Source organism: Phaeoacremonium minimum, assembly GCF_000392275.1.
Source record: "Phaeoacremonium minimum UCRPA7 unplaced genomic scaffold PA7_03_scaffold_566, whole genome shotgun sequence".
NCBI lineage: Eukaryota > Fungi > Ascomycota > Sordariomycetes > Togniniales > Togniniaceae > Phaeoacremonium > Phaeoacremonium minimum.
The window spans coordinates 4,731-74,912 of NW_006921468.1; the positions used below are offsets into that span (position 1 = coordinate 4,731).

The following is a 70,182-nucleotide window of genomic DNA, read 5'->3' on the forward strand; positions in this document are numbered from 1 at the left end:
CCGTGCACCAAGCTCTTTCACAGCTCGTCTACATATATCCGGTCGCGTGTATAAGCCTGCAATACCAAGAACCTTGCCTTGTCTCTGAGCAGCATTGGCAACGGCTCGTAACGCATCCTGAAATATCGGGCTATCCCATTCGCCCAGAATACCCAGGTTCAATGTTAGATCATTGGCCCCTAGAAGTAAAACATCGACACCTTCGATAGCGGCAATGGCATCGATATTTGTGAGACATTCCTTCGTCTCTACCTGAATAAACACTGTAGAGCCAGTAGTGTCGAGCTGCTGCATCAGTTCCTTTGCGTCTGTTCTTTGAAAAGAAAATTGCGGGAGAGCAGCTGTTAGAGATCGGTTGCCCCTGGGAGGGTATTTTGTACAAGCGACTGCTTCTCTTGCTTCATCTACATGGGCGATTAGGCTATATTGACTCTGTATTGAGGGTTTATGTTTCCGTGAGTGGATTACCTACCTACAGAGCGAATGTGTGGAAATACAATGCCCATCGCGCCACTATCAAGAATCCTCTGGATATGCCCAGGGCCGCATCTGTACGGCACGCGAACAAACGGCGTTATCCCAGCCAGGAGCGATGCAGAACACAACCGACCAATATCTTCGACCGAGAAGACCGAGTGTTCCTGATCGATAAAGACCGAGTCATACTCAGCAGCCTTAGCAAGTAGGATGACTTCATTGCTTGTCACGACTTTGACGCCAAATGCCTACTTGCACTCATCAGATGGGTTCGGCGGTTCTAGCAGTAATGGATTGGCAAACCGTGCATATACGATCCTGGCCTACGTTCCGGATGAGGTTATTCTGCGGCATTTTTGGTGCGCGCATGCACGCGTTCGGTGTAATAGGGAGCCCTTGCCACTTGGCAGCTATCAGGTTCGCGCCGAATGTTTGTTTGGCGTCACATTCCAGCAGCCCAAGCTCATGGCATAATAGCACGGTACTCCTTGGCAGTAGAGCCACGGTAAGCGGTTCCGAAAGAAACCCCACACTCGCAAGAAACCCCCACAAGCAAAGACGGCTGGACTACCCGGACGCCTGCTTCTGTTCCAAGCTTCGGACACAAAGACCTTGCATGCTATATTCCTGACCAAGTCCGTGCCTGATCTGTAGGCGTCTATGCGGCACCATAAGAGTTGCACGTCATTCGTGGATCTATAGATCCAACGGAAGAGGTCGCTACGTAATTCTGTTTTGGTCTTAGGTCATCACGCAAGGCATCGAACGTGTGCTGTGCTGTGAGAGATCTCAATCTTGAATGCTCTGGCTACTGCAGATAGACAGACACAGCGCCCATTCAAAGTTGGTGATTTTGTTTCTCATAGAGGAAGATGACGGCCATTATTAGGAATTATCTCTTGAGCCTTCTATCCTAATTTGTAGGCACAAAATACTAGATTCGAGGTGCGGATGTGCTCCATAATAGATGGCGCACAGGCAAAATGGATGGTGGCCTGCCGTTTCGCCATGAGCCAGAACACCGACCGATGCAACGATGCATTCTCATTCTTCCCTAGTGGACTATACGCTTCTCAATTAGCTCTATGAGGACTATGAGAAAGGCTCATGTTGATTATCTGTCAGATTTATTGGTGATTATCAGCTATGCAGGTGTCACTGCACCATGTTCGTGGGCAGAACCCCGCGCCGCCAGCGAGAAGTCCGATCCCCTGAAGATCTTCGAAAAGCCATAAGACACAGCGATATGTAAAAGGGATACGAGTTTCGGGAACAAGAGAGCAGTCTGAAGTATGTCAAGGACACAACATTACCAGCTATGATGTGCTCATTAAGCCGTCGCGCACCAATTGAGTCCTCTTGAGATGATGCGGACAGACTGTCGCAGCGTGGTTTGGGCTTCGGCAAAGTTCGGAGGTGGCTAACCGAGCGGGTGGCCTTTCCGCGGATCGGACGGCGTCAACTACGTTTCTCTGTCGCCCGGTGCCGGTGCTGCTCCTCAATGAAGGCAGCTTCGGTGTACGCAGCCAATACCACGAAGGTTACACGATCCTCCATCTACATCGCGGGCATAACCCTACCCTTCCTCATCTAAATCCAATCTTGCGAGAACAATGGCAGTCTACCATATGGGTCAGTCAGTATCTTGCCAGCCCACTCAGCAATGCCCACCCTCCCGGGAGGCTTAGGTAGTTCGCATGAGTACTGACACGCACATCTCATCAACAGTACTCTTTGAGTTGAAGCCTGGAGTCACTTCGGAGGTCCTTTCTGAGTGGAAGAAGCTCGCGCAGTCGATGGTTGGCCAAATTCCCGGCTTGATAAGGGTTGACCTGAACCCGCCGCATGCCAGCACCGCACACCGATCTCTGGGCTATGATATGGGTCTAGTTGCCATCTTAGACAAGCCCGAAACCCTCAAGGTCTATGCTGAACATCCAGCTCACCTAGCGTGAGTCTTCCCTTCCGCCCAGAGTGTCAATTAAAGACTCGGACAATGCCGGTCGCGAATTGATATTAACTGACGAGGTCTCAGGGTACACAAGATCAGAGAGGAGATTTGCGCCAGGACCATGGTTTATGATCTCGAATATGATCCGTAGTTCGGAAATATGCTGTAGCTGAATCACTACGCCACTCTATCTCTAGGGGGCTCTCCGTCCAGCATTTCCTTCATGTGATCCACCATGCTTATACATGTAGCTGTCTGTACCTCCGCAGGCGATCCGCCAATATGAGGAATCATTATTAGGTTTTCCAGGTCAAAGACGTCCCCGTAGACGTCCCTTGTAGGTGGCTCGCTGACCCACGCATCAACCCCTGCAGATGCAATGATGCCCTCCCTCAGAGCCTGCCAAAGATCCTCTTCGTTGACAACCCCGCCCCGAGCAACATTGATGAGTGTTGCGGTCGGCTTCATTGTCTTTAGTAGTGGTAGTGTGATCAAGTTCTTTGTCGTAGGAAGTAGGGGGACGTGGAGTGACAAGACATCAACCATAGGTAGCATCTCCTCTAATGAGCTCACCCGAACATGAGGTATCTTGCCCCAAGGACTCGTGCCGTCTGCTGGTATGTAAGGATCAAACCTATGACTGTGAGTTCAATAGACCATGTGGTGTTAAAGTCATGATGCACGAACATGAGGATCTTTCCATCAAAGGCACCAAGACTTTTCGAGTCGTCAACAAACCTATATCACTCAAAGAGCTAATGAAGAGTCGCTTACAACTTCTGAGCCGTGAGCTGGCCTATCCTACCTCCGCCAACGATGCCGAAAGTCTTGCCCGTGAGCAATGATGCAGAATATAAGCTTTTCCACTTCTTGTTCAATTTCTCGCCTGCCCTTAGCTGCCGTGAGACTTCGACGAGATTCTTGGCGCAGGCGCCTACGAGTGCAAGTGTTACTTCTGCAACATTCATCGCCTAAATCCTATTAGTCTTTTTGATGTTGCGATTACACAAGGCGGGCTGACACTGATTCCTGGAAGGTTGCATAATATGATCCCATTCTTCTGGCAAGCGTCTGCATCGATGTTATCATACCCTGCCCCATGTCTGACAATAAACTTGAGCTTCTTTGCGCGACCTAACATGTCGGCCGTGACTCGGCTCTTTGCAACAAAGAGGCCGACTGCATGGTCAGGCCACGTCTCGTGAAGAGGATGACCTTGCTCAATGATATCTGGGAATATCTCGCGCATGTATTTGGTGCCTTCTGGGTCGAAAGTGTCAAGGGCCACTAATCCCGACATATTGAGTACAGCGACGGCTTTGCCTTGACCTAGGGGTTTGAAAAAGATAGATGAGTTTGTGCCATGCGTATTGGGTTGGTGATGCCATTGGTATGATATGCGACCTGTTCGGGATACCTTCCCGCGGATGCTGTTCCCGAACCACAACCAACCTGGTGTGGCCATCTGCACTCGCCATATAGATCGAACCGAAGGCTTCACGCTTTTCGTGCCAGATTCAAGACGTTGAAGCCGTTAATTAGTCCAAGTACTCACATATATAGAGAACATCGTGAGTTGCTATCTGTCGACCCATTCCTCCCAACGATACTCCTCATCTCTAGGCTTCCCTGCCTTCACGTAGTTGTGCCACGCCTGATTTTTCCTCCTGGTAATGTTATAATACTCCTGACAAGTTGCTTTTGGATCAACAACGATTCCATTTCCCATTCTTCCATTCGCGCGGTGTCTCTCGATCCTGTCAAGAATCTCTTCACAGTCCTTCCAGATCCTGGCTCTGTTCCTGAGGCCTTTGAGGTCCTTCCACTGGGTCGCAATATCCTCAGCTAATTGCCGCCAATTGGTCGGAGACTTTGGCAGAAATGGTGTGTCGATACTCCGACGGGACTTCTGCATCTCGAGTTTGCGAGCTTCTATCTTCGCTCTGACTGCTTGCAGAGCAGCCTCATTTCCACCCTCGTTTACAAGGATGTGTATGATGATATCGAATTCGTCCTTCTCTTCCTGCCACGCATTGTCCTCTTGTCGAAGGTTCCAAGCGGAAGTAGTTGCCCAGAAGGAGTAAGGTAGATGAGACCATGCTTCCCACAGCCACGGCATGTGCTGGAGGAGGAGCCGATGGAAGAACGACTGGGGCAGCTGTCGAAAGGCTCGTGAGACAAGACGTAGATTCCCGATGTCCTTTGGGCCGAGGTATGATAGCAATTGGTATCGGAGCTCCGGTGGTAGACATGCGAACGAGTCGCTTGGATTGAGCCGTAGGGCACTATCCAGGTCTTGCAGGTCGAACGCAGCCCGATGATAATCCAAGTCTACCGACTTGGAAGCGGTGACGGATTCTAGTATAGGTCCCAATTTTGGCAGAAAGCACGGATTCGCAGCAAGAAACTCATCACCGGGGTTGTGCCTCCACATCTGCTCCATTCCGCGTTTAGCTGCTATGTCTCTGGGAAAGGCGTCAAATTGAAGGAAATCCGCCTCAAGACGGTACCAGTCCATCAAGTCTTGCATTTTGACCTCGCCAGTCCTCCAGACCGAGGCACGCTTGTACACTTCAAGACAAGTAGGGTGAAATGGCATCGCCACTTCATGAGCGATGTTCTCGTCAAAGAAGTTGTTATCCGTCCTTGGCAAATTGCAACCGTGCCGTACGGGGATGACTGTTGGGTCACTATAGTCTCGGCTCGGCATCAAGTCCGTCAAGCCGCTGAGGAAGAAGTCTGCCGTGGCTTCGAAATCCTCGTCATCAGGCTCAGGATGCCACCAACTTGGCTTGGGCACTAGGCACTGAGCCGTGTAGCAGCCGCGCATCTCTTCGGCGGTGATATTGTGTCCGTTGTATCCCGCAGTTTGCTGACAGTCGGGACCGGCTATGTGCTCGAGAAGATCTCCAGAAACGTTTTGGAACGGGCGCTCGTTGGCCTCGTTGACTTGAGGGAGCATTTCCTCTCGCGGCGTCGGAGACGAAGCACGATTCCCCGACAGCGAGCGAACGAAGTCTTGATATATGGCATCAGGTGAGGCTTCCTCGTTTTCTGAATCTGCAGCATCACCTTCCATGTCCATGTCTGTGTCGATGTCCATCTCGTCGGCTATACTTTCCGGTGGAGTGTCAAATTCATAAGGCTCAGTCTCATCCATCTCCTCGTCGACGTATTCAAAGCCCGAGTCCTCGCCGTCGAGCTCGCTGATACCATCCCCTCGCTCCTCCAATGGTTTCTCGGGCCGTCTATTGGCTATCATACAACCCGAGTCTTTACATTGTCGAGATCTCCAGTCATCATCTTCGATGTAAGTGTCCCCTGGAAGGCCGCCCTGGCCGGTCCACGCTGCGGTTCTCGGCTCGTCTGGGCGGCGGATGCGGCCGACATTGAAGCTGATGCCGCAGATGTGACAGTACACTTCTGAATAACCCATCCTCAAACTTCCCTCGAGGAAAAGATGAGAATGACAAAACGAAGTATCGCCTTCCTTCGAGGAGCTCCAGCGATGAGGGATAGGTGCAAAGAAGCATATTTAAATGCTTAGTTTTCAGGGGTTACCGCTGCACAGGCATTATGAGCCAGGGGTTGCTGTGCCTCGCAGCCTGGAATTAGACCCCCGCCAAAACTCCCTGGTACTAGGCATCTCCAGGCTTCAATGGCTCGTGCACGTTGGTACAGTACCCTTTGGAGGAGGGCCTTCTTCACATTTGAGACAAATGGCACTTCAGGCTCTGAAGACCTACGTGTGAGTGCTGTGTATGATGATGAGCTACCAGGGTACACTACTATACTGGAGTTGGCATGGGAAATGAGTCACATGTTTGCACAATGAACTTGGAGGGACAAGTCAACGACCGTTCGAGGGTACTACAGCCATTCATCTCTAGCAAAACTACGCACGAGTTCGGTGAGTTCAGTGGCTGCTCTGATCACCATTCGTCCATGTGTAGTCGGATGAGTGATAGCTTGAAATAGTGGAAATTCAACCAGTCGACCCTATTAAGCCAGCTTTACGACTACAGACAATGGCGTGGCCGTGCTAGTGACGCAGGAGCGCTGGAGAGACGAGTGCTCTACCTTACGCGGAACCTTAGATGGCCATTTGTCTCCTCGGTCTTCCCAATATCATAGATTTGCCAGTGGCTAGGCGACGGCGAAGCAGTGACTTGGAGTGGGCGTGTCCTCTACGATTAAAGGTTGCCTATGCGCCCGGGTCCCTACCTCGAATGTAACGCGGTGCGATCGTGACGGTAGATGTCGCGGGCTGTTCTGGCAATTCCTACCTCAAAGGCGGGTGCCGCCGGGCAAACGAGAAGGACCGCCGGACCGGACACGGGGGGTGAGGATGATAAAAGTCCGCGGTGTTCGGCGGCGTTGACTCGCAATGGTCGATGCATCGCCTATCAAGCCGTTCGGAGGGATATCTTGACCCGCGCCGGAATCTGGTCGATGAGAAAATGGCATGCCAGGTCTGTCGGTCTCGCTCCCGCCAGTATTCCATCCCATCTGCGCCTCTGTTATACAGTGTATTCCATCATGATCCTCCTCTTACGCGTCTGCCCCTCAAGGACGGTGCTTGGCGATTCCGAGAGGGCGTGACGAGCCTCTTTTGAGAAGCGAGTGCGACAAGATTTGACATGTACGCTCGCTGTCCTAATCTGTTTTGGGCATGGTGGGCGAAAGTTTAGATCGTGGCAGTGTCCGTTCGTGTCGGAATCCCAGCTTCCTAACACAGAAGATGATTAATAGACTTTGCTGACGCGACATGGGCGGGCGGCTCGGTGGTTTGGGGTCATTCCGACCTCCCGCCGAATCAGCACCGACAACACAGATGCTCAACGTCTCGTGTCTCAGGTGTGGTAAATCCCAGACGAGCTCAGCGTGAACGCATTGAAGTAGTGGCAGACGTATTAACCCAAGACAATCTGAGCTTCTCGAGATCTGCTCTCTTGAGTAGACTGCCCAAGTGTAGACTAATCAAAGCAGCGGTGGCCAGCAGCTGTTGGCAGGTGAGCAGGTCCCACGCGACGGGCCGGCAGCAGCGTTATCAGCATTGAACGTTGAAGGCTACCGTTGACGTTAACGCTAACGTTATCGGTGGATGCTGCCCGAGCCCCCGCCGGCACAATGAAGATCCGACTTTTTTCCCCACCTTGGCTCTGGACGCTGACATCATTGGCTCGCCATCTCTTGGTCACTGCCCAGGTGGAAACGGGACTGAATCCCGGCCATTCGAGAAACGGGGAACGGGCCACCCACCTCATCGGGTGATGCAACAGAAAAGGCCCGCCATTCACGAATCTTGCCAAGGAGCAGATCCAATCGCCCTCACTGGCGTATCACTGGCATATCGTGACGTACTCGCACCAGGGGGCGCAGCAGGGTCCAGTCCGGGCACCGTCCATTCACGACAGGCCATCTCGAGTGCAGTGTGAGGTGATTCGGTCGATTGAATCCAAATGGTTACATCTGCTGCCGCATCTGCATCTGCATTTGCTGCATTCATTCTGGAACGATCTTGGCTTCCACTCGATTTCCTCATCGATGTCACAGCCTTAATTACCAAACCCTCGCATTCGTTTCTTCTTATCCCTTCTTCTCTTTCCTTTGTCTCTTTTGCCTCAAAAAGAGAGTGATGGAAGACCGCAGTAAGTAATCACCACAACCGGCCCACCACGCAACTGCATTTCGACTGCTTTTTTGTATACAACACCCTCGCGCGCTTTCTCTTGGCTATTGTCCCTCGATCGATAACAATGTCCAACCTTGAGCCCTACATCCAAGAGGCGGCCGCTCTCGCCCCCTCCCTATCCTCCACACTCGAGAAGCAGCTCGACCCGACCGGCGAGGACTACGCAAACCCCCTCGAGGAGAGCTCCCGATGGGTTCTCTCCGCCCGCGCATACGGCATCCGCTCTGCCGCCTCTCTCGCCTTCAGCATAGCCAATAGGCAAACCCCCGTCGCCCCCTCGCCCACCAAGATCATATGGCTCGACTCCACGCTATCACCCGAGTGGAAGGGCAAGCAGAAGCTGAGAGTGGAGGTCTGGATACCTAGGAAGAAGATCGGGCTGAAGAGGACGGCCATCATCAATTTCCACGGCGGGGGCTTCGTCCTGGGCAACGGCACGGACGATGCGAGGTGGGCAGACTCGGCGATGAAGGACCTCGACGCTGTCGTCTTCTCCGTCAACTACCGCCTAGCACCCAGCTACCCCTTCCCAACGCCTGTCGAGGATTGTGCCGACGCCATTCTACAAATCTCCAAGCGGGCAGACGAGTTCGGCATCGACAGGGATCGAATCATCCTCACCGGCTTCTCAGCAGGCGGCTCGCTGGCCCCGGCCAGCTGGGCTCTACTACAAGATCCCAAGAGGTGGAACTACAAGCTGTCGTCACCCGTTCCAAACATCGCCGGCATGGCCCTCTTCTACCCGCTTCTCGACTGGTCCATCAGCCGGCCCAAGAAGCGCCAGTGCAGCGTCAAGCCCGAGCTCACGCTCCCCAAGAACCTGACCGACCTCTTCGACGCCTCCTACGTGTACCCGCCGATCCCGCGCGAGAAGCGAGACGATCCCCGCCTGTCGCCCGGCCTCATGCCCGATGAGATGCTGGAGCGCTTCCCGCCGCTGCATCTGTGCCTCTGCGAGCACGACATGCTGCTAGCAGAGGGCCACACGTTTGCCGAGCGCCTAAGGGGCAAGGACAAGCCGGTTGAGGTCCGGGTCGTGAAGGAGGCCAAGCATGCCTTCGACAAGCCTTTGCCCATGGCACCGATCAAGGAGGTGCAAATCGAATACGACTCTGCCGTCCAGTCCATCAAAGGATGGCTTCGGAAGTAATACAAACATAGACACACAAAAGCAAAGGCATAGAGGCCGAACTTAAAGGAGTCCTGGTAGAGTGTATTTTAGGTGTGCGATTACGATTGTATGACTACCTTCTAGGTATTAATGAGCAACAAAAACAACAAGCAATTTATACAGTCCCGTTCCCAACAGCAAAGCAGTGATAATCAATGACGACGCCATAAAGCCTTCGCAGCACGAACTTTTCGGGGTTTTGCCAACCACCTCATTGCCATAATCAGCCATTGCACCCATGAATTTGTCATTCTGAATAAGTTTTCGCATCCAGCCCTACCATTGTCCGCCAAAGGCATTACAACTCATGAACATCTGTGGGATGACATTTACCATTTCTTCTCTGATTTCGTACGCTTTTGCGGCATTAGGCCGAAGGGATCAGACCGGGACAGCTGGTGCCGTAGCGGGTGCCACAGCCGGTGCGGTCACTGGCGGAACGGCTCCTGCAGTTCCTGGCAAGCGCTTGTCCACGAGAGGCGCGCCCACCGGGGGCAAAGCGTCGGGAATGTTGGGAACAAGATGCCACCCATAGATGAGTATATCGAGGAGGACGTTGCTCAAGGCGAAGACGCTGACACGAGAGTTAACACCAGACTGGCTGGCCCGCGTTGCAATGCAAGGAAAACATACAATGCAAGCCAACTGAACGCCTCCGCCACGCGGATTCTCTGACACCAATCGGGTGTGAAGCTGCAGATGGATTTTCTACGCGTGTCCGCGGTGACAGCGGCGGCCAGCCAGATGTAGGAGAGCATCACGCTAAATGGAAGCATTCGCCCGCGGTAGGTGGCGCGGGTGCTCAGCAAGAGGCCGACCACAGCAGCCAGGATGGTTCCTCCGGCCTAATGGGCAGTCAGCGGTAGATCTTGAACGCGTTGCATCGGCATCAGGTGCAGGAGTCTGGATGCTCACAATGATGATGCCGATGATAGTGCCTGCAGAGGGCCCTCCGCCATTGCGAACAGATGATTCGAAGTTCTGGACGAAATGAGCGAGGATGAAGAGAACAACGGCAGCCGAGCACCAGAGGAGAACATTGCTGAGGGTGAGGAGTGGGCGCAAGAGACTTGGGCGTGGCCAGAACATCGTCTTGAGATCAACACCAAGGCGAGGGCGAGATGTATCTATTTGCCGTCGCAAGCTCCGATGCTCGGTGTTGTCGTGGCTCGTATATTGACCTCTATTTGTTTTGTCGAATAAACAAACTGAGCAACAAGCGCAATAGAGCCAAGCAGAACTAGAAAGCTGCTCGATAAAATGTAGCTTGTGTTTGCTAGTGGATGATGATGTGGCACCCTGGAGGAGAAGCAATGGATTGGAGGAGAGGAGAAACAACACGTGTGGGCAATAGGAGTAGAAGCTCCGAGGTCAAGACTTGGCCGTTAGATATTGAATCATCGTGGGGAGGTGCAAGCCCAGGTACTTTCCATCTATCGTCATGTATCAAGCAGAAGGTGCGACTGCCACTTGTGTCAATTTCTTGTGATGATAGAAGTGCAAATTGGGAAGTAACTCCCACGTAACTTCCTCTCAACTTAAAATGTTCTCAATAAAGTAGTCAAGTTTTCTCGACTCCTGGTGTAGTGAAGCATCAACACATAAGTGAAGAGTCAGGACTTAATCCAGCGCCTTCCGTCGCCAATTGGTGCGCGATTGCACCATTGCCTGACACACCATCGTCCTGCTTAGATCTTTGAGTTGCTTTACTTACAATATTCGCTCGACTTCTGTTGATGATAGTCCTGGAGGCTTCCAAAGGTTGATATAAGCACCTGGTGAGTCCTGAGACAGCTTTATGCCAGCCGAAAGAATAGTCTTATCGTTGAGCAGGTCGAGGCTATTCTCTGTTTAAATGCGCCATATGAGATATAGCATGTCAATCCTTTGCAATCATTAAATTCTATAGACTTGAACCAGCATCTCGAGATGGACTGTTTCCCAATGAACACAACACCAACTTCAACAGTAATGTCTTCACTTCAGCTGTTTAGACTGCAAAGACGTCGTTTCCTCGGTACAGGGGCGCAACATCTTGGTCAGCATCCGATATTCAGGAACGAGGACCAAATATTCCACGTTGTTAGCCGAGACCAGTGGCCCATACCAACACAGTCTGGGCTGCACGAGGCATCGGGCTCCTCACTAACCGTGACTCAACACGAGCAGCTTCTCATGATTTGCTTGCCATGGTGATTAAGTTCTGACTACTCAACACCGAAAGCGAAGCTAACCAGGGTCATGTCTCAAGGATGACAGCTCGGGTCTCCCATCTAGGAAAGCCGGACCAGGCACCACACGTGCCAAGCACAGGCACCCGGCCGAGGACCGTCGTACTGTGCCGTTCGCTTGCGGGAAAGTCTTTCGTTGCTCGGTAGGGCATCGTTTGCAGAGATCACATCTAAGTCTTGTTGTTTGGATCAGCCACGAGTTAAGGTCGGGCCACAATATCATCTTCGTTCAACTGCCAATGCATCGTTCCTGCGTCTCTGGACAAGCCGAGACGGTCTGATCTCCGGTTCAGTGCTTCCGATAGCGTTGCAAAGTTGGGGGAACATTTTTGATGTGATTGTGCTAGTGCTCTTGGCTCTTATTCCCGCCACCCAAATCTTGCCCCAATTCGGGGTTATCTCCAGCGACACCGCTGCTGTGGATCTTCCCAGGCGAGTGCCATCCACTGATGACGCAGAGGCTGGCAAGGAATGCGGGGAGCAAACAGAGATACGGCACAGTACTGGTCTCGGACTCACATCTCTGTGGGGGACAGGTGGATCGGTGGGGAAGATATCGCCAACTCTCCAGGTTAGTCTTGGTGGTCTGCTGACAATTTCAATGTCCTTACTTGCCTTAGTAGTGCGCCTTCGGGGTTTGACCCCCGAGTACTCGAGATGATCATTCAAATTGTGCCATGAGTCCCCCTTCGCGTGTGTGGTCCTTCCGCTTCTTTTCAGACCCTTATAGAAACATCTGTCAAGGAGGGATAGAAGGAGTTTTTCTACTCTACTGAGTTTGAATCTTACACAAGGGGTTCCTTCTATATCTCTCTTGCAGATCACCATGGCGGGCTCAGGTGCCTATACTTTCGGCATTGCGCTATTCGCCGCAATCGGCACGTTTCTCTTTGTAAGCCTCCAAGCGATCGGTTTTGCATATGCGCATCTGTTAACACTATGCAGGGCTTTGACACGGGCATTGCTACCACAAGTAAGTTATACGAGTTCTCAAAGACAAGATATCTTGAACTAATGAACATCTTAGCCATCGCGCATCAAAGCTGGATTGATTACATGGGAAACCCTTCCAAAGGCCTCACTGGAGCCGTAAGATTGAAACTCGCCCCTTGCTATCACCGGTGCCATTCTGAATGTGCTTTAGGTTGTTGCTGTTTATATTGCCGGTGAAGCTGTTGGTGCTTTGATGCAGACAGCCATCGGTGATACCCTTGGTCGTATTCGATTCAGTGAGTAACATTTCACTCATAGACACAGAGCTTGATTCACCATTTCTTTGCCCTGGGAGGTTCATCACTAATTTATACATTGCAGTGCAATTAATGTGTATAATTGTCACTATCGGAACGGTCATCCAGACTGCATCGCAAAACATTGGCATGTTCCTGGCAGGTCGTGTTCTGGCAGGTATCGCTGTTGGGTAAGGCTACTAATTGATTATACTACGATAGCCGTCAGACTAATCACCTCCTCATGTCATAGTGGAATGGTATCGACAGTCCCTATCTACCTTAGCGAGATCTCCTCGCCGAAGCACCGTGGCCTGATCGGTGGAATATCTGGATGCGGTATCTCCTTTGGAACGATGATGAGTAACTGGGTGGGATTCTCCTGCTCTTACGCACCGTACGGACCAACCCAATGGCGCCTACCCTTGGGTATACAGGTGCCGTGGGGTGTGGTCATGTTCATTGGTCTTGCGACTTTTATGCCCAATTCCCCGCGGCAGCTTATTCGAGCTGGGAAATTTGAGCAGGCTCGTACCGAATTCATCAAAATCCGACGTGATCTTCAATCTCATGAGGTCCACGAAGAGTTCGCCCTCATGAGAGCTCAGATAGAGTTCGAGATGGAACGTGAGATCAAGTCATACAAGGAGATATTCAGGCTGTTCCGACACCGAGCTCTTGTCTCTATTGCTGTACAGACTATGACAAGTTTGACAGGAGTCAACGTCATCCAGGTAAGACACGCTAATAATATCAAGTCATAGGGCACACACTAACATCTACTTCTTGTAGTATTATCAAAGTACACCTCGCTATCTGATTGTTCCTGTATCGCTATACTAATTAATTTTCATATAGCTATCTTATACAAGTCGTTGGGGATCGAGTCCAAGACGATTCTTGCCTTGGCAGGTGTGTACGGTACCATGGCTTTCCTGTCCAATGCCTTAACAACCAAATTCCTCACTGATCAATGGGGTCGGCGAAAGTCAGTCAAACAGTATCGAGCAATCTGTGAATGGCACTGACGCTTGGATAGGATGATTCTGACTGGCCTTGGCGGAATTATTCTTATCGAGATCTACGCTGCAGTGATGCAACGTGAGTTTCAAAACACCGAGAACAGAGTTGGAAAGGGCTTTGCTGTGCTCGGCATCTATCTCTTCGTTGTCAACTACTGTATGCAAGCCCCTGACTTTCTCTCACTTTCCCACAAGCGTGTTTTCCATAAGCTAACATTGTGCAGATGGTATGCTTAATAGCACAACTTGGCTATACGGCGCCGAAGTTCTACCAATGGCTCTACGAAGCAAGATCATGGGCATCGCTTCTGCGTCTCATTTTATTGTCAATGTTGCGAGTACGTTCCCTCTCTTGTTCGTCCCAGTATGAACCGCCCTGTTCTAACCGATTATAGTCACTGAAGCTGGCCCCAGCGCGTTTGCGAACATTCACGAGAATTACTACTACGTGTTTGTTGTGTGTACGGCTTTCTTCCTCGTGGTTGCATACTTCTATTTCCCGTGAGTTTCCTCTTTTGTATTCGAACTAGTGTAGCGCTAAGACGGTGACAACAGCGAGACAAAACAGAAGACTCTGGAAGAGATCGCAGCAGCATTTGGCGACAAAGTTGTCCTGCTGACGGACTTGGATGTTCAGGCAGCGGGTGTAGTAGATGCCGACAAGGCCAACATGGAGCTTGTGGAGACTGCATCACAGCATAGCCACCGGGAGACTGCTTGAGACAAGATTGAATTTGAAGGCGCTGCCAGTTAGTCGTGGGCAGACATCAATAGATCATTGTAAATAGCGGTGCTCTCCAAGGACAACCAGCTTTAAGACTATCAACGAAACTTGCTCATCTACATCCTTCGGGTATTCAACAGGATGTGGCTATCTCGCGATCCATAAGTTTAGAACAAGGGAAGCACAATCCCAAAGATATCATCAAGACTAAGATCTCATCTCTCAGATGAGACTTCTATCCCTGCCCGTATATATTCAAAATGTTATTTGCGGCATGTTCTCCGCTCAAATAAGCCCCTGCAACAGTGCCACACTCCTCGAACGGAGCGGCATGCTCGCCACAGAACCATAAGCGCCGCTCACTGCACCCTTGCCTGAAGGCAAGGACATCTTGATCTGCAGCTTCCGTGCCTACTGGGAAATTGCAGTAACTTGCACCGCCGGCAAGCTCGTCTTTTAACCATTCAGTTGCCAGGATAGCCTTGGGTGTGCAGGACTCATTGTCAGCCGAGTAACATGGAAGTCTGGAGTAGTACGGGTGGAAAAATTCATCGAGAAGACGAAATTTCTCTGCCGGAGACTTGCCATGAATCATATTGACAATGTATCGAGAGCAATCACCGTAAAGGTAGAATAGAATGGTAGGATGATTATGCGGTGATCTAAAAGTAGAGAGATCCCAGATCTCTTGGGGCCAAGCTTCCGGATTGCTGTCTCCGGCGTAACTTGGTGTGAGCCAGTTGACATAGCATGGGAAGGTGTCGGCGGCTGGATCAGAATTCCAGAATACCGACGGGAAGGTGATGAACACTTTCTCCAGCTGTGACAACCCTAAGTTACCAACAGCCGATGAGAGTCGTTTGGGGAGAGGTGGCGAGAATACGTCAAGGTTGTGTTTTAGCCAGCCAAGAGGTGCCGTCATGACGACTTCGTCGAAGGAGAATGTCTCCGCTCCATTGGATTGGACAATAACTTTGTTTCCCGACGATCGACTTTCAGGGCTTGTAATTGAAGTGACGCGCTTTCCGAGCAAGATTTGAGCCCCCTTTAGGGCAGGGCTGGCAATGTATCTGAGTATGGCGGCGTAGTTTGATTCAACAAACATTTCATCTTGGATATCAGTGTCAACAATGTATTAAGACTTGCGAACTCCGCGACTTACCGCCACCACAGCATTCCTCCATCCAAGCAAACCTCAGACTCTGCCTCCACACTGGTTCGCCCACATACGCCCCAAACATCTCGCTCATCTGAATGAGAAGTGAACGTTCTCGTTCATCAGACACAAGGTCCTTCGCCTTGCTACTGATGAAGTCATACAGGGACTGTTCAGCAGGGATCCTAACAGCCTCTTCGCTGCTATCATCGTGCGCTTTTTGGCTGAAGTTAAATGCTTCCTCTATGATTTCCCACAGCAGCGACGATAAGCGATCCGTTACTTCGTCTGGAAGAGGTTCACCGGCAGAGTCATAGATCAGCTGCTTGTTATTCCAGTGATGCAGCGGCGTGCTGGTCGCTGTGGCCGCATGGTAAATCGGATGTGGAACTTCCGAGTCTGTCCACGCGTGTATCCAATTAGGGCCACTAAGTCTTTGTGTCAGATATGGCAGGGATAACAAAAGCCAATTCTACTGACATATCTACTATATATCCCAATCCTTCAGACTGGCATATCTGCCGAACAGTTAGATTGAGTGCGTGAGCGGCAATGGGGAATACGGCTACTGTACCCGTCCTCCAATTCTGTCTCTAGCTTCAATAATGGTGACTTCAAAGCCCTGAGACAGCAGCTTGTCGGCACAGCGGAGGCCTGAGATCCCCGCGCCCACGATGCCAACATGCCGGGGCTTGCTAGGGCTACTTTCGAACGACTTTCCCATAGTGCCTTGCGTGAGGTCATCAAAAGGGGGAGCACGACAACTTTGGTCTCACAATGACGCTGCGAGACTCTTCACTTTAAATGACACTCGTCCATATCGGGTGCGCAGCTCTTCAGCTTCCTACTTAGTTCCAGATGTGTGGTTTTGATCGCAATTCTTCAGCGGCCGCCGGCACTGTGGGCAATTCGGTAGGCAGATTGGTCCAGAGGCCCAAATCGACCCAACGCCTGGTGCACTAACGTTAGTGAGAGGCAACCGGCTGATAATGCTGATACTTGGACTGCCGCTAGTTAGGTGCTTCGCCCCAATGTCTTGCTTAGCCTCTCGTGCCGTCCCGGTGGTGACAGCAAGGACCGTGCCAGTCAAGCTGGCCCATGCTTTTGATATCATTGCCTTAGTTGCTCTCATCTTTCTGCATGAATCTCTCACCCAGGAACTGATGCCTTCTAAAGTGAGCTTCAATCACTTTCGGCTTTCAGGATTCAGAGCGTCTTCCGCCGTAACCGGATACTCGTACGCAGCTAAGCGCTTGTGGCGTTCCAACTTGCGCACTAAATGTCGCGGCATTACGGCTAGACAGAAGAATCCAAGCAGAAATCATTCATGAGTTTCCTAAGAGACAAGCGAGACCGCCGATCACCCTCTCCAGTGCTTCTCCGCTAACCATTGCCGTCGTAGTCGTCTTCTTTGCCGCATGGGCGTACTGTTGTATCTTGGCTTGGAAGATGCTGTGCCACCACCAATTCACGAAGGGCCTAGGGAACCCCTCGATGTTCTATCGAGTCCGTCACTCTAGCGAATGATCCCCCTTTGTGCTAAGACCATCCGGTCAACGCGTTCAAGGATAGGAAAGCAAGGGGCCGTTCCCGAAAGAAGCATCGTGCCTCCGGAATATTGACCCTGAACCACATCCATTGGCCAAGAGTTGAAGAGTCCCCCCTCCTCATAACGGTGCGGCTGAGGCAGTGCCCCGCACGCTTTCCGAAACAGCCAGTGGAAGACTCAGTGATCATTCCTGGGGGGAGAGACACAAGCCAGCCAGAAGGCAGATTTCCCGCTCCGATTCCGTCCCTATTTGCAGGAAGAGAGGTCTGGCCCAGATCTCCGTACTTGTGGCTGGCATAACTACTTACATGAACCCCTCGCGCCTCGCAGCTTCAACGGCCGCCACAGCACAAGCCATCTCCTGCACCATTCAACGCACAAACACACTCGAGAAACCCCCACTTGGCATTCGAATCACGGACCAAAGAATCATCAAACGCCAAGCATGAGTCTTGGTTTCGGTGTTGGCGACCTGGTGATGGTGACGAGTTTGGCGTGGAAATTATACAAGGCATGCAAAGATTCTGGTGATGACTTCCGGAACCTGTCCCATGAGCTTATGTCGCTGGACGCTGTTCTGCGCGAGACTTCCGACTATCTGACAGAACACACGGGCCTAGAGGTGTCGCGCCGGAATCGTTTGAACATCATCTGCTCAGGGTGTCTCCAGACATTGCGCGATCTGGAAGAACTGGTGAATAAATATCAAAGCTTAGGTACTCAGGCACAGCGCGCATGGGATCGTGTGCGCTTCGGACTCCGCGACATATCAGACCTGCGTCAAAGGGTTGTGTCTTCCGTCACGCTTCTCAACGCCTTCAACACAACATTGCTCAAGTAAGCTTGATGTCCTTTTTCGCTTTCTTTTTAAACGAAAGAACGGCGCTCGCTCGAGATCATCGCCGTGCTAGGAATGAATCAATCACTCATCGTCAAGTACTAACCTCACGGTTTAGTTCATCGCATGTACGCATGGAGAAGAAACTTAACAAGCTGGTGGATGAGGTTCAGGCCGGTCTCCGCGAGGGCTCCGTTATAAGTACCAAGGATGTTGTGGAGACCATCGACTCTCCTGATGTCTGGGCGGAGCTACGACGAGAGTTGGAGGATATCGGGATAAGTAACGTCGTAGTGGAGGAGAACCGCGATTTCATCCGCGACTGGATGAAGACTGCCTTGTCAGAAGGATCCATGGAGGAACGATCACCACCCCCAAACACAGATCAGGGTCGCTCCCTCTCATGTCCGAATGTGTTGCTCGAGCAATGGCCATCTCGATCTTCGCTTGTTCCGCCCAGTGACTCCGGCTATGGCAGTGGAGAGTCTATTCGAAGGTCGAGTGTCCTATCCCTCAACACCGCAAACGCAGATTTTGAGAAAGAGCTACAGCAGCAGCGGACAAATCGATCTGTGGGAGACATTTTGGACTATATGTCTGTGGAGCCGTTAGTGACACCAAAGGTCAAGAAGAAGAAGGACCCGGGTGCGCTTCTACAGAAATTGTTCAAGAAAGACACTGCTATTGTCCAGGCGGCTAGCGACGGAGATATCGAGAAAGTCGCAAGGCTTATCAGTGTCGGTAAAGACGTCAACGCCCGCGATACATGGGGTTGGTCAGCTCTCAGCATGTGCGGTTACGGCGGACACAAAGCCATTGCGAGACTTCTTCTCGACCACGGCGCAGATCTTGACAATATCGACGTGGACGGCGATACGCCATGGAGTCTTGCCACTCAACGGGGACACGCAGAACTGGTTGTTATGTTTGATGAGGAAAGAGCAGCCCGGGACCTAAAGTTGAGAGAGATGGACACTGAGGTTCCCCGACCGTAAGTTGTGCTTCCCTTTCTCACTGACAACTGTTACGATAGGCCCTTTGTCAGCTAACTCAACAAATTGCCTGATAGTGTCAATATGTGATTTAAATTTGAAGCTTGAATTCCTAAGTACATATTTGGGTTGGCAGCGAGGAGTTCAGGTGCTTCAACGCTGGCCGATGGCAGCTCTTCGGTATTATATCCCGAATTCGCGTTGATTTGAATATACCATAGTGGCGTGGCTTCTGAGATATTCTCCAAAAATACGGCAATTTATTGATACCATGTTAGACAAGATTCATCAAAACGTCCCTTGACAATATTGCAATACCAAATCTCTGTGCCATACTTGGAAAGGACGTTTTAGGATTAGGTCGAACCGAAGCTGTTTTGAATAGGGCCAGATATTTCATCTAGAGTTCATCCTTGATCCTTTCAGATCTCTCATCCATCTGCAATTGTTTTCTTGCCTCTTCCCTCTCTTTCCTCTTTTGTCTTCTCTCATGTCTCCGGATTGACAAATGGGCCTTCTCCCAAAACAGCCTATGCGCTCTTCCTTCTGGAGTCTCTAGCACATGGTAAGCTTTGATTTTGAACGTGATCTCCGTCTTTCCGTGTTTTGGATCTGGCCATTCGTGGTCTATTGGCCAAGCAATTACCCCGTCATCGGTGGCCTGAGGGCCGTACTTCGACAAATCTAACAGCTCAGCTTCAAAGATCGAGTCAGTATATGCAATGTATGCAATGTTCTCTGCAGCAGGAGGAATGCATACCTTCACAGTTGCTTCCCTTAGCTACCCACAGGGGAAGTATCTCATAGATTGCACCGGCAGGGAAAACTAGCACCTTGTCTTCGTCGCGTGCATCTCCTCCCTTGGCTGGAGCCCACTTGGGCTCGCCGCCCCTTGGACCATCGTCCTTGTCAGGCTTCGGCTTCTCGTACACACTAAATAGCCATGGTTTGCCGTTCTCCGCATCATGCTGCTGCGCGTCTATCCAATCCAGTACCGGCGCCGGAACATCCTTGTACTCCATCACGATGATTTCTCGTTTATCGTGCTTATGGTCGACGCCGTCCCAGCTTCCTGCATACATGTGCCCATTTATCATCGACTCTACAACCCCAGCCCACGGCGACTCGGCATTCTTGAGATCGGAGAGCTTGTGCTGGTGTGCCTTAAACGTGCCTATCGCTTGGCAGGGCACATTGAACCCCCCTGGCGGCAGCCCATCATCGGGAAATGGCCGCACCCATTTAAAGTCCTTCACTATCGGGTGACTAAGAATATCCCAATTGAAAGCGACCACTGCCGCGGTATGGATGAGGTATGAGACAATCCCGCCGTTGATTTTCATGGTTGCAAGCGATAGAAGGCCGGCAGTTTCAAAGGATAATAGACCATCCGCAGCCAAGAGGGTTTCTTGAAGTTGAAAAGAGATTGGAATGACATCGCTTTTCAGTCAAGGATAGCAGGCACCGTCAAGCTGTCCTTTTAGTATCTTCTTTCTTATTGGGCCCAGAGATCTTCCTCCTTCCGCGGGTTGATGCGGTAGTTGGTATAGGCTAATTGGACGTTGCATATGTCACCTATCATAACACGAATTGGCAATCTGTAAATTAAGACACGCTTCTAGGTTTTTCCATTGCATCGGCAATAGGATTCGATTGGTGCAACCAGACATCATATCTCAGTCATGTTTCAAGAGAGAAAAACAAGCCTCTTGGATTGACTGCTTATTCACACGTCTTCATGTCCCTGAAGCCTCCGCCAAGACACTTGAATCAATAAGCCCAGCCAAGTCACTCCTCGATATTGCGCTTCGCCTATCTGCTTTGGCAACCCACTGGTCTTCCTCGGCAAGGACGTCAAGTAGATCGGGTGCTATAGAGCCTTTGAACTTATGAATAGACCATATAGACTGAAGCAAGGTCGTGTTCATGCCAAGAGCGGAGGCAACACGAGGTTGAATAGTACTTGGCTCTGTATCAAACACTTTCTCTGACTGATTCAATGCTCGAATGAAGTCCACGATGTTCTTCCTCATCGCTGGGTCTTTGAGCTTCTCGGCGGTAGTGTGGAGATTGAATATTTCTCTGTAGGCTGTTTGATTTCCAAACATGATTGAATTAGAGCCCAGCGCCTGAGCTGCCAACTCGACGGTTGGCTCCCACATTCCAACTGCGTCAACCGTGCCGTGAGCAAGCATGTATGGAAATGTACCCGAGCCACAGGGGGCAGCCATGCACACGTTGCCGGAGACGACAGTGTAGTCCGACTCCTTCAGACCGACTGTTGCAAGATATTTCTGCACAAAGTAGGTAGCGGACGTGCCAGGGATGGATCCAATCTTCTTTCCCTTCAGATCCTTGAGCGAGCTTATGCCCGACTTTGAGTTGGCGACTATACGATAGTAGACCTCGGCGACGGTGTAAATGATGCGAAGGTTCTTGTGCGATGCGTAGTTTCGTAGTGCTTGGGTCTCGGCATTTCCGGCGAGGTCGACACTGGAGTCGCTGAAGAGGTTTGGAACGCCACCGTTGACGATTTGCGCGGTGCCTTTGAAGTAGTCCTGAATAGCGACTAGCTCCGGGGTATACTCGATAGTGCTCAGTGAGCTAGCAATCTTCAGAGTCGAGCCCAAAGATATAAAGATCGCGAGAAAAGCCAGAAAGCAAGTCATGATAAACTACAGCGTCTCCAAAAGCGTCTCATACCCGGTGCCGAGTACATGACACGCATTCATCCTCCAGTACAGCAGCGCTGGAGCCCTGTTGGCTCTTATAAGTGCGTACACACAAAAACTTTAACAAAGTAACCGAGAGACCTCGCCGTCGATGCAAGCTTCGGTGTAGACGTTCATTTGTCTTGGCTTTTGCCGGGCAGACCCGGTAAAGTACATGACGTTAAGTGAGGAGGTAATTGTCAATGGTATTGGAAATGACACTCATGCTATATAGCTCTTGAATAGGTCTCGTCTCGGCAATTGCACTGCAAAGGGCACCATTAGTCCAGAGAAGAGGTAGTTACAACCCCATTGGTTGTCCTAAACGCATCCCCTCGATGGAAAATCTGGGGTAACTATCATCCCTTTGTATGAAAATAGATTGATATTACAGATGCAACTTTCGACCACTCAGCTGTCCAGATGTTCTCTTGGTGTGTGCACCTTTCCGAGGAGCAGTCGAAACAAGCTCGGCCGGCATTCGTGAATTGCCACACATCCTCTTGGCCAATGAGATGGCCATGTGATGGTGAAGGTTGACAAGGAAAATGCCTGCACTTGAAACCGCACACTTCACAGGCTGAATCAGAAATCTTACAGTATCGACTACGCAAACGTTCGGCGAAACAGTACCCAAAATCCAGATGAGCAACTCGATCTAACAACTGCGTTGATGATTCCATGTACGGTCGATAGAAATTCATATATATACACTCAAAAGATGCATTCGTCATGCGCCGGCATAAGCCCATAATTACAAAAACATTTACCTATCGCACCGAGAGCGGCGGGCCCCTTCCTTCTCCCTGCGAAGCCGTAAGGGTCGAGACTGGTTCTTCCCAGATCATCAGAATCGGGAGTGCACCCGTCGGCCGCCAGCAATGATTCATACGTTATTCCAGAAACCCCCTTCAATGCGTTCTGCTTAGGCTGCGCGAAGCGTAACCCAAGCAGCCCAGCAGATGCAGCATTCATGAAGCCTTCGATAAAAAGGCAAAAGCCGTAGATTGTCTGTCCGCCCTGTACCGTATCCATCGTTTTCGAAACACGCTAGTGTCCCTCATCATGTTCTTTCAGGAGGAAAGTTCATCGCCAATTGGACAATCGTGAACCCCTTACCGGACCTCGTCAACGCTGACTCTGGTGGTCCGCCAGTCCTGGACGGTGTTGTCCCTCTTGGCGAGGGAGCCAAAGCCTGGCATAGAAGAGAAGCGGTTTAGACGCTTGCCGGGCTTCTCCGGTGAGGCGCTGGCTGATGCGGCACTGCCGGTGCTCTGCTGGGAGTGCTTGGTCGAGCTGGTGGCGCTGGAGGAGCCTGTGGTGTTGGGGGTGTTGTAGATGTACTCGCCATCGACGTAGACGGCGTTGGAGACGAAGGTGGAACGGCGATGGCGGCGGCGGGTGTAACGCTGCTCGAGCCTGAAAAGCTCAATCTTCTGCTGGAGTCGCTCGATGAGACCGGGAGCCATTGTGGCTAGCTGGATATGTGGCTGACTTGGGATGTCGCTTCAGGTGTGCCGGTAGACCTTGGTGATGAGAGAATTGCACGACCAGCGCAATCAATAAATTGACCGTCTCAGAACGGTGGCTCGTGCTTCTATTGTGCTCGGTGATCCACGATCGTGAGATCTCGTTGTATGTCTTTATGTAGTAGACTTCTTTGTGCGTTTGCGAGGGCGGATTGCAATCGTTTTCAGTTCGACGAGACAGAGGTGCAGGGAGCGACGTGGGTGGGGCAGCGAAACAACCAGAATCAGAGAAAGAAAAGAGAGAAGAGAGATTAATGAGAGACTGCTCTGGCCCTTATTGCGTATGGTCTCGTGTGGCAGGTTTGCTATCGCGAGAATCCAGCAGGGCGGTGGTTGGGAATCGAAAATTGGAAGAGAGAAGAGGGCGAGGGAGAAGGAGGAGTTGAAGTGCCTGGCGATGGCGGGAAAAAGGAGAGCCAGTCAACTAGCTACCTGGATAGCCAGCTGGAAAGAAAAGACGACATAGGATTCCCACCTTCCTACCGCCATCTAGCAGGTATCTTTTCCACTTGCCTACCTTGTCCCCTTGCCTTGTTAGCAGCTCAATTGATTGATTAATTGGCCCCGACGCCCCTGTAGATCCCCACAATCGCTTCCCATTTGACGTTAACGTCGTGTTGAGTGCAGCGAGTAGGTGAATGCGTTAGAGAGGCGAAGTCCTAGTCCACGTTAATGCAGAGCTTTGGCCCTGCAATGCCTGGATGCCTCGATTGTTCCTCGTTTTTTCCTCAATCTTGCTCTGTAGGAATCCCTGTAGTCGTTCGTTCGGGCAGGCTTGGCCCTGCGAAGCTTGACTGAAGAGAGCACTGGCCCCAGCTGCCCCTGGCTCTTCGATGATAACGAGGGGCGATAATGCAACGGAGCAACAGGGGAAAAGGGGGGCTAGGATGACCGCTAAGCCGCCTCCCGCATAGCGCCGCCCGGGCCCGCACAGGGGTTCCGTCTCATCTGAGACCGCTAATCCATCTTTGGTCGCCTTGGGCCGTCTCGAGCGTTGCAGCTTTCTGGTGAGAATCCTTGCAAGCTTCTCAAAATCTCCACCATCCACCACAATAGCCATGCTTCTCAAGCTTCTCCGCCTTCACGCCACGTTCTTGTTGTCTTGCAAGTCTCCTCTCTAGTTTTACTGCGCTCGAGCCTCCATCTTCCTTCCTCTCTTCAGTGTGAAAGTCAAAGAAGAAGCGACTTACTATGCAGTAGATCCCTTTCGGAGATAGAGCATGTCATCAATCAAAAAGCTATCCACACATCCAAGCAAAGGTGAAGAGCCACAGCATCAAGATGCGGGATTTCCGATCGTGCCCCAGTAAATAGCGAATGAACTGAATTGCACTGGTCTAGGCCAGTGCATCTCGGGGCACCCTTCTTCTTCCCCACGTACGACAGCTGATTGTAGGCTTGCTCTTCAGCCTTACTGCGCACGAGACGGTACGCTGGTGGATGCGAGGTTGGGAGAAGATAGGGCCTCAGCGCCTTTTGCCAGAGGCGCAATCTTCAGTGCAAACACTGAGGCTTTCCATCTGGATTGGAGGAAACTTGGCCAGCCAGACACCCAGTTCCTCGCGCTTGTCGGACGCAGGAGCCCATCTCCGAGAGAGATTCGAGGTCTCACACGCATCTACGCCGTGCGTAAGTAGCTGCAGAGCAAATGGTGGTAGCTGGCTGGCTGGCTGGCTGGTTGCTCGTCCGTTGGCTCCAGCTCGGCTGCTTCCTCGTCACTTCTCGCTCGCAGCCTGCCTGTCTTGACTTTCCTTGTCTTGTCGCCTGCATAACATGTCATGTCATGCACCCGGCGGACCTCGCTCAGCCAGTCACCGCCTCGCGGACGCCCTCCTTTGGTTTCCTAATCCATGATAGCTCCCGTCGCTGGCTGTCAATGGCCCGGAACGATCACCGCCTGCCAACGTCGAGCCGTGCAGTACACTACTGGACTGAACAGTACAATGGCCTTGTGTGCCTCCTACGACACCGTCGAGGCTGGGCGCGGTTGGACTTGAGCCCTGTACAACGTTCATCTTGTATTCGATGGCACCCGCCATGTCTTGGTCCAGCCGCCAGCTCGTACAGGCCATGTTCACAGCACCTTGGCATCTGTGGCTGGCCCATAACCAATCTGTCGGCTCAGTGCCGGTTGGCCTCTTTGGTTGATCCGCCTACTCGCCTAGCTGCCAGTCGACGTGGCTGATGCACAGCCGAATGTGTGCCGTGTACTGTGCTACAATGGCTGCTGGATCTCACGAGGCTGCAGTGCAGCACGCAGCACGCACACGCAGCGCATCGCAGGTCACGCCTCGCAGATTGGCCTAGACAACGCAGGCATTGCTTCATTTTTGCTTACGCAGACTACCTCACCTTGGTAGTGCTCTGCGGGAACCACAGCCGGAATGACGCCCTCGCCTTGCATGTTCTCCGCGTTTCTGCTGGTCGAGCCTCCCGAAAGTGCGGGTTTCACCGAAGTCGAATATCATCGTGAATGTCATCAGCCAAGGCCATTGCTCAAGCGAGCTGGCAAGGTGAGCCGCTGCCCAATCTGGTGTGTTTGGGCAGATTTTCCCCCATGCGAATTCAGCGAGAGAAACAGCTGTATCCTAACAATGTTTCATTCAATGTCACCATCAAAGCCGAGTCAATGTCCAAGTGGAGGCTCTCGTCGTGGTGACTTATGACGCATCGCAATAACAGGGGGCCTTTTACGGTATCTCGACCTGAGAGATGTTGAGCTTGACACCCAATCCTAACACTACTTGGGGCTGACTTATCACCGATCATCATCATCATGTGTGACATGTCTCGCATTGCAGCCCCAATGCTTCATCGTCGCCCAGGATCAGAGGGATCATCCTGGCCAAGCAAGCGCTCCCGCAACTGTTACACTCGTAACGTTTTCCATCATTCTTCAGGGCAATACAGTCACTGACTGACAGCTCATCCCTGCCCCCCACGTGTTGGGCTCCGTCTCTGTTTTGGGCTCCGTGCTGTACAGCGTATTCTGAAAGCCCGGCCTGCCATATTCGTAGGGAGGCGGCTTTCCTTATTTCATCCCCAGCATCCCTGCTCATCGTTTGCATTTCTCTTGTGTTCTCCTGGTCAGCTAGTCGGAAGGGGGTCATATGACCTCATGGCCCAAGCCTGCATTTGACAGCATGCATCAAACCCCCCAGCTGCAGCGGGCGCTGCTGAGTTCCTCTTCCCCTCGCCAGCCAGGGCTCAGAAAGTCCATCCCGCCGTGGACCACCTCCGGAGACCTGACTAACGGCACTTTCTGTGACCTGTCAGTTACGCTGTTTCCGTGTGGCTTCTCGCCCCTCCGGACCGAAGACGCCGGTGAGGTCACAAAACGATTCATCATCATCATTCAGTGGTTGAATCCGGTGACAGGGGTTCACCGCAGCCGGGAATCAATTGACTACCTGCCGAGGTGATCATCCCTCCTGCAGGCACTCCAAAACGGAAGCCCAGCAACTCCACTTTTCTCCGGGCGCCCTCAGAATGTACGAGTACCGCCTGGTGGTCTGTGAGGCCGTACCGTACAGTACACACCATGACAGCGCAGCACCCCGGAAGCTCTCTGTATGAGGGTGCGTGTGTGTGTCTGTCTGTCTGTCTCTCTCTCGGTGACTTCGCCACGCCACCTGCGTGAGGGCCGCCTCACCGAAATGCTGGATCTCGAGAGTGCGTGAACCTGCGTCCGCGGCGCCTGCTAGTTATGTTATGGGGAAACGGGAGGGATGTCTCTCCTCTTGCATGTCTAGGGGTCTCAGTCGACATCCCATTCTGCCATTGATGCTACCCTACACCAGAGCCGACCTGTCGATGCTAGGCTGCCCGGGGCTGTAAATCTGCGGTGAAGAACTAGCAGGGTTTCTGTGTTGGATTGCGTGCATCGGCACCGACACGTCGACGACTGTCAATCAAGCGTGCCCCAGGCGCGTGTTAGTCTTGGCTGTTGGAAGCTCAGATCCAGAAGCCTGGAATCATGCCCGCCCCAGTACACAGCAGACAATTGACCACCAACAAGCGCCCATCACCGTCCAGGGCTGCATAATGGACCCCAAGCAGTTATTTTGGTCGCAGTGGATTCTGGCGACTGCTGCGTGTCAGCCCAGCTGTGCCATTTGAGTTGCAGCTGCTTGTCTTGTCACAGTCAATCAGTCAGTCACTTGGAGTGGAGGAGTGACGTGTTAATGCCCAAAGTGCTGCGAACGTCGTCCTCAGTCCGAACCCTTGCGAAAGCTCCGCAGGACGAGGAACGACGACGACATATAAGGCACGATAAGGGACGATCATAAGCAGCGCGAGGGGACGCCACCAGTAATTCGAGGAACCAACGGCCCCAAGGAGCAGAAGCCATTGGCAAAAAAATAAAATAAAATAGGTGCCGTTGCTCGCTCTGCACTGAGCTGTTTGAATGATCCCACCCCGCCCTATCAAGTCCGTCGTTTGCTCCTTCCGGCGACTGCCCATGTATTCGGGAACCAAGGAGATCGTCAGCCCATGTCTTATTCATCCTGTTAACACATTCTGGGCCCATGCGTCCACAGACTCACTTGTCGTCTATGATTCACTGGGAGCCTGATTGAGTCGAGGAGTTTCTTCACTTTGTTTGGTAAAATCAAGAAAGTCATTTTTACCTTGACGCTCGTTTCTCTATAAAACCTCGAAGGATCGCTCGCACGCCACCATTCCGTCGACGCCATCTGGGGGCTGTCGACAAAAGCCACCCGGCTCAATGTTCCATCACCTAAGCCCGCGAAAACGATTCAAAAACAACGCACCCAGCCCACCGCCGTGGCCGAAGCCGAGCTGCAAGCACGAGGCTACTATGCCTGGCTCAAGGGGGATCCCGCTGCGTCGCAAGTGTGATTCTGCTGCCAGTGACGGTTCGGACGAGGACCGAATGAGAAAGATGGACGTCTTCGAGAATACGTCTTCTCAGTTTCCCAAGATCGCTTTCCCTGCTGGCAACAACGACTTTCGGGCTGCTCGCAATCGCTGCTCTCTTGCCTGTAGACGTTATAACGAGATCGCAGAGGATGCACCTGTCGAAGAGCGTGTTGCAGGGTTCCTGACGTGAGTGCAAAACCCCTGAACCCTTACCCCTGACATCGCCGTGCGGCTCAACAACTTAGCGCGCCGGTGCTACACCACACACAACCCATGTAACCCTGCTCCAGTCGCACAACGAGAATAAGATTGCTAACACAAAATCCACTGGCAGAATCGTCGATCCAAAACCCCGGCCGTCATCTAGTTCATCGTCGGCCTCGGGCACATCGGGCACGTCGATGGAGCAGCTGTTCACGGACCCGGACGCGAAGCCGACTGTGCCGTTTGTCAAGTCGCCGATCTGGATGGACTACGGTCTGCGCGTCAAGATCCACCCCACAACCTTTATCAACCGCTTCTGCACCATCCTTGACACCCCCGTTGCAGATGTGGTTATCGGCGCTCGCTGCAACGTCGGCCCGCAGGTGACCATCGTGTCGGTGGGCCACCCGCTGCGCGCCGAGGAGCGCCGCGAGGAGGTGACCAAGAAGGCGGCCAGCTACGGCCAGAGCGTCGTGATTGGCGACGGGGTGTGGATCGGCGCCGAGGTCACGATCCTGTAAGCTGCTCCGGCCCCCTCATCCCCCTGCGAGGAAAACCCACACTACCAGACCCGACTGGCTGGACCCGATGCTTTTCTTCCCATTGGGTACCCCCTCATGCTGACTGGTTCCCACAGGGGCGGTGTTACGATTGGCGATGGGGCCGTCATTGGGGCGAAGAGCCTCGTCAACAAGGACATCCCGCCCGACTGCCTGGCTGTGGGCGTCCCGGCTAAGGTCATACGTTATCTCACGGACGAGCCGCCGATGGAGTACGACGGCTCGGTTGTCACATTAGAGGACGCGCTGAACGTTCAATAATTAACTAGACTAGGAGGTCACAACTCGGTGTATTATATTCTATCTCGGCAGCACAGGAAAACCAAAATCACATCAGCGAGGAGTTCAGGGCCATGGGAACACTTTTACCTTGTTTTCTTAGCGCAGAATGATAGATGGTCTTATAATCTCAAAACTCATTATTTCAAGCTTATTATGGAGGATTTCATCCTTGTTCACTATTGACTCTCTATGTTTTGACAACGGGCTATTTCTCAGAGATCACGAGCGACGGTGACGGAACCCGAGGCGCGGAACAACGGCTGTGGATGAGTGATTCACTTCGGTCATAGATCAGATACATCTTGTGCTTCAATAATGTTTTCAATGCTTGCCTATGACCAAATTTGTCATTTTTGAACGGGGGCAGAAATGGAGCGTGAGCCAGATATCGGTAGTTGCCTTGCCTCAGTCTGGTGGCGGTGGCTGAGTAATTTTCAACCTCCTTCAGCTCTCAATTCATCCTCTTGTGAAACCGCTACAGTTCTGCTATTACTAAACAATTCCCGATGATTAAATTTAATTACAAGAAAGTTGCTTATAAGACATGATATAATGTTAGACTGGATTGATAACAACCGATTTTCGCAACGGCATATATTTCGCCGTGGTGGGAAATCCGAGGAGAGGAGCTATCAGTACGTACCTCTAAATCCAGGATCACCACAGATTCGAGTCCTTGTACTGTATCCTGGTCGATGGAAATCAGAAATCAATTGTAACCTGCAGCATGCATCGCTAAATGATCAACCTTCGTATGAGGCACTATCTTACGTCTGGGGTAAAACGATACCGCCGAGCCACATTCGGCTCGGCGGTTGCTTGCATACCATCACGGCTAACCTCGAGGCTGCGCTGCGCCAGATGAGACACAGGTGGAAGACGAGAAGACTCTGGGTTGACGCGCTATGTATCAACCAAGAGGATATTTCAGAGAGGGCTGAACAGGTACAGAAGATGCATGCTATCTATTCTCAGGCATCTAACGTCCTGGCCTGGACTGGAATCGCGAGCCATGAAAGCGAAGATGCCATGACCTTGATTCAGGACATAGGGGAATGGTCATTCAAGAATGAGCTCTTTGAATACACTGAGACCGGAAGCCTTATTGAGGAGATGCCGTCGACCCGTCTCGCACGAACAGGATTTGTCACAAAATCACGGAATTGGACAGCACTCTGGGACTTTCTCGAACGACCGTATTGGAAGCGTGTCTGGGTAGTGCAGGAACTAGCTGTTCGTGGCTTTCTAAGCGATTACAAGCCGTGTACCATCTTCTGCGGCTCGATGCAGGTTGACTTGGTTTATTTCTTGAGGGGCTCTATCTCCTTTACAATGAACTCTCTGGGAATATGGGAAACGATATAACAGGAGAGGTTGATCCGATATACCGTCCGCTCCTGGCCCGGGACCAGAAACACCCACCTGCATTTTCCATGTTACAGATACTACAAAGCGCTAACCATAGATATTCATTGGTATTTCTTGTCTATGTCTGCCGCACTTTGAGTGCCACAGATGACCGCGATAAAATCTACGCCGTGTTAGGACTGGCTCGCCACGAAGATCAAAACATTCGCCCAGATTATGGGAAGTCATTAGCGGCAGTTTTGATGGATTATGTGAAGTTCTTCGTTAGTAGGGACCAAAATCTCTACTCCCTCAACATGAATAGGCGCGAGTTGTGTACCGTAGCCCCGTCGTGGACGCCGGAGGTTAATTTCGCCAAACAAGCCATGGATTCTTTACTCGAACCTCAGAATCAGATCAACTACCGACCGGCTGGTAACAGAAAAACCGATGTAGAGTTTGACGACGACACTATGTCAATGCTGGTTAGGGGTGCTGTTATCGGAACTGTCCAGCGGGTCATTGGTCCTCTCCATGATGTAACTAACACCCTTGGATTGGAGGCTGGCATACCTGACATCGGGAAGATTTTCGTTGGGCAAGGTGCCATCCAGCAGCTCTGGGCATTCGCGGGAAACTTGCGCAAAGAATCACATTATGACGCCTTTTGGCGTACGTTGGTTGTCAATAAACAGCGGAACGTTGTTACGGAGGACCAAAGCATCTATCCAGCCCCGAAGGCGTGGGGCCATATGAGCCTCGTCTGGTTCGGGCTGCAAGATCCACCACCGAATTTCCAGCCAGATGCCCCGGAGCACGTCCGGCCTGGGCTCTACTCGTTGCCGTTCGGTCGAGCTTGCATTAGGATCATGACCAATCGCACATTCTTTACTACATCTTCAGGACATATGGGCAATGGGCCCTATCTCACTAAACCTGGGGATCTAGTGGTCATACTTTTCGGATCACAATACTGCTTTGTTTTGCGTCCCGAGGAAGATCGCTATCGTGTGCCATGGATGGGGAGATGGTCCGGGAAGGGAGCCAAGCGGAGGAGAGGGTGTTCACACTCCGTTGACTGCTGTCGTGAAAGCTGGGCTCAACCCCGAGTTTTGTGAGGGGGCAATGAATCTTCGCCTCCAAAATCAATAGTTGATTTTCGTTGTAGCGTCTCTTGCAATTTTAAGGCTTGAATGATTCACAATTGACTTAAGAGACCAGCACAGCGTAACACCAATTCACATGAGCCTTAACGGTGCCAAAATTTTTGTTCTATTCATGACCACCGACACATTTACCGGCAGGTATATCCACCATCAATAACCAGATCCGCACCGGTAGTGTAGCTGCTGGCGTCACTGACAAGATAGACGTACGCGCCCTTCAGCTCCTTGGCGTCGCCGTTTCGGCCCATAGGAATCATTGATTTCCACAGATCTTGCGTCTTCTGCTCGACGAAGTCAGATAGACCGGTGTCGATGTATCCGGGCGAGATGCTGTTCACGCGGGCAAAATCGCGCCACTCGTTCGCCAGCGAACGGGCCATGTGGATGCAGCCAGCCTTTGCGACATTGTATGAGGTCTGCTCCTGGGGGAAGTTGGCAATGTGGCCGGACATGGAGGCCGTGATAACAAAAGAACCGAAGCCCTGCTTCTTGAAGTAGGGACCGACCGCTTTGGCGCAGTAGGCGGTGCCATTGAGGTCTACCTGGATAACATGGTCCCAGTCCTCTTTGGAGCCATCGATGACGCCACTATTGGCTGTCGCGCCAGCGCTGTACGACACGGTGGCGTTAGCTTCCTCATTCTAGATCTAAGGTGTGCATGCATGTCGTCTCATTCCGAGCAATTGGAGGTGGGGGATAAGAAAGTGCCGCTGCAGTGTAACACTTACTTTGCGATGAAGGCGTCAATCTTGCCAAAATCTGCGACGACATCGGAGCAGAGCTTGACGCACTGGTCGTAATCATTGACCTGGCACTTGTAGGCCTTGACCTTGACGCCATACTCCTTGGAGAGCTCGGCAATGTTCTTCTCAGCTCCCTCCTTGCGCGACGAGTAGGTGATGGCAACGTCGGCGCCCATCTCGGCACAACCCCGCGCTGCCTCAATTCCCATGCCCCGAGGTCCGGAGGCGCCGGTGATGATGACGACCTTGCCCTTGAGGCTGAACAGGTCCAGCAAGTGGCTGGCGGTAGGAATTGATTGCGGCATCTTGAGTGTAGATGTGCTCGTGTAGGTCCTCTTGACTAATATCGAAGTGTTGGAGAAGGGCGCGATATTCCTAAAGAATGGTGCTCGAGCAATGACGACGATCAGAGGACGAGATTGAACAAACATCTCAGAGCTCCTGCGAGTGCCGGCCAAGTTGGGATCGTCCAGAGACTTATACTCTGAGCGGTTAAAACTCTGCACGGAGCGGGCAAACTGTCCGGCCACCACCACCAAACCACTTGTCTATCCTCAATACGAATGGGAAGCTCTCGTTTTCTTCTCTGCGAACCTTGGTGGGCTCTAGTGATGTCATTGACGCAGGGACCTTACAAAGCCACCTGCAAGCCGCCCAAAGGCCGATATCGACCGGAGGCGAATACTAGATGTGCTATCAGGCCAATAGCTTGGCCGGATCTGGGGCTCTTCACTGAGCTAGACCACTTTTTTTCACGGAAGCAAATGCACAAGAGCTGTGGAATTAACCCCCACAGCGCAGTGCAACGCAGTGCCTAACTCCACGCCTCATGGAGGACGCCGTCATTGACTCGCCGAGAGCGGGTGCCGCTATGCCGCTAATCCGCGCTCGCTAGGCTTGACTAGAGCTCGTCTTGTATCGGCTCATCATCATGAAAGTAGGGCCGGGTACCTGTCCCTAGAAGCCTCTCAGTAGTCGCTCATTGTGCAGCTATATTCCCAAGAAGATTGAGGAGGTTTACATGGCTGATCCTTCGATATAAGCTTAACGCCCACGTGCATGGTGGCCACCGATCCGAACCGATCCTGCGGATCGTCGCCTGTGCGGCGTTGTCATGAATCCTTGCGCTTATAGCTGACAAGCCTGCCGACTGGCTGATTTACCCGCTCTTGGAGGCGCCCGTAGGTGATTCAATTGACTTGACTTATGACACATGATGAAAGCTGGCAACGTTACAATTATCTTTGTTCTCTGGTTCGTCTATTCTGGCTATACATCCTCCAAGGCATCATAGAATTTGTCGTCATGTTCATCAAGCAGGGGGTACTCGTTTTGGGCCATAGTGGCGCTCTCTACAGCCTGAACTAGCCCCCCAAAAGCATCTACCAACTCGTTTGACAAATCGGAACGACAGTAAAAAGGCCTCCGCAGCAGTGCGACCTTGAATATTCCTCTTGGCTGTATCAAGGCCGTATAATCCGTGCAGCCCTCGGATCGCCATCGTCTGTGCATCCCCGCTCGTCGCGGCACGGTGCAGAACCGTATTTGCGTCTCGGTCTACTACAAGATGCAAGTGAGTTGAGTCATGATTCAACAGCAAAGGTAGAGCCTCATGACTGTTGTACGTGACAGCATCCATTAGTGGCAGGCTTCCCTTAGAGTCCGCTATCTGGAGACTGGCGCCTCTCTCGAGGAGATATTTCGTGGTAATCGGACGGTCGAATCGAGCTGCTGTATGAAGGCAAGTCCTGTTGTCCGCCGTCTGTGTGTCAACATCAAATCCGGATTCCAGAATTGCTGCGATCAGGTCAAGTCGGTCAACGACGCAGGCTACTTGCGCAGGATAAAACCCCTCATCCGTGGTGAATTTCGGATCGGCTCCACGAGCGAGCAAGAATATTGCCATTTGATCACTCGTGCTTGAGTCGTACATCGCCGTCAAGTACAGGGGCGTTAGCTTGTGCGGGAGAGTTCGCAGATTGACGTCGGCTCCCGCTTCAACGAGGTCTCGCAATCCACCAAAATTGGCAACCATTACAGCATAGTGAATCGCACCGAGGCCGAATCCATCGGTTCGATCGAGCGCACTAGCATCTCGTGAGGTCAGTACATGCGCCAAAGACCGGACGTCTCCCACCCGCCGTCCAAGGGTGACTTGGCTGAGATGCGTCATGTCCATGTCTTCGACGCATTGTGTTGTGCTCAGCAGCTCCTCTAACTCACGGCAGACTGATGGAGGATATCCATTTGTCATTACGTTTGTCGCCGCGACCTGCCTTGCGGTCTCGCCGCCATCAGACTCCGCGTCGGCGTCTGCACCAGCCTGGAGTAACAGCCGTACGCATTCTGCAACCCCCACCTTAGTGATCGCGTGCAGCTCAACAGCAACACTCAAAGGAGTTCGGCCATCAGCATATTCCAAGCTATTTGCCACAGACGGATGCCTCTCCAGATACTGCCGGACGCGTTTCGTATCACCAACATTCACTGCATGGAAGATGTTTGTATGCGCATACTCAATTCGATGCTTCACCACAAGCCCAACCGAACGTCCAGTGGGTGCTTTACGCACGCATATATCCACGCAGTAACGAAGGAACCAGCTGGGGAATATGTATCGTGCTTCAAACTGGCCGCTTTGTTGTGCAGCGCAGTCTTTGGTATAATGTGGCATTGTTCGCACGGGAAGACCAGTGTAACCACCGAATAACCTGCCAAATATCTCCTGGAGATAGGGGGGGTGGGGGTCTGCCAGTATTGTCTCGCCGGTCCCCGGGAGTGACAGGGACATCGGCATGTTCTCGAGCGCTTATCTAACCCTTTGAAGGTGATCACCTTCATATATAAGCCGGGTTGTCGCCTATTTGTACTCAAGTACTTAGATAACGCGACATACTACTTACATTGCTTGCGCAGCCTCCATACTGTTCGTCACATAATCGAAAGTGTCAATATCAGTAACACTACTAGTCGAGATATACTCTCCATTCAAGAGGCATAGGGGTGTATGTTATCTTAGAGGTTGCTGAGGTTACTATCCAGTAGATCAAACTCGCCAAAATTGGTCTCAGAAGACATGCCGAGAATAAAAAATGTGAGGGAGGTATTGTAGCCAAAAGTCATCTCGTAGAATCAAGGTTTGAGGCGGAATATCGCAGACCTGCATGCCATGCCTGGGTACCCTTGAGCTGAAAGACATATCTAGCTGCTTAGGATGTAACTCTTGCTGTCTGACAATGTCCTTACGCTGTGATCAAAAGAAGCTCAGGCACAGCAAACTACACGTGATCTACGTCAGACTGCGGAGGACTGTTGTCCATCAACTCTGAACTTCTACAAGCTGTTCAGACGAAAAGGGCTCCCGGAACGAAGAGGTAGGTTGATTACAAAAGAAGACGAAAAGCTTAAGACTTCACACATATCAGACACAGGCTGCCTAACTATAGTCATATGGGAGTGGCAGGCATTGAGAACGTCTGCCACAGTTCTCAGCTTCCAACGCGAGAACTTGATACAAATGAGACATAGGAGTAGACAGGGGGTCAGGGAAGCTCCGAAAGTTAGAGAAATTTGAAATTCTGCGTGAAAACAATCAAAACAATAAGCTTTTCACGGCTACTTTCCTAGTCGTCATATATAATGATCCACCACGGTCAAATCCAAGCCACCGCCGTCGACCTTGGTCGTGACATCCCCAGACTTACAAATCTCAAGCTTCAACTCAGGATAACTCACAGCACAGGCTGTGTGACTCGACTGATACAGGGGTGATTTGGTTCAATTAGTTCATGACAAAAAGTGCTCACTTGCAGCCTAGAGATAAGACATGTCCCTAATGACACTGGATGTATTAGACCAAGACGGTTGAATGGGGAACATAGTAAGTCGTGTCGTGTATACTTATATATATCACATATTATCTTTCTTTATACGTAGATCACTCGTGATGCGAAAAACTAGATGATACTCGTAGTTCTTTGGTCAGTACCATCTGCGCTTTCCGAGCATACTACAAGATGGGGTGAGAAATGCTGTATTGGTCTGCACACACAACATTGTGTAGCTCTCGAAGTTAAAAGTCAAGTGCTACAGCTGATACGAGAACAACATTAGGCCAGACTTCTCTTGTGGCTGGCACGAATTACTGGTCTGTACGCGTGCATCATTGGTAGCGATCATGAATATGAAGAGACATCGCTGGAAGTTTTTGACTGCAGAGCTTGGTTGGGTCATTCCGACTGTCCAGAATGAGAAACAGTTATAGTAAATAGACCTATTTTTAGGTATTGAGCTGATTGCATTTATATTTTCGCGGGCCATGAATTCAGCCGCGATATTCGAAGTCCAGACCTTGCGGGGAGGAGTGAACTGTTTCTAACCGAAAATGTCACCCCAATGCGACCGCAATTTTCTGCAATTTAATAAGAAAATTCAAATTGATTTCATTGGCTTGTATCAACGTTAAAGTTCTGGTAACGGACGCATATTTGAGCCTCTGTATAACCGGGAGCCTGGGCACCTAGAGTATGAGGTCAAAGTCGGACAGTGGCTGCCGTAGCCAAGCCTTTCTCATTAAGTTAAACCAGAAATTTTGGAAAGATAATCCTAGCTTCCCTAGATCATAAGACTCATCTATGTATGTGAAAACATGCTCTCCAAATACAAATTGATCGCGAGATCCGGCCAATTCACTGCTATACTATCCATCGTAGAGATATCAATTGAAGCATATCGACGTTTCTTTCTATACACCTCCTGCCCTAGTACCGAGTCACCATGCATCTCACTTTCCCAATCACGCTTCTTGCTCTCGTTGCGTAGGTATTTGATCTCAACGATGCTTCTCGATTTACTAATTATACGCAGGGGAGTGGCTTGTCAAGCCATAACTTTGACGCCAACCACCATTCGAGGGCGAACAAGTAGTACTTGCGCGGCCGTCACCAAGACCTTGGTTTCTGTTTCCACTGCGACAGTGACCTCTGTTTCGACATCAGTGTCCACATCTCTTCAAGTTTCTACGTCGACGGCTACGGTCCGCCAGACAATAACATCCACTGCAACAGCCACTCTGGTGAAAACGACGACGGTCACAACAACTGCCCCTTGCGCACCCTCTGTTAAGTGTCCAACTCTTACCAGCACGGGCACGGCATGCAAAAGTTGTTTCGTGCCGCAATGCACCGAAGTCCAGACGGTAGCAAAGCCTTGCGGTTGCCCCGCCTCACTGGCAACCACAACGGTCAACTTTCCCTGCAGTGATCCCGACGCCTGCAATAATATAGGGTGCAAAACTGTCTACACGCTTCAAACACAGGCTTGTTGATGATCAGTAATGAGATAGCAATTTCTTGTGGTGTGGATTCCGCAGGTCCATGGAGTCACCAAATAGCATACAAAATCATTGATGGGGCAATGAAGGATCGATGGGCGCTGTAGTTCGCTAGCTAATTGATTTATCTGTCGTGGTTGCGGCGATCTTACTCGAGAATGTCTAGCGTGTAAACCGGAGCCGCACCATTAAAAGGCTTCCTGGCCCGACACGGGGTGAATAATGCTCCTTCAAATTCGGGGATTAAGCGCGTGGCACGGATTTTGGTGATATCACGGACATATGATGTCTCTTGCGTTCCGAAGTCTCCAGCCTTGCAAAATAGTGTCGTGGATTCGCGTTTTGATCAGCGGACTGACATGGCTGATCTAAGTTATAAAGATGGTATCTGCAATACAACTGCTCCGTCAATTCCACACTGCTTATTCTTTAACCTATTCAGGTCCTAGTATAAGATGGCTCCGAAGAAGATCCTCGTGGTAGTCGGGGCGACTGGCAATCAAGGAGGCTCTGTCGTCAACACTTTTCTTGGTCTACCTGCATGGCAGGTTCGTGGCATAACCCGTAACGCTTCCTCAGAAGCCGCCGAAAAGCTGAAAGAGAAAGGTGAGTGTTTTTCTTCGGTAGCAGCGTGCTTCAATTGTTGACAAATGATTAATAAAAATCGTAGGTGTCGAAATGGTGCAAGCAGATCTTGCCGATCTAGCGTCTCTTCCTCCTGCCTTCGCGGGTGCGAGTGCTATATTCCTAAATACCGACTTCTGGGTCTCCTTCTATCCCGCCAAGGCGGCGCTGGAGGTCGAAGGTAAGGATATAACCCCGGCAAGCCAGATAGCGTTTGACTTTGAAACAATGTGTGGCAAGAATGCTGCTGTTGCAGCGACCGGGGTGCCTACACTGGAGCGCATTGTGGTTTCTGGCCTAGGATCCGTCGCCACAGACGGAAAATACACCCGCTCATTGCATCCTGAATCTAAGGATTGGATTGTTCGGTATATCGAACGTGAGCAACCAGAGCTTGCAAAGAAGATGTCTATCATTTTACTTGGAGCATATAACACGAACCGTTTGCTAGCCCCCACAAGGGACAAAGAAAGTGGCGTTTATAAGTTCTTTTCACCGGTTCATGAGAAAACACATCTTCCAACAATTGACCCTCAGAACTCTACTGGTCCTTTCGTGCGAGAGCTCATCCAGACTGAGGGACCTGGAACGAAGTTATTGGCATATGATAGCAATCTCACAGTGGCTGAAATAGTCGAAACCTGGTTACAAGCAACTGGGAAGAAGGGCGTCCTTGTGCCTGTAACAACGCAGCAACTACACATGATGGGCGGGCTCTGGGAGCATCTCGATGCGGTTGACTATCTCAATGAGCACGATGCATATGAGAACAAATTGCCTGGCTTTATTCGGCCGCATCAGCTGACGACTAAAGTCGAGACTAAATCACTGGAGCAGTGGATAAAGACCCAGGATTGGGATGAGGCGGATTGATCGCCAAAAGACTGCATATTTCTCAAAACTCGAGAGTTTAGCAAAAGAACTTCTAGTTGTCCTTCAAATGTATTGGTGATGGTGTCTACATTTTTCAACTATAATACACGGGTAGATTTGTTGTTGACATGATTGTTTCTCCCTGTCCAAAATACCTAACGGAGACTGATGCTTCTATATATAGTCTTTGATTTGTAAGCGGTTTTGGTTTTAGCATTCAGGACGACTTCTCGGAGTTACCTCAAACCTCAGTTTTCGGGGCCCTCTTTTCTTTGTTATCTTTGGTTGTCGATTTGACCGGCAGGCTCCTCATGTGTGTCAGGAGATTCTTTCTTCGTCTTTCGAATATCTTGCCAACCCATCCCCCACGCAGCACACCAAGCCACAACGCCTGCTGCTGCAACTAGGTAGAACACCCGATCCAAGCTGTTTGAGTACGCTACCAGAACCCCGGGAAGATCCTCCGTGCTGACAATCTTTCGAAAGTTAGTAGCACCAGCTGCGATAATAGCTTGAGCGTTGGCGTTTGGTGCCTGTCTACGAAGCTCGGGTCCAAGACTCGTTACAAATATGGTGTTGTATAATGTGAGGAATATAGTTGGCCCGATATACTGACACCAAACGATGAATGCCACCGTGGACGAGAGCTCCTCTGCTGAAACGGCGTACTGTATAGCCACAAGAGGCTATCTAAGTTAGCCAAGTGTTCAAGTGGCTGTCAATGGACATGATACCATTTGGAATCCAACGCCACGTCCAAACCCGTTAAGCACTTGATATCCTATCCACTGGCCTGTTGTTGTATTTGGCTGTAACAGAGCGAAGAGGCCACTACTTATCGATGCAAGTGCCGCTCCAAAAAGCGCGAATGGTGGTATGAATCCAACTTTTGTTACTAACTCTACTCTTAGTAAGGAAAAGATTGTATACGATAACAACCTACCAAGGAATCCGCTGAGAACCACCGACGTCAGTTGAGGTAAAACCGTTGCCAGAAGGTAAACTCCACTTAGGATGGCATTGACGCCCTTAACAGCCTGGAAGTAAATGGGTAAAAAGTATGAAGCTCCGAACAAAGTTGCCATTAAGAAGGTGTAATTAACCCCACTTATCCAGACAACTCTTCTCTTGATAATCGAGAATGGAAGCAAAGCCTCATCACCCTTGTGATTATTCCAGACAAGCCAGATAATGAATGTTACGCCTGCTCCACAGAAAAGACCAATTATTTGCGACGAGCTCCACGCAAATTGGTTACCGCCAAATTGCAGGGCAAGTAATAACTGTATCACAGCGGGAGCAAAAAGTACAAACCCAATCAAGTCGAGATAGCGGTGAAGCTCCTTCAAAATGAGTTTGGGGCTTTTCTTGGGTACCTGCTCAGGTATGTGTAAGATCGCAAGGGGCAATGCAACTAAAGCCCCAAGAGGAAGATTGATATAGAAGCACCTAAGAAATCGTTAGAATGCATGAAAGCAAAAGTATCATAGGCTTACTGACCAGCGCCATGTGTAACCTGTAGTAAAAGCACCACCAATGAGAGGGCCTAGGAGTACACCAAGCTGAGTGGCTGCAAACTCGCGTTAGATGGAGCTTGACAAAGTTATATGGCCAAAAGTCTCGAGAAACTCACCGCCCATAATGATGCCAACAAGGGCTGACGATTATTGTTAGTTTTGATTACCATATCCTTTTGAAATGAACAATATGAGCTCACATGCGCGCCTCTCAAGGGGCACTGATGCTGATACAATAGTCATTGCACCATTGATTAATCCAGAAGCTCCAACGCCAGCGACGGCACGGCCAACGATCAACATCGCAGATGCTTGAGCTGCCCCACAGAGCGCTGAGCCCAATTCGAAGATGGCAAAGAATCCGATGAAAGACCACTGTATAGCTCCGTATTAGCTTGGGCGTTGCTGGATAAATTATTGGTATCAACCATGTGGAGAGCGCTGTACTTTCAAGCTGAAGTGATTGTATATTTTACCCGTCAATGGCTGTAAAGCCGAGCTACGATTCCTTCTTTAGTATTCGCCACCTTTTAGGAAGCACGCGTATGTATTACCTTCCCAACTGATAAGCGCTTCCATACCACCCGACATCCTGAAGGGAATGAAATTCGTCTGTAATTCTCGGAATTGCCTGTAATATCCGTTCAATTAGTATATATCTTGAAAAGAAACGGGACAACTCTTGCAGTCTAGTTCTGCTTACCGTTGACACAATCGACGTGTCCAATAAAATAAGAAAACATGCCAGAGTCAAGCTCGTAAGTAATAATACTAGCTTGATCCCAACCACGCGCTCTGTCTTGCTCTCCTCTTCCGATCCAGTCTCCAGCTCGACTTTTGTGGAAGGCGCATGAGATGTAGTTATAGTATTATGCTGCGAGCCTGAGGATTCGGGATGCGAGACTCCACTGGGATGAATCCTCTGCATGGTTACAGGAAGCCTTCCAGCTAAATTGGGACAGCGTGGGAGCGATTGTGGTTTTGAAAAGACAATGGGTTCAAAATACAAGGCGATTCGAAGCCAGAGAGTCTTGGCGACTGGAAATATGCTCCATCAAAGCAGCCGGAAATGTCTACAAACCGTTTGGGATACATATGTTTACACATGTTGCAATTCAATCTAAAGTCAAGGAGAACTTTCTAGGCCAAAGTTGTAATATTGATAATTCATGATCTGCAATGGAGAGAACCGGACCCGGGGCTCTTCGCCGTTCCTCATCCGCATGATTGTGGAGACGCTGGGTATATACGCCACTCCTAGCCACCTGTAATGACTCGTGTTCGTAAACCGGCACCGGCAAAGAAACCGACCTCCGGACCCGCCGCATCAGGAATGTTGCGATCACATAATCTCCTGATCCGGACCCAGACAGCACTCAAACATGCCCTTACATACCTCTGAACTAGCTCAAGCCAGTAGATTACGACACCGATCCAGTGCAGCACACGGAGCCGGAACGCTTCTTGTGTGCTCACCTATGGATCTGATTGAACAGCATCCTTCCGCATTGCCGCGTAATCAAGGCGGCAAAGCTTGTACCAATTGTGCTCGAATTAAATGCAAATGTGTTCCTCGAGAGGGCAGCGCGACTTGTGAGAGGTTTGCGATCCTATTCTGACGCCTTTTCTATTGTTTATATATGCAGTACTACGACCTAATGACTGACAAGCAACTAGGTGCCAACGGCTTAACAAAAGCTGCGTACCATCAGCAATAGCGCAACGGCGTGGCCCAAGGCGTCAAAATGTTGCCTCTCGGTCTGCGAGGCTCGAAGAGAAGCTTGATGACCTCGTGTCTCTCCTAAGAGGCCACAACAATCCTGTAGGGTTCGACCAAGAGGATGCAAGCGGTGATACTTCCGTGATTGAGAATTCCCATATGGCTGTGGATCCATCTCCATCTTCCACAACTCTTACCCCGGGTTTGTCGGCTGAGACAAATAGTTACGAGCCCTCCATAATAGGGGCTGAGGAATCTTTGCAAAAATTTCGAGAGAAGATGATGGTAAGCTCATTCACATTAACATAATAGCATGGCTGAAACGATGCGTTCAGACACTCTGACTTGTTCAACAGACATTTCCTCCCTATGTTTACATCCCACCAGAGATGACATCTCTACAGCTACGACAGACTTATCCCTTTCTGTGGTTGAACATCATGAGCGTTGCATCAACATCTGTTAAGCAGAGACACTTGCTTTGTAATCAGGCAAAGAATATCATTGTACAGAGGGTCGTTGCCCAGAGTGAGAGAAGCCTTGATCTGCTGCTGGGAATGCTTACCTTTGTCAACTGGTTAGTATCAAAATATCGACTCGCTTCCTGAAAGACACTCTAATAAATCTGTAGGGTTCATTTATTTCCAATGGACAGAAACTTTGCTTGTTTGGTAGCACAGCTCGCTGTGGTGCTAGTCTGGGACCTAGAGCTACAGGCTTCTCCGTCGGAGAATCCACCCCCATTTCCTCCGCAGATTCAAATCCCGGGTGTGCCACAACCACTCACCCGAAAAGAACGCACGCTAGAGGATAGGAGAGCCGTTTTGGGCACATTCATTATAACATCAGTGTTCGTGCCTCCTTTTGCTCATGCTTGGCTAATGGACAATCTTTATGCTGAGTTATTGACCTATCGAGTAGTGTATGCTACAGCTTCAAGTCAGCTGATGGACTTCGTTGGACAAAACATCTTGACGAATATCTCACTTATCTTGATGAGCACGGTGATGTGCCACAGGACAAAATCCTGGTATCTCAGATCAAAATGCAATTGGTAGTGAATCAGGTCCGTTCTTCCTTGCGAAGCGGTCGTAATGTCGCGATCCCTCCTTTGTACGTGGACGCATTGCGCTCACGTCTGGACGATATTGCTGGGGTGGCCAACGGAGCCGACTTACCTATTGAGAGCAGCCGTGAGCATGTCTTTGTTCTGTAGCTCCGTATCTATGCTAACAATTTGACAACAGCAATGATTCACGGCCTTTATCATTTCACGATGCTCCTTATACACGAGTCAACTCTCAACAACTCATCGGTATCAAGTCATGAGCCAGACTTCAAGCGGTACGAGATCTATCAGCGTTGTATGACGTCAATCAAATCATGGTTCGACAGATTCTTCTCGCTTCCGGCGGAAATGTATTCGAGCATGCCATGCGGGAGCTTTTGCCAGCTCTTTTATGTCACAGTGTGTCTTCTTAAGCTTGCCATGACAAAAGATTCAGCTTGGGATCCAGGGGCAGCACGAGATGTGGTGGATCCAGCATCAACGCTAGACAGGATAATCGACACCATCGAGCAACTCAGGACTGCAGCTGCCCTGCGTTCACCGGATGAAGGAGAGGATGCAGCACTGTCGCTCGGTATGAGGAAATTCACCGCTATAAGAACAGCTTGGCAGAGCGAGTTGGCGTGTCGTGAACGGGAACGCGGGGCTATAGGGCAGACTGGCATGATCGATGGCAGTAGTCAGGATATGTTTGTCACTTCACCACTAGGGTTCTTCGGTTTTGATTTACTGCCTGGCATGTCCGGCGATGTCTCGTGGCTGTGACTCCTGGAACTGAAATTCATGGGTGATGATGTATGTAGAATGAGCGAACGACGTGAAGAAATTGAAAGAATCACCTTGGAGATTGCCTCACAAGATATCTGGGGCTGAAGTACACAGTGAACCCTAACCCTGCTCCCGCCGACATCTTGAGGCTTCAGCTCTGTATCATTGGCTCGCTCGGTTTGGCCCCGCTTCCTATCAAGTCAGGGGGTCGGTCCGTGTGCGGAAAGGCCTGTGTCGCGAAGTTCATCGTCATCACTGCCACACACGCTCATCAAAATTACCCAGACACGACTCCGTTCTCAATTCGTGACATCGCGGCACGGAAAAGCCCACATCTCTCTCTCTTGCATCAGAGTCCACCACTCTTGCAAGTCCCTGCTAGCAGCAGGTAATGGCGAGAAAAGGCAATCAGAAAGTCCGAACGGGCTGCTTCACCTGCAAGTACGTGCAGCGGTCCCAAGGCGTAGTTAGGATCGTCTGGCTAATGTTGGCCCAGAATTCGCAAGGTGAAATGTGACGAAGGCAAACCTTGCTGCCACCGTTGCACTAGTACCGGTCGCAAATGCGATGGCTATCCTCCGAGACCCCATGGGATCTATTCCTGGAACGAGCTTCTCACTGGGCCAGTTGTTGCTCAACCTAGTGTTCGCATCGATGACCAGGAGGGCAGAGCGTTAGACTTCTTCCGCCAGGTTGTCGCACCGACTTTGTCCGGTCATTCCAGTCCTTATTTCTGGTACGTCAGACTCCAACCCGCTTTGTCGCAGGACTGTTAATGCTAGAGCATCAGGACCCAACTTGTGTCACAAGTGGGCCAAAATGAAGCTGCCATACGCCATGCTGCTGTTGCTATCAGCTCGCTTTTTGAACACAGCGAAGACCTCCAGCTGAATCTGAGTAATTCTACCAAAGGTCAATTCGCAATCAACCATTATAACATGGCACTAAAACAATTGCGGTCTTCTTACCAAGATGAAACGGTCGTAATATTCGCATGTATACTTTTTATCTGCATTGAGATCCTTCAGAACAATAAAGACGCTGCCATTGACCACTGCAGACACGGTGTGATGATTCTCAACGCATCTACCTCCAGGTCAAGCTGGGCCAGAACACACCTCTTACCAGTATTCCTACGACTGAGCATATTTCCGTTCTTTTTCGGTCGCACTGCCGACACATTTCCTTGTCTTGGAGATGTCAGTTCTGACATCCCACCATCATTTGCAGGATTGGAGGACTGTCGTCTAGCTCTGGACTCATTATTAAGTCGAAGCATGCGCTTCATTCGCAGTGTGGACTATCACCGCCTTGACATCATAAATGGCATTACGCCTCCGCCTTCAATCTTCCTAGTGCAAAACAGCTTAACAACATCATTAATATCGTGGCGTCAAAGCTTTGATCACCTGAAAATTACACAAAGCCCGTCACACGACACGACAGCAGATGTTTTGATCCTCGAAATGAAATATCTAGTTACCAAAATATGGCTCGACGTATGCCTGGACCCCACCGAGATGGGTTATGACAGACATACTGCCGGCTTCCAAGAACTTATTGAGCTGGCTCACAAGATACTTGCATCAAAGCCAGCGAAGATTGATCCTCCTCGTCGGCCAAAGTTTATTCTCGAGATGGGCTTCTTGCCACTCCTGTATTTCGTTGTCATTAGGTGTCGAGTTCTCGGTATCAGGATAGCTGCTCTGCGAACGATGATGGCTCTTTCTGCGAGACGAGAAAATCTCTTTGATTCTCGCCTTATGAGGGGAATTGGTCGTCGTGTGATTGAGATAGAGCAAAACATCAAAGTTGGCGAACCGGGTTTGGCGTTTGATGATCTGGCAATGCCGCCCGATGAGGTCCGTATACGGGATGCCGTTGTCACGGCAGATATGGAAACGCGTTTGAATGAACATGGACAGAGCATGGTATACAAGAGGGTGTGTTTTCTTGGCTGGGCTCCCGCTGGTGGAGTAGAGCCAGTCAATGAGTGGGTTGAGATTACCATCAACTCGCGGCCTGAGGCGGAGTTGGAGGCAGTACTTTGAATATGATACCAGATGTTCATTGCACTTGATAGGACAAGCGAGGAATGCCGATAATTCACCAACTATTTCAGACCTATAGCGCGGATCATAGGGGCATCATGATTGGATGATTCGGACTTTGTGACAGGGTCATGTCTCCTGCTGTGGCTATGGCTAAGGGCAGCGTACGATAGCCTCAGGGGATGCAAATTAATCAGAATTGCTACGCTTCGAACATTTAAAACTCAAAGGCACTTTGAATTAGTATAGCGATAATCATCTTTCTTCTCAACTAATCTGACCCTCTACCATAATAGGCTCTAGACACTTTCTCCACACATTGACTATTGCTTAGGATGTTGTAGCCAACATCTACAGCCGCTGGGCTACGCGCTTTGAATTTGATAGCCAGAGAAACGCCTGCCCCAACATCATACTCAGCATACTTTTTCATCTCGACAAAGCATGTGACAGTGACAGGCGTCACCAATGACCATATCACAATTCCGGTAAAGACGATCGACATTGCTATACCAACTTGTGTCCACACGATCGCACCGGACTCCAATGGATATCGTCCACCGGGGACACGAGGCGCAATATGCAAATACTATCCTAGTTTTCCTACCGCTACAGTATTTGCTGTATTGTTTGGCATCATGATAGCTGTCAACATATAGCAAGCGATTCGATATAGAAAGGTGGGTACTGATGGCAACATTGCTCGAAGACAATGTTGAATTGACGAACGTATTAGAGATTTTGCTGGGTCATTATCATGGCTAGTGTGCCCTTTGATAGTAGGATATCACTTCAGCCACAGAAGTAGCCATGACTGTATTGGTGATCTCCAAGCTTCCTATTACACAGATAGCCCTATATTATTACTGTGCCTCCGAGAGTCTTACCGCCTCCCTTTCAAGTCATAATATTCATCTACCCAACCCTTGATGACAGCTATCTCATTATCAATGACCTGTTGCACACCTGCATTTGCTGCGCCGTTGCGAGCAAGCAGATCGCTACAATGAATGCCCTTCGGAATCACCTGGACCGGGGCCTCAGGAGTGCCTTCAAACGGCCCGCCTGGTCGGAAACTGGACGAGACCGTTGCGTCAAGCCAGGGGTCAAATTGACCATTAGTCCAGATCAGGCGTGTCGTGTTTGTGTGGAACCACCCGCCGGTATACGCGTTAACGTCGTCGACATCCTTGCCTTGGGCGATGCCGTAGGTGTCTTCGGGGAAGAAGAGGCTGCATTGTCTCTCCCAGTACGCGTTATTGACAAGGCGGGAAACAATGCTGGGGCGATCGGCAGGCGCGCCATTCTGCCAGTATTTGAAGCTAAGCGGGTCATCAGCGCAAATTCTTCAGCTCTAAATCTGTAGATTCATTACGGTTCATTGCAGAGGAACCAGTTCCACTGTCGGTTCACATTGTTATCAAGCCTGATGTCGGTGAAGATTGGGCTAGAAGCGTTGTAGGTGTCGAAGCACCCAACCTCAAGATCGTCCGTCCATTCATCATAACCATAGCCGGCACAATCTAGAAAACATTAATTCAATCTCATCATTTCACCTATAGCCTCGACTTACAGCCGGGAAGCACTACGGTCTTAAAGTTAGTAACTTATTCTTCAAGGTAATATTTGTGAAGTAGTCGGCATGGTACCACCGGAATAGGATGAATGGCGATTTACTTACTGATCTCTTTTGTCCACTTGGCATATCCGTTCAGGGCTTTGCATAAGCCAACACCTTCTTCCCCAGGGACAGTGTTGTTCGGGAAAGCTGGGCCTGCATTCTCAACATAGTCGCACCATTGGTAGAAACCGGAATATCCGCTGGTGAATGAGTTTCCTTGCCAGTTCCAGGGGCCGTTTTCGAGTGCACTGGAATCCATTAATCATTGCTCGCTGGCAGACGGAGATATCACAACTGCTTGCGATATTGACAAGCGCACCTAGCAAAATCGTCATCATGCACGATACCACCCAGGCCAAACTTCTCCTTGAGACTCTGTTTTGCCGCTGCATCATCACCCTTCAGGATCTTATCGACATAGTTGATAACCTTGGATACATCGGTACTACAGTTCTTGGGCATGCCCAGCTGGACTGGGTGGAAATATTCCCACTGCGATATGTTAAGACTTGATCATGAAGGTGTTACGACATCTGCAAAGTCAACCTACGAAATCGCCAACAGCCTCCACCACAGCGCTGGAAGCGTGGTATGCCCAGAAAGTACCCGGATCAACTGATTCAACCCAGGCCGAAAGTGCACCGCTATAGCTGCCACCAGAGAAGACCCACGGAGCGCTGCCGGCATTGCTGGAGCCATTCGTGTCAAACGGCAGCTGGACATTGTTTGCGAAGTATGTTGTGTCGGCAATTGACTGTGGTAGGTTAAGGAGAGACAGGTTGGCGGAGGTGAGCACTGTATACGGAGAGGAGGTTCCGTAGTATCTATGCTCCATGATCACGACCGCACCCCCAATGGCTTGCGCAAATAGTCCTGTGATCGTCCTGTTGGTGAGGTATCCTGTGTACGGCGCGGCTGCTGCCTCTCCGGGAGTGAAGAAGACAACCGGCGACCCGGGACCCGCGTAGAACTCATCACTCCACCAGAATTGTTGGGAGAATGTTCCAAGTTCCGGGTGATCGTGGTCAATCAGTTGCTGGAAAGTAGCCTGGCCCGTGGACCGCTTCTGAATCCCAACTCGGTCATCTTCCAAAGGAGGAGGGACCATCTGAACACCGCCAGATAGATGAACAGCGGCTGCCCTGTGCGCAAGAAGCACACTGGCGAGCGCTAAGGACTTCATCATTGCCAATTGACTGCCACTGGATCTGAGGAGCACCGGAACGACGGAGAGAAAGACCGTGGAGAGCAGATCATCCTACCAACCGTATCTGGGCAGAGACAATCTCTTATTTATAAACGAGCTTCCCTGACTCTGGGGAGCCTGGTGGCGCGAAAACGAGCTTCCAATCCAGGGTTTTCAGATGCCCACACGCTGGATGCTCCCATGACCCTTGCTCCTGGACGAAGATCAATAGTGGATTTCCACCTTCCAGGGCCGTCGATTCGTTAAGGCCATCAAGGGTCACATTGTATCTAGGAACATGTTGTGACTCTCGAATCCCTCTCGAGTGGGTGGTGGGCCTGGTGGGTCTGCATGAGCGCGAACATCTTCATCTGCCGCTCGCCATGTTCCAACGCATAAGCTTGTCTTGAGGACCGCATTGTGAAGTGCAGCTAGGGTGGCGTAGCCACTGAAAGCAAGATAAGACTTTCGCTACCCGATCGTACTACGCTCGGGCGCCCAAACAGCCAACCGTAAAAGCGCAACGGGGAAATCAAGTGGGTTCAATGCTTGCAAAGCGACAGGGCCACATCACGGCAAGATGTTGGTCTAAGGCAAGGGAGGCGCGGGAAATTGGCTGGGGGAAATGTCTGGGCACTGAGATCGACGGCCGGCCGAACTGCTGTTTCTGGGCTTGCGGCGCTGACCTGCCAAATTGAGAGAGCTCATTCCGTGGCGCCGACTCGGAAACCTGACTTATCGGCCTGCCCGCCTAGCATAAGTCGGGAAGGTAGCCAGCATCCGGGCCACCACTCTCATTTACTATGTCACTCAGTAACAGCGCCTTCTGTGCAGTTTCTACAATAGTTAAGGCGTCTGTATATTAGCACACGGTAACCTTGCCCCGCACGTCTAGGTTGAAAGAAGCCTCCAAAAGCTATTATGAATCAACCCCAATGAGCGAGACAGCAAGATTCATCACGCCTGCAATGTTCTGGGATACAACTTCGCCGCCATGTGAGCAGTACTCTTACCGGATTATTGGGTTATTTAAAAATTAAGGTTTGAAAAAGGCATATCTGCGACGGCGTTAATTGCGCTAATTGAAGCCAGTCAAATGTAGAAATTAATATACACCGTTCTAACCCTCACAGTCGGTACCAGTACAGCGTTGGCTCATATACCACATGTCCAGCCAACCGTGTCGTAAAATAATCTCTAAGATACTAAGGAAGTATCAGACGCAGTCAACAATACAATAGTTGAATCACCGTCTCAAGAATCCCACGAAGAGGCGTTACTCCTCGAGCGACTGCCGTGAGTCTAGCGACGAGATGTCCATTTTACCCAGCCTAGAAACCCATTCAAGGCCGAGGCCGATGAGAAACTCGAAGTGTGGTATCGATACGAAAGACATGAGAGACAGGATTGATAATTCATATATTAACGCCATGGCTGAGATGTGAAATCATGTTAAGTCAACCGCTCACACATTTCCTTTCTACATGCAAATGTCTTGACTCAAGACGACTATTTATTACAGGCTTTGGCTGAATACACTACCTGAAAAGCATGTTATGCCGTCTTTCTCGGCAGCAATATTCCAGGTTCTTCCATCGTGTGCATCACTGGCGTTGTGCGTCATGATCTGATAGGAGTCTCCGGCATATAATGGCGAAGTAGCCCTATACTTGATTTCGTTGGGCATTGCTCCTTTACCATGTACATCTCTCCAATAATCTAGGATATTGATCAAGTTTAGCGGGCCATGTACAACTTCAGCTGGGTGCCCTTCAACTCGCCTAGTCCAATCCTCGTTATAATGGATCATATGCCCGTTGAACGTGAGAGCCGAGAAGCGGAAGAGCCCTACCGGAGACCAACGAAAGCGGCGACTAGGAAACGCTTGAGGACACATGTTAGTAAACACACGAAAACAGAGCCCTTGAATATGTTGCATTTCATGCCAGCTTCTATAATAACTCACCATTTTCTCCAATCGGTGTATCCAGAACAAGGGAGGGACCCTGAGAAGTGGAAGCTCGAGGATTGGCGTTTGCTATAGATGCCGGGGTGATCTCAGGACGGAATATCCAGGATCTGCGTATCAATGAGCCTCACATAGCAGGTAGTCAGAAGCAAAGAGCTCTTACCTTTGATCCACGACGCTCAGGCCTCTTGGACCCCAGAATTCCTTCTCCACCTCAACGAGCACCATCTCACCCGCACTTCTGCTTTTCTTCGCGGTTGCAGCTTTTAATCGTGTACGCTCCTCGACCTCGTCCCCAACTCTCAGTAGAGCCTGCTGCTCATTGCTGGTACTTCCAGCTTTTGGCCATTTCATACGGCCTCCAGCCCACATCCGCCGTGTGAAGGGAGATGGCGCGTTAAAAGAGCGATCCGTCCCGTCGAGTCCCAACTCGGACTCCAGCCCATTTGGTGTGAAGTACACCAAATGCCATCCTGGCGGCACCGGGGTCCCTATAGGAGGAGGCTTCTCGGAGATGTCGATATCGTTGAGCTGCGCTCGGCCGAGAGTGAGACTGAGCTTCTGGAGCTGATTCGCATCGAGGACCTGTCGCCTGACGATGGTTTGGTCGGCGAATGAATCTAGCAGTTGCTGTGCGGCGTTAAATACAGATTGGCTCACAGAAGTGCAAGAAAAGGCACCGCGAATTGGGAATTGTAAGCGCTGATAGCACCGGCCGGGGCGTAGAGTAGTAGGTCGCAACATGATTGAATCTGCCCCGATGTTGCCTGCCCATTGATCTCTACAGTTCCAACATCTTCCTGTATAAACGGAAAATCTAATTAGAGGATACGGTAAGCAATTAGCTCACAGACAGCCGACAACCTGCAGGACGAGCAAGGCGGTGCGTCGGCACCCAGGCAAGTCATTCAGATTTGACATCAATGAAATGACGTTCTGCGATGAAGGGGATCAAATTCGGCGGAATTTAGCGTCGGAATTGTTGGATAGACAATGAGGGGCTCTTCGGATGCAACTCCCGAGGCATTTCGGAGGGCGGAAAACAGGTACTTCATCACGGAAACTTATAGTGTGGATGAAAGCAAAAGGACGCAGCCAATAGCATCCCCTTTTCGTTATACGTTATACAGTGAAGGTTGCTTCTTGCTTGATATGGGCTCTTTTATACCAAGGGTGTCAGATTAAATAATGTCTATATTCGCGTGCAAGTCCGTAATATGGTCCTTGAGACATGGAGGCACTAGCTCTTGACAATGCCGGCAAGGCGCAAAAAGCTCCACCAGAATCCTTCTGCGCCCATCTTAAACAGCCGCCTAGACAAGCAATTCTTGAGAGTCTCCCGTCCACCATAACAGCCAGAACATCTCCTTTAAGCACGGTTATTACAATCCAGAGGTGACAACAAGCTCCTGCGGGAGAGACTGGGTTGGCGAGGGGCCGATGCAAGAGAATGTCATCACCGCAGCAAGCGAACCTTTCGAGGGGCTGGCCACACTAAGAATATCCATAGTTGACCCATTACTGAATATGAGCCTTTCTGGTATGTCGCTCGTTGGAAAGTATGAGCTATTTTAGGCACTCCAAACCGGCTACTACATTGGCACGGAGCGTGCAGACTAGGAGACGCTGGGACAGGATATATCTGAGATGAATTCTACTTAGGACTTGTGATGTCTGACCTGATTTCTAGGGCTAGGGATACAGGATATTGCACCGAGTCTCACATGATGCTTGGCTGAGTAGCATGAGGTCGACGAATGGTGTAAGAGTTTGTGCCTGTGTAGAAATGTCCTCAAATCTAGAAGAAAGAATAATACAAAATGACTTGTCGGCATTGCTCGAAAGCTGCTCTCTTGTCGTAAGGTGTTTGAAGGTGAAGACGGCAAACTAGATATTGTTCGCGATGCACTCCGTCGTAGCATGATCAAGGAAGACTCGAGAGTTCCCAATCTTCAAAAAAAGTCACTACCATTATATCGAGTCTCTCGGTATCATTTAGACTTTTTCGAGGATCGACGTATTTTGTGTTCACAACGTAGAACGGGCGCCGTCATCCGTGCACCCAAGTTAGGCCTACCGGGTTCCCAGCTTCTTCGGCTGCAAGCTCCGAGCCCCTCGCCCCGCAGTGCAGCGGGGCGAACGAGACTCCTAGACCTGGGTTTGGCGCTGAACCTACGTCAGTGTAAAAGAGATTCGCCGGCAATAATCACATGCTGGGGACAAGGCGTCTTGATATCTCAAGTTTGGCAAATCAACCCCAGTTGCCAACCATGTTCCGGCCTTCGGCATCACGACTTGTTCGACTATGCCGCCCACTCGTCTTCGGTGCCGCCAGCGGCCCCGTGGCTCCAAGAAATGCCTTCTCGACAACAAGCTGTAGAAGGATCATGGAGAAAACAGGCTTCACCGAGAATCAGCTCACAGTTCGAGAAGCAATCAATGCGCTCTGCTTGCAGTTCCCAAACACATACTGGCAGGAGCACGACCAAGCGGAAACGGACCCAAAAGAATTCCACACGGCGCTTGCACAAGATGGCTGGCTGGGCATTGCACTTCCCGAGGTGTTCGGGGGCTCAGGGTTGGGGATATCGGAGGCGACAATGATGATGCAGACCATCACAGAGTCAGGCGCCGGCATGGCTGGCGCCCAGGCTATCCACGCAAACGTGTATGCAACGCAGCCCCTCGCACGATTCGGCTCGGAAGAACAGCTCAAGACGATCCCGAAGATCGTGACAGGCCAGTGGCGCGTCTGCTTTGGCATCACGGAGCCAAATGCTGGGCTTGATACGTTACGCCTGTCTACTTCTGCCGAGAAACTCGACGATGGTTCATACAACATTACAGGACAGAAGATTTGGATTACGTGTGCACAGGTTGCATCGAAGATGATCTTGCTAGCCCGCACAACACCGCTCGACCAAGTGAAGAAGCCTACTGAGGGGTTGTCCTTGTTTTACATCGACTTAGATCGCAATCAGTCTGGGCTGGATATGCGAAAGATTAAGAAAATGGGAGGACGCGCGGTAGACGCAAACGAAGTCTTTTTCGACAAATATCATATCCCAGCCGACTCACTCATTGGAGAGCAGGGCCAAGGTTTCAAGATTGTGCTTCACGGCATGAACGCCGAGAGGTGTCTACTAGCAGGAGAAGCCCTCGGCCTTGGGTACGCTGCGCTAGCTAAGGCAAGCAACTACGCTCGAGATCGTGTAGTATTCAAGCGGCCTATTGGTATGAATCAAGGAGTTGCTCACCCACTGGCTGATGCATATATGCGATTAGAAGCGGCGAAGTTGGCAACTTATCATGCTGCTCGTCTATACGATGTCAACACTCGATCTGCCGACAAGTCCATTACTCAAAGTGCAGTGGGCATTGCATGCAATAGCGCGAAGTATTTGGCAGCTGAAGCCGCCTTTACCGCCTGCGAGAGGGCAGTGCTGACACATGGTGGTATGGGATACGCCATGGAGTACGATGTTGAGCGATGGTTTAGAGAGTGCTTGGTTCCCAGGATAGCACCCGTCAGCAGAGAGATGATCCTCAACTATATCAGCGAAAGGGTGTTGGAGCTCCCGCGCAGCTACTGAACAGATCAACGAAGATAGAATCTGTATATTTTACGGTTGTACTTGATAGTACCATTCAATTAGCTGAACCAAATACCAGAACTGTGTTCAGTCTGCATAACACCTTAGATTTGAACTTTGCAGAGAAGAGTATGATCAATACATGTGCGAGATTATTGACTTTGAAGGCGCCTAGCCGATTTACTCAACTAGCAACTATTTCTTTTGCAATATCGCTGATGAGTCGTCTACATCCGTGGCCCTTCCTGTAAGACACGGAGGCAGAATTTTCTCGGAATTATAAGCCGAAAGCGGAATTCAGCCCCGGTTGCTCGGTGAGACAAGGAAAACAACTGTTAGAAGATGCTTTTTCAGAGAAGGGGCATTTGTCAAGATGAGAATAAAGACCTTGAATTATAGAACCAAAGTAATCAAAAGCTCAAGACTTTGGGAATGGTGTCCAAAGTAGATTTAGATATTCCTCGCTCTGGAAATACGGTCATTGCGCTATCTGTGGTCCTATCAAGCAATGATAATGCCGATATTGTCTTAGGACTTACAGGATTGTGAAATCTATTTCCATGGCGCCCAAATTCCCCTTGGTTTCCCTTCGTAATACGCAAGGTGGAATTTGGATAAGGGTGAAAATTTCGGAAGGAGAGAAATGTGAAGAATTGAGACTATTAAAAAGCAAGAGCTGCGATGTGGCATTTTTGATGGCATTTTGAGTTCGGTATCACAACATAATCGATGAACCTTTTGGGCTTAGTTGTTTTGAGTCCGGGAATGGCAAGCAAGTCAGATACCGAAGAGAATCCCTTTCTATCCAGATTCTGTGCATTGAATGTATTCCACTATGGCGGAGAAGCGAGACCTCCGTATCCCATCGAGAAAGGCATACATAATCCTCTATTGAAATAACAATGCTAGGGAGTAAACCCGCGTGGAATTTGTCTTGCTAGTGACGAATGTTACGTTATCTGTCCCTTTAATGACGAGCATGACGGAATTTATTTAGTGACTACCATTGTGTATCTCGATATCATGATTCACCTCTGGTTGCCTACGTGGCACACTTGATGTCTCGAACAGCGGTGACACAAGTGAGCGTATAGCGCTCTCGGAGAACGAGTGTCTGACTTTACTCGCGCGGGGAAGGATCACAGGATCACATTACTCAGTTTGACTTCATCAGATAAGACATGCCAACATGACGAATATGATGTGTTCTACATATTTTCACAGTAACATCCGCTCCTTGGGTGAAATGAAAACACATGAAAATTATGATTGCCGACGTGGACTTATCTAAAGCGGGCAGTCAAAAGCATCTATAACGATTACTCGAGGAAGATTATTTATCTTGCAAGTATAAATAATCAACACAATCCGTCGAACTCTTGGTTGTCTAACATGACACTTGCATAATCTCTCGAGCTTCACATATTACCAGTCAAGAGACAAGTGTCACATTTGAGTGAGACTCCCCGGAAGTAGGAAGGCACTCAACAGTCTAACTGAACATGCCGCTCCATGGAGTTCCGCAGTCCGTATGTGGACGAGTGTTTGACATCCAGTTCACTCTGCAAGAAACTGGGTCTGAAAACGAAGAATGGGACCTTAAGTGGAAGAACAAAGGTCCCCAGTTTCAGACCCAGGAGGAGGGCACTGGTGGTGTCACGCAGCGAGCAGGTTTTGGAGATGCCCCGATTGACTTTGATAACGATATCATCATTTGCAGAGGCATAGGAGACGTCTTTGAGGAATGTGCCGAAGAACACACACAACCTCCAGTGTTTCCCCGAGAACTCAGAGAATTTATTACGAAATTCAAAGTCCGCTTGATTCCTCCAGACGAGGCCGACCTCGTTCTCAATACTCTATTTTATGGGGAATTAATCGAGGTTGATAAGAAGCGGGTTTTCTTCGACACTCTTTTCGAATACTCGAAGGATGAGCAGGTTCCCCTCTGGGCCGGTGTATACTGGCAACAAAAGGGAAAGACAGACTATGATTCAAACGGTTTGCCAATTGCTAAGAAGTTGAGCCTGACGTCTTTGCATGAAGATGATCGTGCCTCAGACTCTGTTCGAGACACCCAGCCGTACAACATTTGGCTGGACAAGTGGCATGAAGAGGGCTATCCTGATATAGACAGAGACTTTGCATACCCCGCCATTGTCGTGGTTCGGGACTGTGGGAACGCCTGATTTCGGGCAGTGGCGTGAAATTCTCGCCGAGTGACTGATCGTGGATGGGTATGACTTCCCAAAATTGCTTCTCATGAAAAGTCTGGCTTGTTTACGTTTGACATGCGGGGTGATAGATGAATAGGACTTCTAGCTTACGTGAAAGAAAATAGCTTCGAATCAAAATGATAGTTTATGGTTTTACATTCACTTGTTGAAGTCGCCCTGGCGATTCTGAAAGTTTTCGCTTCGAGAACTTGTATTACTATAATCGTGATAATAAGATGTGTAACATGCTTCAAAAGTTGTTGCGGGATGAAGACTGACTAACTTGCAAATCAATATCAGTCATTTCTCTGCAGCCTGTCATCCACGGGCTTTAACACCATGGAAACACCTACATGGTAGCTGATATTATAACGAATGGACGAAATTCGTTGAGCATGATTGGAAAGAGAAAGATGGCCAAATCAATTGAGCTCACAGAATGCTGAGTCATTGAGCAACATAAGCAACAGCCCTGTCAGCTAGACCTGGAATCTGAAGCGTGGATTGCGGGTGCTCTGAACTCCCTCAGTCACGTAGACACTACCTTCTTGGGTATCAAGCAGCTTGTCTCTGCGGCGGTTCTCCCATCTCATCCACATCGAGTAAGCAACATTGAGTGAGATCATCAGCGCGCACATTGCGATGTTGACCCTGAGACTGGTTATATACCTGGGCGCCTCCCAATTGAAATAGATGTTACTTGACAGAAGTCCCCCGCAATTCCCGACTGAAATATATAAGCCGGAGGTAAGAGCTCGGGCGTTGAGATTAGGGATGTTGGAAACTGTCCAGGCAGAGCCAATTGGTGTACTTGGATACGCCTGTATCACAATTAGTTGTTTGGTAGAGATAATTCATTGCTCTTTCATGACTCACGCCCATGGTACACAGAAACATAGCAAAATATAGTACCGCCGTATTGGTAGTTGATATCGTTGCAAGGATGACATAGCCAATGAGACTGATAACGGCAGAAGCAGCGGAATGTAGTCCACGTTCGCGGAAGTAGTCCGAAGATTTGCACCACATGACAAGTATCACTGCTCCAGTATGTGCAGGAGCAGCAGTATACTAGAAATCTTGGTTAGTATTATGGCGATGGGAGTGTAAAGTTAGACTGTCAGCTTAATAGATTAGTTTTGACGGTGTTGTAACCGAGACGTTCACTATCATGGCTAGGAAGTTGGCATTAGAAGTTAAGATAGTGCCGGATATAAATGAAAGAATGAGTCGAATATATCCATATGGGGTTCGAAATTCTGACAGATATTCGACCCAGCTAAACTTCGCATCTAGATTTTGCACAGATTCTTGTTCTAGACGCAGGTAGGGCTTCGAGTGTATGCAATTATTGGTCTCTTGGCTTCGAAGCATGACTAGAAGACTATTTCAGGAAGTCGTGCTATTTATCTCTGTTTTCATTCATAACAGCCAGGCCGTCAAGAAGGGCAGTTTCTTGCAGCTACCTTTCTATCAAAAGAGATAATAGCTCAAAGCCATTCAGTTCACCAGTTCGCTTAAGTAAGGCTTTTCAAATATCTCGTCAGCATAGTTTGCAATGTCGGTTTCCCGGTGGTTGAATGTAAGGAACCGAGCATATTCAACTCACTCAGGAAGCCATCCAGCATAACCCCAACCAAGCACAACCAAATCGTCCCCATCATTAACCACGATATTGCTGAAATTAAAATCTCCATAGGTGAATACGATACTGTATATCTTCATATTAAGTGTCTCTTCGAACGCTGCACATATAGCTAGCAGTGCACATCTCAACCGAGAGACAAGCCAGTCATTAAGGGAACCCTCATCGTCAATAGGACCGCTTCATATACACCCGATAGTCATCAGAACAAATAGGCGGATAGACCCCCTATCACAGGACATAATCCGTCCAGCTTGTTTCGGCGGCTGGGGCACTTCACGAATAGCTCGGAGCACTTTGCCCAGGCGTTGTGCCATCTTACGCTTTTCGGTGTTGTCCAAACCAGACCATACCTCCGACAACGGTCGTCCAGGAACATGATTCATCATGATGCACTCCTTGGGTGAGTCGTGGACAGTAATTGTCTTAGTAGCCAGAAGGCGTGGTACCTGAAAGCCTGGTGCTTGGGCTGCCACCTTCATGGCTGCCACCTCGCCAGGCCAGGTCTTATCGTCAACTTTCCAGACCGTGCCATCGGGATGAAGTTCAACCCACCGCCGAGTGCCTCTATTAAATAGAATATTCACATCTAGGCAGGATACGTCAGGCAACTAAATCGGTGACGTCTTTCAGGCTAGGGAGTACCTGGACTGGTACCATGGCACTCCAATGTGTGAGAGGGGGCTTGGGTCCACTGGTGGGAGATTGCCATAGTACAGGTGTTGACGTTCTGTACTTGTTGATTGTGTGAAAGTGCGAGTATGGACTTCTACTAATATGTGACTACGGCTCCTGGACGTGAATACCAAACGCGAATGGTGGGTACTCGATTGCCATCATGTATTGCAGTTACCAGTTAGCTCCGAAGATGACTCCATTAGGGAAAGCATGCAGTTGCTAAGGCCGGCGGAGGATCTCGGCGCGCACATAGCTGAGCAGGCAGCAAGGGGGCCGCAGTTGGTGGCGTTTATCTCAGACTTACGAAACAAGATGCACGCCCACCCCGCACAAGGCACTCGCGCGTAAGCTCACCTCATCACCTGCAAGTTGTCGCTTTTCCCTGTTTCAAATTCAATTACAGTAATCACTCTCCACGGCATTCAGTCATCAAGTTCATTAGTTCACGCTTAGATCATGACGTTGGAAGGTTGGGAAGATTTGTCCGATGAGAAGCCGCCACAGCTGCCGCTCAACACGAAGCCCCCTGTGCTCCGCGGGCCACCACCTCGCTATGACTCCAAGGCTGGGCCTGCACGGCTTAGTATTCTTGGCGCAACATGGGGTGGCGTCGTCGTGACTCCCGACATCCAGGCTATGACCACGGCGTCGCAGACTGTGACATTTGATATGCAGACATTGGCAATGATCCTACAACCCGACCCAGCATTCGGCGTAGTTAAAACGCTCACAGTGTTGTATCAGTATGAAGATCAGGACACGCCGTGGCTGCTCAACGTCAGCGAGGAGAACCGCTTCCCCATTAACGTGACCGAGACCGCTCATCAGATTGGGCCGAATCATATTCAACCTGTGGGATATCCTTGGAAAGAAGAGGAGCAAGGTGTGGAGATACTGGCCGTGACATACGGACCCCAGCGCATTTATACACCAAGCGTGTTGCAGGAACTGACGAAGTTCTTCGAGGGTCGGCGTGGGCAAATTCGTATGACGAATGCCTTCTTCAAGGTCGATACATGGCATGGACACAAGAAGAGTTGGACAGTGTTCTTCCGCTTTACTGGCTCGAGTAAAGTGCAATGCGTTTGTGGTCTAGAAGACGGCGCGTTAGAGCTGCCCTGGACTCTATCTTGAGTAATATGTTTGCGTTGTGCGGTGCTCCGTGGAAATTGGATCTAGATACAGTAATGACAAGTTATTCTAACTCCCATACCTCGAAGATCTTGCTCTGTGACGTAGGCAGTCCTTGTAAGAGACATAGCTAGGCCGGTAGTGAATGACACAGTAGGAGTAGCTATGGGCCGTCATATGCCTGACATTCATCAGGTTTTTCATTTCGGTGTCTCGCCGAAGATGTCGACCGCATTATGCGTTACATGAGGAGCTAAGATCACTTGTTAAGATCTAATCTGCTCTGCCCGTATTTTGACCAAATCTGCCAGTGTCAGACAAGCCTCATAAAATGTCGGCGTTATGAAACCCACTACGTAAAATGAAGTACCTATTTACTTCCCATGGCGTGCCCAATAAGGCAAAAGCAGGTTGGAGATATGTAGTTCAGACTGTGCAGATCCACTAAATATCTGACGTGAGGCACGCTCCATAACAGTAATTCACGTCCGAAAGGGCCTATAAATATTTAAGCACACGTACTACGTCTTTTCGTCGGCTATATCAACGATCGCTTTCGTTCAATGATCCAAACATTCTTGCCTTGAAGCCTAACAGACCATCCACAATCTGCCAATGGACGATATATGCAATTTCTTATCACCTCTGGTACCTCAGACACCATTGCATCTGGGAATTGTGGTTGCCAGGTACAAAGAGTCGCTTGATCCCTGGCAGCCGGTCGCAGAAAACACCTACATTTACTCAAAAGGTGGTATTCCCGAGGCCAACGATACAGTGCCACACTCTTCATTCCGCTCCTACATCGAACTGCCAAATCAAGGCCGTGAAGGGCAAACACACCTATGCCATATTGTGCGCAATTATGATGCGCTTGACGACATCATGATATTTAGCCAGGCTGATCCGTTCGACCTCGTTGCGCCCTACGTAAACACGACGGAACAAATGGTGGATAATGCGCTTGGTGTACCTGCGTATGACGTGACGCCTTTCAACCCTGATCTTTGGCATGACATCGCCGACTGGAATAAGATCAACTGGACCGACCCAAAAGAGGCGATATGGATTACTGCTAGTCAAATAGCTTCTCTACAGCTGGCAACGTATACGCCTGGAGAGTTTTGGCAACATATCTTGGGGAGCTGTCACCCACCTGCCATCCGGGCCATGCACGGTGGTACATTTGCGGTGACAAGAGAAACCATCAGAAGTCGGCCGAAAGAAGTGTATGAAAGAGCTCTGGCGGCATTCGCCGAGGCAAACGCTACAAACCCAGAGATTGGGTTCTTTTGGGAAAGAATGTGGGCACCGGTTTTCAGCAAAAAGTATCGCTTGAAGATGGTAGAGCATTTATAGTTGCATTCGCAACTATGGGTCTTCTCTCATATTATACGCCAAAGGGCCTCATCAATCACGGAAACAGACGATAAACTTTTCAGGCGACCTGCCCTAAACATGTCAATGATCCTGGAGGACAAGACCTTGAATCACAATTACTTGTATAGTTGTGGACAGCATGGAGGTGCATTGAGTCATTGTTTACATCTAGTCAGAGAGAGTGGCCAAACAAGTGACATCTAACATTCCTACGTATTGGAAATCTAATTACTCCCGCTTCGGTCTTCCACTGCCTTTTCTCCCATCTGTCCCATGAAGCCAATCCAATATACCGAAAACACCAAAATTCAGATTGAACTTCTCGTGGTGTGCATCATGGTGTTTTGCCGCATGGTGGAAAAAGTCATACCCCGAATGAACGGTGCAGGTTTCAACAAGTGTGAAGCCAAGGAAACCCCAGAATGTTAAGATGTGCGAGTGAAGAACCATTGGAGGTATCGCGATCGGCAAAGTATTTGCAACAATGTGCTCGACTGGATGAGCGTACTGTGCGGCAAGAGCAACGGGTGCTATGAATTTGTGGTGCGTCTTGTGGATCGTCTTATATAAACGTGGTGTATGCAGTAGTCGATGTGAGTAATAGAACAGAACCTCGCGCATCAGACAGCAGAGTATGATCTCTTGTAAAAACTCGGATCTTGTAGGAATTGTGTCTGTTATTCGAAGAGGTGAACTTCTTTTTGAGTTGAGAAGGGCTAGACCGGCTGAAATTAGCTGATTACGGAGAACGATGCCTGCACAATGGCGTATATCAGCGGTTGTCGGTTGCTTTGGAGCTGGTTGAATTTTGTGTTTCTGAGAGAACGAAGGGAGGACATAGTCTAGAGAAATGTAGAATAGTGACGGTATCCAAAACGAAATGAGTTGTACAAGTAGACCACCGAAGAATTCCACATTGTGAGCACCATGAACATGGACCAATTGAGTCCACTGTGACTGTAGAACACCTTGTAATGAGCCGTGTGATGGCATGTTTCTCGTTCTTTGTTGTTGCAGTAAGAAAGCAAAGGCAGCAGGAGTTCCAGAAGAAGATCTTATAGGAATCACACTCCACATGTACGTTTTGAAATATCCCCGCGTGAAATACAATTTCGACCTGCTCGTGGGCCTCGGCATGTGCAAGTGATCAGGGCGAATCAGGATTCAGGTATGAAGCCTCTAAGTCAATAGCTCATGAGCTAGTGTTAGTGAGGGGGCAATTTGCGGCTTGTTCTCCAGGTTTTGTTCCCCACAGAATGTCTCATCGACGCCACTTCATGATCCGAGGTTCACTGATTCTGGTCGACATTTTTCTTTGATTACTTGCCTGCCTTAAGTGGATTGGGTTCTCACTGTTGGATTTAACGGCGTAAAGTCACGAAGTTCTAGTAGGTACCTCGTAGACGTGAAATGTGTGATGGCATCACTCGGACTATTGAGAAGGTGCTGGCCGAGTCACGCTCGAAAAGCTTCCAGGCAGCAAATAATGGCTTGAATCTTCTGGTGATGGAACGAAAACGACTGTTGGCATATACGAAGCCTCCAATTTTTATAGAGATACTGTCAAGAAATCTAGCTGACTACATTCTCATTGCAAGTTCATTCAAGAACTGACAACTCGCTTGCCGTCGCCTTTCTTACCTAAGGTGTAATACTGTGGCAGTAACCATTATGATTTTCGGTATTTCTCTCATCAAGTTGTGATTTCATCTGTTCGAATGCCAATGTCTACACTTTGAGAAACGTGTAAATACATTCACCCTGATTGGACTGTTGCTCATTTGAATTTAATATATTACATCCCTAATCAAACACATGCAGCTCAGGCCAACTTCACTCCCAGACATGCTCCCCATCTTAAACTTCCTATAACCCTGGTAGAATGGTTTTTGTACCAGCAAAAGAAGACCGGGGGCTTAGCATTTAGTTATTAAGGTTAGTCGGGTTGGCGAAAGCTCGGCACCCGGCCACACCTATAGTGGAACTTCTTGGCAGTCCCTTGGTGCTTTCTATCTATCACGCGGTGCGCGTTGCATGGCGAGATCAGTGCCACGGTGGCCGTGGATTGCCGCATGCAGTGCCAATGCTGCGACTTACGTCACAGTGGATAACTCATGGTGGCTTAGCACTGCTCCCCATTCGCCCCAGCATTTCGAGACGCTGCGAGGCTGCCTTGTAAATCACGAGGTTTCCACCAGTTCAGCGCAACTGAGCTACCTTTCTTGACTGCTGATATTGAACAACAAATAAATTCACGAGAAACTTGGATGCAGTGCTCGTCTTCGACAGTAATAAGACTACAATGACTACCTCGTCAAACCCGGACCCACCGTCGTATGAAGCGGTCACAGGCCATGAACCGCGACATTCTCTGCCTACCGGAGAGCTCACTACTCTCATACTTGATGGATGCCTCATATATCCCGCTATACCACCATCTCGTGCGCTTTACGAGCTGACAAACCCACCAAGTGATGCAAAGACCAAGGTATATGGGGTTGAAAAGCTGACATACAAATTGTCTGCGACTGATGGGGAGGGCAGTATTAGACATCATCGAGATCATTTGTATGATTTTAAAACAAACTACTTTGGTATGACATCTAATCATATGGTGGTTGAAGGAAAGGCATCGCGGAGGCGAGCATTCCAAAAGGTATTCATTTCGCCATGTTTAGGCCGCACTACGTGGAAAGTCCGCGGACATTTCAAAATAGAACAGAAGCTGCTGGGTCATTTGACGCATGACAAGGAACTATTGTGGAAAGACGAGACTGGAAATCTACTGGCAGTGGAGATGAAGAGTTCTCGAAAGGAAGATGGCACGCTCGACGATCTTCCAAGGCTTAACTTCAAAACACAGATGGATGAGAAAACAATGGATCTTCTTGTTACTTGTTGGGCAGCGCAAGTATGGAAAGAGGCACAGAAAGACCTCGCAGAACCCATGACTTGGGAAAGGTGTAAGTCCCCAAGTCTTCAAAAACACGCTGGATTGGCTTCTAAGAGTATCAGTCAAACGAATTGCGACCATGAGGACTGGGAGGTCATCAACAACGCCTATGGCGGGATCTTTCGCGGCTGGCATTTGATTTGACTTAAGGTAAAACACCCTTATGTTACATAATGATACGTTAGAAGATGAGATACCCAAGTCTTGTTTTCCGGTCTATGACTATCAGTCGTATCTTAATCAACGAATAAATATGTTTCACTACTACGATCACCTGCTCTCTGGCAAAGTCTCGACATGATCAACGAATATCAAAGTTGTACCACGAAGCAAGGTACTGGTAGACCATTGGTTCCGCTAGGACTAATTATGGTATATCTATCTGACTAATTGTCAACAAGCTGACAAAAGTATCTCTAACCTCGCATCATTGATCTTACATACAAACAAGATACAGAAAAACAGGTCATACAAACGAAACTGTACTGTGACAAAGATTACAAAAGCTTTCTCCGCTTTGTGGAAAAAAGTGCAACAGCATCTAGGATAAGCCCAGCAACCCACAACCAGAAGCTGATGATTCCCAAGGAGACAATTGGGATAACAGCCAATGTAAAGTTACTAAGAAAACCTCTCCTTCTGGAAATGGTCGGCCACAGCTCCACACCGAGTACGTTAACAGCTCCCTCCCAGGCCCAAGGGCCTCGGAGACGGAACTTAGCGTTGAACTGCGCGCCTGCAGCCCAGACGATGGGCAGTTTGTACCAGATGCCAGTCCCGCGACCTGGAGGTCCAGCAGCAAATCCAGCTTTTACCACTTCAGTGAAAGATGGTGCGCAGTCCATGTCTAATGCCAATTGATAGGCATAAGTCTCGTGGTCAACTCCATAAGTAATACGTGCATTTGGTGGGCTCCGGAGTCTATAATGAGGCTCATCTTCAGGGACGAGGGGGTGAGCAATCGCTGATGGCTGAACAAGATGCATGATGAATAATTGAGCTTGCAGCTCTGCCAAAGATGGAATCGCTCCGAAGGCTGGTCGTACAAAACCGATAAAGCCGACGGTATCGTCGCCTCGTTTCCATATGTCTCTTACGTCAGCGTCAGAGGCATGTGGATATGGATGTTTGGTCTCTTGATCAAAGAATGGAAATGTCTGGGTGTATCCTGTAGCAAGAACGAGAACATCTGGCTTTATTGTCTCAGATTTCATACGCTCATACTCGATACGACCATTGTCCCGGAAATGAACCACACCGGAAGCGTCTATGTGGCTTGGCCAAGGAGCTAGATCGATAACTCGACCGGCAGGTATTTTGGGGAGCGGTATCTGCATCAAGCTACGCCGAATACGTTCGACTATACTTGGTTTCGCGGGCCGATATGGCTCGACAATGTACGGAAGCGCTTTTGTAGAAGCTTTGTTGAAGAAGACTGCCACCAACGTGAGCTTGAGATCCCTTTGTACAATTAGGCGAGTATCTCACCTTTTGAAGCGTGGAATCTTTCCTTGGAAATGCCGCCGACCCATTGATCTTGTCCGTGGGATGTGCCTGAAATCAACCACAATGCGGTCTTGATGACGATATCATAGTAGCTCCAGAGAAACAAGCGGTCTCGGATCAATGGGTGAAGATACATGGAGTCAAACAGGGTTGCTTGGCTAACATCGACTGGGACGTTTAAGTAGTCTGGGTCTGCCTGCCGTCCAAGAATGGGAAGAATGACTGGTGTTGGGATTCTCTAAGGTAAACGTTCAGCACTGAACGATTAGACCGATAGGCTTGCGATGATATCATACCTTTGGGGCGCCAAGGAAACCATCGCGGTGGCATAAGACGACTCGTTTTACTTTGGGCTCTGTAACGGCCAGATGGGCAATGTCTACGCCTGTCTCGCCGGTGCCCAATATCATTACTGTGGTATCTTGGCCAAATTGCTCTCGACTTTTGAACTCAGCAGAGTGGAGAACCTTTCGGATGTGCTCGACACCCATCAGATCCGGAATGTTCGGCGACACGTGTAGCCCAGAGCAAACAGCAATGGCATCACATTCCCAGGTCGACTCTTTGCTGTCTTTCCTATAGTGTACAATATGACCCCCACCATCACGGCGTAGGATCGAAGTGACCGGAGATAGGAACTCAATGTCAGGCCACAGTTCAAAGCGGTCGCAGTACTGCCGCAAATACTCAAGATACCTCGTGGCACTCAGGAAGTCGGGGTCATCTTTCCGAGGCCGGAAGTCCGAAAAGGTGGTGAGTTGCTTCGAAGATACAAGTTCAGCCTCTTCGTATGTCCGGTACGCGAAGGTCCCACCAATGTCAGCTTCCGCCTCGAAGATTTTGGCCTCGATTGGTTTGATTGGAAAGAACTCGTGGGCAGTCTTCAAGTACTTCAACGTAACTAAGCCCGAAGGACCAGCGCCGATAACAGCGACCCGCATTGTGAGACGCGGCTCTTGCTGTCGCCCGCTGTCGCTCGCTGTAGCTATGTAATCTGATGTCACGGAGATCGGTCAGAAACCAAGGATAGCCTGTTGTGAAGAGGGAAGGGCATGCGCGTCTGAATCTAATCACGCAACAACAGATGAAGGTGGAGAGCGCTAATCTCATTGGGGAGCTGCCCAAAGCTGTTAGTGCATGTAATCCACCTGTAGTATGGATCCTAGCGCGATTGGTCCCCAAACGCCTGTCACGCTGCATTACTTAAGTATGCTACCACCAGCAACATCCCGGCGGGGAGAGCTTTTCGCAGACTGAAGCACAAGATATTGCCAACACCTGCTGCTCGAGTTCTATTGACATTGGCTGAGGGGTAAGTTCTGTTTGTATGACTATTTCCACTCCGGCTACACTACCTATGTAGCCTGTGAAGCCCTGTGGTCGTCATGCCGAAAGCCCCGGGGATCGAGTCTCGATGCCGTCCGGTTTGTAACGAAGGTCTATCTGGCCAAGACATCTCAAGACGGTCCAACAAAATGACGAGTGGATGTCAATAGAGAATATCAAGAACTCCCATCCCTCTCTTGCTGCAAGAAGTCCCGCCGACCGTACTTGATCCTACTAACCACGCCACCCGTTCATCACATTGCACTCGTAGGGCTCATATTGATGCTGCAATCAGAGACGTGCGGTCATGACTCCTCTCGCCCGAGAAGGACTTGCTTGGGATGATAGCGGACTCAACTCCAGCCCAATATGGACACGAGAGCCCAATCCTCAGGACATCGCGCATGTATCCCGCCGAACGCTTCATGTAAAATGCGAAGTCTCGTTTTTTGCCGAAGGCGCATTCAACAAGCTCTATCTGGTCCAAACCGCTCAGCGAGACTTGCTCATGAGAGTCTCGCTGCCCGTTCACCCGCACGCTAAGACGAGAGGCGAGGTCACAACTTTGCGATTCCTTCGTCGCAGGACAGAAGTTCCAGTACCGGATGTAGTAGCTTTCGACGATTCAAACGACAACGAAATTGGATTTGAATGGATTCTGATGGAGCGGATGCCTGGTGTCTCAGCCTACAAGCGATGGAGGACCATGACGACATTTCAGAAAGTAGCGCTCGTTCAGTCCATAGCCGAACTACAAGCTCAGATTTTCCGTCACGAATTCTCTAGAATCGGGACGCTAATGGCCGGAAGCGATGAGAGTAGCCATGCAGAAACACCTAGCGAAATGGTGTCGAACATGTTCTTCTGGAGCGACCACTTCGACTACAACATTGCTCGTGGACCGTATCGTTCTGCTCATGACTGGCTGGCCGCTTACTTGGAGTTCGCTGTCAAGGACCAAGTCGCAGAACATGAAAATGCCCAAGACGAAGACGACGAGAAAGACGCCAAATTTGCTTTGGGGCTCTCTGAAAGACTGATCAATCTGCTACCAAGAATCTTCCCCCCAATACAGTACCCCCCGGAACGAACAGTCATTTGGCACGACGACCTCTCTCTCAGCAATATCCTTGTGGACGAAGATGGAAACATCACTGCATTGATCGACTGGGAGTGTGTATCAGCTATGCCACGATGGGTAGCTACGAAGTTGCCCCGCTTCCTCGAAGGCCCAAATAGGGAGCGAGAACCCAAGCGAGAGGAGTACGCCGATGAAAGTGTAGGACAATCGGAGGCGTCAGGAGCAGACGAAGGCGACCAGCTGGATAACGAGGGCAAGAATGAGCTCTATTGGATACACCTGCTTGAGTATGAGACCACTCAGCTGAGGAAAGTGTATCGAAAACGCATGCGCGAATTGCAGCCAGAATGGGAGGCCATTAGAAATGAAAATGTTTTGAAGGATGACTTTTTCGCAGCAGTTACTCGCACAGCGAATGGTTATCATCTGAAAGGGATCAGTCGATGGGTCAATATTATAGATACAGGCGAATTTCCCAGACTGATGAATATTCTAGGGGGATTATCACGGGTATAGTCTGTTGAGGACAAGTAAGCAGTCAATACATAGACACAGTGATTAATCAAACGTCACTCATACTACATGCAGGCAATAGAAATGTGTGGGTTTTCCCCTAACTCCGACATGTCTGCATTAGGCTTGGACGAAGCCCCCGGGATTAGACTAACATGCCCCCATCTCCGGCCAGCATTAGATTCCACAGAACGAAGACCCAAATACTTGAAAGCCTGGCAGCATACGTTTGCGAATTGCAGAACGTCAATGAATTGAATAGGTCTGCATTCTCGAGTACAATTCAAAAAGACTCGTTAACTATCATCTTGGTTCCTCCCATCGGCAATACATCAGTTTCTACACGCCTTGCTTCATTGCCAAAGCGTTTGACCATGCACCTAATACTTACCGGCGCTACTAGATTGATCGGGTCTAGTGCTCTAGATGCCATGATAGGGATGAAAGAAGTTACTAAGTTTTCCATTCTCAGGCGAAGACCTATGGAGATGGCAGAAAATATCAACAACTCTCGCATCAATGTGATCAGACATAAGGACTTTGCGCATTACGATTCTGACGTCCTCGCCCAACTGAAAGGAGCAACAGGCTGTGTCTAGGCGCTAGGCATTAGTCAGACCAAAGTCGGCAAAGAGTATGTCCTAGTTTCATGAACCACACGAGCATTTACTAATTCTGCTACAGGGATTACGTCAAAATAACCAAAGATTAGCCTACAAAAGCCGCCAAAGCATTTCAGACATTACCTCCCGATAATAAAACGTTCAATTTCGTGTACGTATCTGGCATAGGCACGACAACAGAACCAGATCGCTTTACCACGTTCTAGGCCAGGATAAAGGGCGAAGCAGAGCTGGCTTCGGCAGAAATGCAGACGGCGAATCCGCTACTGCATACAAGCTCAGTCCATCTGGGATTTGGCAGCGAAGCCAATCATGCTGCTATTCAGCCGTACATACCATCTCGACC

The 70,182-nt window shown here is 49.9% G+C and overlaps 12 protein-coding genes across 12 annotated transcripts; 6 read left to right on the top strand and 6 right to left on the bottom strand.

Moving 5' to 3' along the window:
• Window positions 1-4,007: 4,007 nt before the first annotated feature.
• UCRPA7_8013 (hypothetical protein) lies at window positions 4,008-5,690 on the bottom strand (the record flags this gene model as incomplete). Its single annotated transcript, XM_007920535.1, has 1 exon — window positions 4,008-5,690. The coding sequence occupies one exon, from the start codon at window positions 5,688-5,690 to the stop codon at window positions 4,008-4,010; it is 1,683 nt and encodes a 560-aa protein (XP_007918726.1).
• Window positions 5,691-8,187: 2,497 nt separating this feature from the next.
• Window positions 8,188-9,273, top strand: UCRPA7_8014 (putative lipase 2 protein; the record flags this gene model as incomplete). The annotated part of the gene is made up of 1 exon (XM_007920541.1): window positions 8,188-9,273. One exon carries the CDS (start codon window positions 8,188-8,190, stop codon window positions 9,271-9,273), a length of 1,086 nt encoding a protein of 361 aa, XP_007918732.1.
• A 3,078-nt stretch (window positions 9,274-12,351) lies between these two features.
• UCRPA7_8015 (putative mfs monosaccharide transporter protein) lies at window positions 12,352-14,497 on the top strand (the record flags this gene model as incomplete). The annotated part of the gene is made up of 12 exons (XM_007920536.1): window positions 12,352-12,417; window positions 12,471-12,498; window positions 12,553-12,614; window positions 12,670-12,754; window positions 12,840-12,945; window positions 13,041-13,488; window positions 13,547-13,556; window positions 13,613-13,742; window positions 13,794-13,933; window positions 14,001-14,114; window positions 14,172-14,277; window positions 14,332-14,497. 12 exons carry the CDS (start codon window positions 12,352-12,354, stop codon window positions 14,495-14,497), a joined length of 1,461 nt encoding a protein of 486 aa, XP_007918727.1.
• A 3,153-nt stretch (window positions 14,498-17,650) lies between these two features.
• Window positions 17,651-19,092, top strand: UCRPA7_8016 (hypothetical protein; the record flags this gene model as incomplete). Its single annotated transcript, XM_007920534.1, has 3 exons — window positions 17,651-18,042; window positions 18,162-19,034; window positions 19,089-19,092. The coding sequence occupies 3 exons, from the start codon at window positions 17,651-17,653 to the stop codon at window positions 19,090-19,092; spliced, it is 1,269 nt and encodes a 422-aa protein (XP_007918725.1).
• Window positions 19,093-20,889: 1,797 nt separating this feature from the next.
• On the bottom strand, window positions 20,890-21,884 carry UCRPA7_8017 (putative abc transporter substrate-binding protein; the record flags this gene model as incomplete). The annotated part of the gene is made up of 3 exons (XM_007920544.1): window positions 20,890-20,905; window positions 21,028-21,639; window positions 21,841-21,884. The coding sequence occupies 3 exons, from the start codon at window positions 21,882-21,884 to the stop codon at window positions 20,890-20,892; spliced, it is 672 nt and encodes a 223-aa protein (XP_007918735.1).
• Window positions 21,885-22,861: 977 nt separating this feature from the next.
• On the bottom strand, window positions 22,862-23,215 carry UCRPA7_8018 (hypothetical protein; the record flags this gene model as incomplete). Its single annotated transcript, XM_007920545.1, has 1 exon — window positions 22,862-23,215. The coding sequence occupies one exon, from the start codon at window positions 23,213-23,215 to the stop codon at window positions 22,862-22,864; it is 354 nt and encodes a 117-aa protein (XP_007918736.1).
• Window positions 23,216-28,004: 4,789 nt separating this feature from the next.
• UCRPA7_8019 (putative acetyltransferase protein) lies at window positions 28,005-29,184 on the top strand (the record flags this gene model as incomplete). The annotated part of the gene is made up of 3 exons (XM_007920539.1): window positions 28,005-28,345; window positions 28,494-28,880; window positions 29,001-29,184. The coding sequence occupies 3 exons, from the start codon at window positions 28,005-28,007 to the stop codon at window positions 29,182-29,184; spliced, it is 912 nt and encodes a 303-aa protein (XP_007918730.1).
• Window positions 29,185-31,846: 2,662 nt separating this feature from the next.
• Window positions 31,847-32,766, bottom strand: UCRPA7_8020 (putative l-xylulose reductase protein; the record flags this gene model as incomplete). The annotated part of the gene is made up of 2 exons (XM_007920538.1): window positions 31,847-32,327; window positions 32,447-32,766. 2 exons carry the CDS (start codon window positions 32,764-32,766, stop codon window positions 31,847-31,849), a joined length of 801 nt encoding a protein of 266 aa, XP_007918729.1.
• A 14,441-nt stretch (window positions 32,767-47,207) lies between these two features.
• Window positions 47,208-49,222, bottom strand: UCRPA7_8021 (putative serine peptidase protein; the record flags this gene model as incomplete). Its single annotated transcript, XM_007920543.1, has 7 exons — window positions 47,208-47,253; window positions 47,303-47,737; window positions 47,791-47,938; window positions 47,989-48,000; window positions 48,097-48,284; window positions 48,356-48,528; window positions 48,587-49,222. The coding sequence occupies 7 exons, from the start codon at window positions 49,220-49,222 to the stop codon at window positions 47,208-47,210; spliced, it is 1,638 nt and encodes a 545-aa protein (XP_007918734.1).
• Window positions 49,223-53,461: 4,239 nt separating this feature from the next.
• On the top strand, window positions 53,462-54,784 carry UCRPA7_8022 (putative acyl- dehydrogenase protein; the record flags this gene model as incomplete). Its single annotated transcript, XM_007920537.1, has 1 exon — window positions 53,462-54,784. One exon carries the CDS (start codon window positions 53,462-53,464, stop codon window positions 54,782-54,784), a length of 1,323 nt encoding a protein of 440 aa, XP_007918728.1.
• Window positions 54,785-56,286: 1,502 nt separating this feature from the next.
• UCRPA7_8023 (hypothetical protein) lies at window positions 56,287-56,973 on the top strand (the record flags this gene model as incomplete). Its single annotated transcript, XM_007920533.1, has 1 exon — window positions 56,287-56,973. One exon carries the CDS (start codon window positions 56,287-56,289, stop codon window positions 56,971-56,973), a length of 687 nt encoding a protein of 228 aa, XP_007918724.1.
• Window positions 56,974-66,258: 9,285 nt separating this feature from the next.
• Window positions 66,259-67,234, bottom strand: UCRPA7_8024 (putative dimethylaniline monooxygenase protein; the record flags this gene model as incomplete). Its single annotated transcript, XM_007920546.1, has 2 exons — window positions 66,259-66,531; window positions 66,590-67,234. 2 exons carry the CDS (start codon window positions 67,232-67,234, stop codon window positions 66,259-66,261), a joined length of 918 nt encoding a protein of 305 aa, XP_007918737.1.
• Between the last annotated feature and the right edge of the window lie 2,948 nt (window positions 67,235-70,182).